Source organism: Amborella trichopoda, chromosome 2 (assembly GCF_054954075.1).
Source record: "Amborella trichopoda isolate Santa Cruz 75 chromosome 2, AtrichopodaSantaCruz75HAP2 v2.0, whole genome shotgun sequence".
Classification (NCBI taxonomy): Eukaryota; Viridiplantae; Streptophyta; class Magnoliopsida; order Amborellales; family Amborellaceae; genus Amborella; species Amborella trichopoda.
The window spans coordinates 24,686,649-24,758,737 of NC_142337.1; the positions used below are offsets into that span (position 1 = coordinate 24,686,649).

General features: G+C 34.0%; 3 protein-coding genes across 4 annotated transcripts; 1 reads left to right on the forward strand and 2 right to left on the reverse strand.

Moving 5' to 3' along the window:
- Nucleotides 1-5,934: 5,934 nt before the first annotated feature.
- On the forward strand, nt 5,935-23,884 carry RPL24 (Translation protein SH3-like family protein). 2 transcript variants are annotated; one of them, XM_006836932.4, is made up of 4 exons: nt 5,935-6,090; nt 22,000-22,035; nt 22,212-22,442; nt 23,489-23,884. In XM_006836932.4, exons 1-4 carry the CDS (start codon nt 5,989-5,991, stop codon nt 23,681-23,683), a joined length of 564 nt encoding a protein of 187 aa, XP_006836995.2. In that variant the 5' UTR covers nt 5,935-5,988; the 3' UTR covers nt 23,684-23,884. The 2 variants fall into 2 exon arrangements, with proteins under 2 accessions (XP_006836995.2, XP_088714433.1); XM_088858307.1 differs by lacking the exon at nt 22,212-22,442.
- Nucleotides 23,885-28,781: 4,897 nt separating this feature from the next.
- On the reverse strand, nt 28,782-36,182 carry BAN (NAD(P)-binding Rossmann-fold superfamily protein). The gene is made up of 6 exons (XM_006836931.4): nt 36,061-36,182; nt 33,218-33,387; nt 32,772-32,972; nt 31,911-32,070; nt 30,482-30,698; nt 28,782-29,089 (listed from the first exon to the last, which is right to left on the reverse strand). The coding sequence occupies exons 1-6, from the start codon at nt 36,173-36,175 to the stop codon at nt 28,945-28,947; spliced, it is 1,008 nt and encodes a 335-aa protein (XP_006836994.1). The 5' UTR covers nt 36,176-36,182; the 3' UTR covers nt 28,782-28,944.
- An 8,806-nt stretch (nt 36,183-44,988) lies between these two features.
- On the reverse strand, nt 44,989-47,536 carry LOC18427887 (transmembrane protein, putative (DUF1218)). The gene is made up of 3 exons (XM_006836930.4): nt 47,303-47,536; nt 46,877-47,085; nt 44,989-45,457 (listed from the first exon to the last, which is right to left on the reverse strand). The coding sequence occupies exons 1-3, from the start codon at nt 47,399-47,401 to the stop codon at nt 45,286-45,288; spliced, it is 480 nt and encodes a 159-aa protein (XP_006836993.1). The 5' UTR covers nt 47,402-47,536; the 3' UTR covers nt 44,989-45,285.
- Between the last annotated feature and the right edge of the window lie 24,553 nt (nt 47,537-72,089).

Below are 72,089 nucleotides of genomic sequence, written 5' to 3' on the forward strand. Positions count from 1 at the left end.
CAGCTCTTTTCCTTGCGTTGGGGTACATCCCCAATCTTCATACGATAATATTTTATTTACCAGTATCTTAGAGTAAGAAATAACTTTACTAGTAGGATTAAAGAAATGAACAAGGGATATAGAGCTTGTTTCCATGAGAACGGTTTCATACCATTCTCGGGTTTTGTTTCCATTAGAGGGATTAAGATGATTTTAGAGATACAAAGGTGCCAACTTATTTGGGTCTACATGGATATGCTTATCATCAATAGTAATATCTATTAAAAAGATTGTTTCTTCAAAAACTGCCTTTTGTGAGGTAGAACTGGTTGGTTTAGTTTGGTTAGGTACAGGAGTAAATATTGGACTTGGAATTTGGGTAGACTGTTCAGGATAATTAAGAGATCTGGCTGGTGATAAATGTGGGTGCATAGATATAGGTGATCCAGGTGTTATTATAGGGACAAGATCCATTAGAGCCTTTAGATTCTTTCCTGGTCATTGAGTATTATTAATATTCATATTGAATAACTGTATTGTTAATAAGGTTTCCTCAAACTCAAACTTTGGTGGTAGATCGGGACTCCCCCTGCAAAAATTCATGGATGAGGAAATCAGGAAGAGCTTTAGTAGAGCCGTGAAGATGTTCAATAGGAAAATCAAAGGCAGATAAAATAACTTGCCAACGAGCAAAAATTTGTTTGGAAATAAGATTTTAAACATCTTTTTACAAGATATCTTTAGCAGACTTACAGTCTGTTCGAATAAGAAAAGAAGTATTAAGAATATCACTTTGAAATTTATTCACACAATGAACAATAGCTAAAATTTATTTTTTAATAGTCGAGTAATTTTGTTGTGCAGAGTTCCATGCTTTAGACGTGTATCTTACTAGTTATTCTTTATTGTTAATTCGTTGTTTAAGAATTCCACCTAAACCAAGTTCTGAAGCATCACATTCAATAATCTTAAATGCAGTAGGGTCGGATAGAACTAAGCAAGGTAGTTCTTTTGATTTACTTTTTAGGATTCGAATAGCATTAGTATGTTGATCCGTCCATCTTGGAGGATTCTTCTTTAGTCGATCAAATAATGGTTTGGCAATAATGACAAAGTCTTGAATAAAGTCAGTTATATAATTTAAACATCCTAAAAAGCGTTGTAATTCGACTTTTGGCAAGATTACATCATGAAATTTATTAGAAAATTCAATAGCTCAATCAATGGGAATGATCGCACCTTGGAATATATTATGTCCTAAGAATCGAATTTTTGTTTGACAAAGAGCAAATTTTTTAGCAGATACTACAAGTCCTGCAGCTTTTACAGTATTAAGGAATATAGTTAAATGTTTAAAATGCTGATGTATGTCAGTAGAAAAATAAGAACAACGTCACTGTAGACTATCATAAATTTTAGATAGAGATTAAATATATCATTCATGATTTTCTAGAATTCAGATGGGGCATTTTTTAATTCAAATGGCATAACGTTTCATTCATATTGTCCGAAGGGAACATTAAATGCCGTTTTATATCGGTCCTTTTCATTAATTTGTATCTGCCAATATCTTGATTTTAAATCAAATTTTGAAAAAATGTAGGCATTTAGAAGTCTATCTAATAAATCTTTTTTATTTGAAATTGGATATAGAATCCATTTTAAAACTTTGTTTAGTGGTTTATAATTGATGACTAGTCTGGGAACTCCTCGTTCCTTTTCGGCATTATTTTCTACGTAGAAGGCGGGACAGCTCCATCGTGATGAGCTAGGCCTTATTAATCCTTTAGCTACGAGAGAATCTATTTCGTTTTTACATATTTCTAACATTCTTGTATTCATTTGAATTGGTCGGGCTTTAGTTGGTATTTTAGATTCAACAAACGTTTTCTTCATATGGTAGTGATACTATATGTTTATGTCGATGCCAAAAAGCAGTAGGTAATTCGCTACAGATTTCTTTTTCTATTTGCTGTTTGATTTGACTTATCGTTTTTTTAATTTCAGGTAGTAACAACTGTTCTTCAATTGTTTTATATTTTATTTCAGCTTTTAGTTGATATAAGAAAGTTTCTTTGTTTTGTATGTTTTGTTTTACATTATTTATTTCTTTTATTTTTGGTATATCAATAAATTTAAATTTAACTTTTATTCCTTCTATTGTTGATTCTAATCCAGTATGGCATATAATAATATGATATAACATACTGATAAATGGGGTTCCTAAAACAGCTATGTTTAGTCCTTTTACCATAATAAATGGTAGTTCTAAGCAAATACCATTATTACATATAGCAGCATTAGATAATTTATAATTTATTTTTAATTTACTTCCATTTGCTGTATTTAATATTTGTGTTGTTTTATGAAAATATTTTGTGGGGACTAATCCTTCATTTATACAATTTAAATCAGCACCTGAGTCTATTCAGGCTAAGGTTTGGAAATTATATTCTTTCTGGACTATTATTTTAACTAATGTATACCATTTTTGGTTTAGTATTTTGTTAATTAAATTCAATTGGGGTTCCTGTTTAGAGGATTCAGGTTATCTTCAATGTTATGTAATAGGTTAGCAAATTCTATTTCTTCTTCATCTTCAGAAGGATTATCTGTTAATTCGGTTAATTCTAATGAATTAATTCTATTTTTTAACTTTGTTAGTTTAGATTTTACTTCATTAATTTCGTGTTTTAGTTCAACAATAGTTGGTTCTTTTTTAATACTGTTCTTTTGACTAACTCGTTTAAGTATGTTAGAGAAACTATATTCTTCAAGAGGTTTTATTAGAGAGAAAAAGTTGTGGGTTTTTTGTCCCACATTGAAGAGGAGAGAGTTAATGGATCTATATTTAAAAGTAAGCATTGTGATGCTTTATTCTCTCATGTTTCCTACTTATTGAAAAAATTTTAACTTCTAAAAATACTAATTCCCACAAAACAGGAGAGTAACTCATCGGTTACAGTTTTTCAAGCCATCAATTCCTAAACACTTGGGATATTTAAATGAAGAGAATTTATCTTATTTTCTTACCCTCTTTTTTTATCACCTTATTTCGGACATTCAAGGGTCAAAGCTTACCTTGTGTATCATTGCAATTATAAGTGTTTTCATAGCCCTTCAAGGACCGAATTTATTCCATAAACAAATCTTGGACCTTGACTTTCTAACTTATTCCCAAAACATATCGCGGGCTAAATGATGTACAAACTTTGGATGTTAAAAGTCCGAATTTATTTTTTAAGCTAAACTTCAGATATTTCAATTTTTTTGAAACAATTCAAGGGGGCTGCACTTCAAGAATAGGGTTGATTTCGATTCTTCAAGCTTTGAAGTTTCTTTTGATTACAAATTCAAAATGTGAACATCTGATTTAAGGTTATGACAAAGACTTACCGATACTTTGATCTTAAAGTTAAAATTTGAACCTTCAAGATTCAAAATAAAGGCAGATTAGGGTATATTTATGATAATTGTTTTAAATATAAGAGATTTCTTAAATAACAAAATTAGTGAATGAATTGCTGGCTGGGATCCACTCCTTCCTCTGTCCAACCCATGATGAGACGGTGATACCATCAAGACTCATAAATTATGTTGACGCTTGATGACACTGATGAAATTATATGCTCTTACGTCCTTGACTCCTATAATTTTTTTATTTTTTTGCTATCAAGCGTTGAAATCATTAAACTTTTTTCATTATTTTCTGATACCTTTGAAATCCCTTCACTCATTTCTATTGAGGTTATAGTTTTTAAATCAAATAGAGAAAATTATGAATTTCCAGCTTCTTTTTCTCAGGGATTTTTCACCGGTAAATATTGTCATCTTCACCCTCATTTTCCCAACTACATCCTTCATTATAAATTTCTCCTAATCTAACTATTTTTAATTATTTTAAATTGTATAGGGTACTATAAAAACCTGATCGTCTTATATTTCCTCGATCTATATATTCTAACGAAACTTATTTTGTATTTATTAAAAGATCTTTAGTTTCCTCTGCAAGATCTGTGTTTTCTATTGCCCTACTTCTAATTGTATTTTTTCTATCTTTTCTATCTTATTTTCTAGGGTTTTAACTTTATTTTTTATTTCATAATATAAGTCTATTAAAAAATTTAAAGCAGCAAATATAGAAACTAAACTTTCATATCCTATTCTTATATGACATGTATGTCTATTATTTTCATCATCTATAATACATTCTATTTCATTATATACTCTTTCCATTTTTTATTTTAACAAGGCTTAAATACCAAATTGAAAAAAGAGGAATTTGAAAACATAATAATATTTTGAAATTACAATAATGTTACCTGTGCGAAGTGCACACTATGTGTCATCTACTGGATTTCACCTAAAAACCAACCTTCTCAATCCTGGCTAGCAGCCATGAAAGCCTCAAACGATCTCATTAAAACGCCTTTCTGTTTACATAAACACCATTTTATTTTTGGTATAAGGAGCTATAATTATTTTTATTTGTTAGATATCAAATATGGTGGAAATAAGACTATCATTGATTTGACTCAAAGTTTCAAAAGAATATCTTGAAGTTTGTGACACATCTCAAGTTATCCAATTTGGCATCTAATGACTAAAAATACATATCACTTACTTGTAACATAGATAAGGGATTATATACAATGACACCATTTATCTTTATTACAAGAAGGTCATAATTACACCTAGCTATTAGATCTTAAATTGGATGGCTTGAGATATGTTATGAAGTTCGAGAAACATTTTTTGAACTTTGAGTCTAGTCAATGTGATGGACAAGCGTAATTATGACCTCCTTGTAAATGGGGTTTATATATGGGAAAATTAACAAAAAAGTTCCTAAACCACACTTTCTATGCAACTTACCCCCAACCTAACTTTTTTTCCCACTTTTTTCCCCAAACAAATTTTGTATGCAAATACCCCTCTAAGGGAAAAAATATATCTTTTTAGATGGAAATGCCTTTCCTGCACACAAAAATCACTTTGCTCCAGATTTGACATTGATTTTTGGACCCCAGTAGCATAGTGCTAGAGCGCACCTTCACATTGCCAGAGCGCATAAGTGCCGGACTGCCCTAATACAACTATCGAACCGAAATTGAGTACAACCATGCCGCGCTTTACATAGTGCCAAGAGCCCTAGAATCCAGTAACATCTATTGCCGGACCGCCCTTTGAAATTACCGAAGAACACTTTATACAGTATCAAAGCCCTACTGCCGAATCACACTTTACATAGTGCCGGAGCGCCAGTGTCGAAGCCCTATTGCCAGACCGCATTTTACATAGTGCCAGAACCCTACTACCGGACCGCATTTAGACAGTGTTGAAGCCCCTATTTTGGTGGCATAGAGAAGGGAGAGGTGTGGTTAAGGTAAAAGTAAGGGAGGATAGTTTAGGTATTTTTTTATTTTTTATTTGGTTGGGGGTATTTGTATTGAAAGTGTATTTTGGAGAAAAAAAATGAGAGAAAAAGTTGGGTTGGGGATAAGTTGCATAGAAAGTGTAATATGGTCTTTTTTTTTATTTTTTTTTATTTTTCTTTTATATATTGAACCATTGTTTCATACGAGTTGGACCACATTTCTATCATATGTGGTCCGGAGGTATAAAGCATCCATCTTAAAGATGGATGCAAATAGGTGGTCCATCAGATGGACCCCATCTAAAAACAATTGTATCCAAATGTTTAATTAATATAATTATTATTATTTTTTTCAATTTTTTTTTCATATTCATGTTCTCCAAGTTAAAAATAATATATTATTTAAAAATTAGGATCAAATTATATTAAAAAAATATATTTATTGCCAAGACCGCATTTCTACATGTGCGGGATTGGCCGCATGCTAACCGCGTCCATGTATATTTTTCCTTAAAAGATTAATATTTGCGTAGTATATATATGATCTCTATAAAAATCGATAAAGAAAGAGCGAACACAGGAAAATTCGAACACGTTACCCGTGTTATCCAACAGTCGCGATACCAGACGAAATGGCAGCCATGGCTGTTCTGCAGTGCGCCATGACCTCTCTTTCTCTCTCTTCTTCCGCATTTCTCGGCCAACGCCTCTCGCCCCCTCTCTCTTCCCATCTGGTAAATTCTCCCTCGTTCTCTCTCTCTCTCTCTAACTCTCACATATTTACTCCTTTAACATAGAATTCAATCTGCTTACCACTTATCTGGGTTTCTCAAAGTATTGAATTCAATTTGAATTCGTGGTTTTAGAATTTGATGCGGCTCTAGTGTTTTTGGTTACTGATGTTGTTTGTGGCACGTAATGGATGATTTGGTTGTATTTTGTATATGGATTAAAGTACTTCCTAGCTTCCTTCTTGATTGAACATTTCTGTGTTTGTTTTCTTCTGAGTTGATTGTAGGTTTATGCCCTAGGTTTCCTTAGCTTCTATAACATAAGGTTTTGCAAATAGTGAAATGGGGGACCTGCGTTCTCTTAAATGGGGCTATATAGAAATCGTAGAAATATTGCTCATCTTTGAAGGGCACTTTCTCCCTCTGAGCACTGTTATCCATACAGATATTATACAGTAGTAAATTTTAGGCAGAGGAACATTGTGGTGTAAATACATGTGCTTTGAGGATGGGGTTGGGGTCGTGGTGGTAGCACCACTTGTGCTGCAGTTAAGGTCTGCACTTCCATTCGCACCTAACACATTAAAAAACCACTAATGATTTAAAAAACGGGTAGGGGCTCGTCATCCCCATTAAATTACCCTAAAAAAAAATGCATGTTCTTTCCATAAATTACATCTAAAAGGTATATCGCTTTCTATCAGTGTTCAGGGACTGGACTGAGTTAGCTCGGACTCGACCGAGTACTGCGAGTTTATGTGCCAAACTCACGCAACTTAATGGGAATGGGGTTGACGTCTTGGTAGTAGCACCATTTGAGCCTTAGCTACCGGTCTAGGTTTTCATTCCCACTGACCCATTCGAAAACCGCTAATTATTTCTAAAAACGGGTAGGGGTCTGTATTCCCCACTTATCTACCCAAAAAAAAAATTCACCTGACTTAATAACCCTTAAAAGATAACAATTTTTGGTTTAAAATGCTAGTATATGATTTAGACATATGTTTCTATATACTTTTAGGTTTTATGAGGATTTGTGAACTTTCTTATTATATGCTTTGATTTGTTTTATTTTTTATTTTTGTTTTTGTTTTTTCTAAAATATTTCAAGGTATAAATCAATTTCTCCGATAATCCATCTTTTATATAATCTTTTCAGTAACTTTTAATGATTTCCATTATTTTAATTGTTTTTATAATTTTTTTTTAATAAATCTTCTTGGATTTTTAGGCCTATATTGATATTGTGTAGGACTCAACCGGGTCCACTCAGATTAGGCTGAGTAACTCAGCTCGGGGCACAACCGAGTCCAAGGCCCGAGCCGAGTTTTAGAACATTGCTTTCCATTGAAGAACTTCCAATTTTAAGATTTCCTTGTTATTCTATCCATGTTTGTGTAACCAATGAAACCATAACTTACAAAGGAACACCACTTATTAAGTTATTTAGTTACAAAGAAAAGGAAGAAAATAGGGCCAAAATGGCATGCATGCAAATTCTCAGCACCATCATCATCATGATCATCATCACCATCATCATCGCCATCGTCATCGTCAAAGCTTTTTCCCAACTAATTGGGGTCGGCTACATGAATCTTAGTCTATCATTCTGCTTTATTAAAGGTCATACCTTCAGTGAGGTCATAAGATCCCATATCTTTTCTCACTACTTCCAACCATGTCATTTTGGGCTTACCCCTTGCCTTTTTTGAGCCTTCTACTTTAATTAACTCGCACCTCCTAATAGGTTTTGTCCTGAGTCTATGCCACACATGGCCGACCCACCTAAGTCTACTCTCTCCCATCTTATTGCTTATTGGTGCCACACCTAAATTTTCTCAAATGTATTCATTTCAAATTCTATCCCTTCTTGTCTGCCACTCATCCATCTCAACATCCTCATCTCTGTTGTACTCATTCTATGAGGGTATTGTTTTTTAACTGCCCAACATTCAACCCCATAGAGCAAAGCTGGTCTCATAGTTGTCTTATAGAACTTGCCTTTCAACTTCATAAAATTTTACATAAATTTTATGAAAAATTTTATGTGTGACATCTTCTCCAATCTCTCCATTTTCCTAGATTATAGACCCAAGATATCAAAAGTGCGCTCTTTTGGGTATTTCTTGACAGTTAATCTTAACTACTTCCTTGTCTCTACTCCTATTATTAATAAACTTGCATTCCATATATTCTGTCTTAGTCCGGATAATTTTAAAACCTTTAGATTCTAGAGCATCCCTCCAAAGTTCTAACTTTGTATTGTTGCCGTTTCGAGTCTCATCAATCAAAACTATGTCATCTGCGAACTACATGCACCACGGTACCTCATCTTGTAAGTGCCTAGTTAAGTCTTCCATAACTAAGACAAAGAGGTATGAGCTCAATGCCGACCCCTAATGTAGACCTATTGTCATTGAGAACTCACTTGTCTCTCCACAGTTGTTTGTACGCTAGTTAGCGCTCCATCGTACATATCTCTCACCGAGCCGATCTATTGTCTAGAGACTCATTTCTTTTTCAAAACCCACCAAATCAAATATCGAGGTACTCTATCATAAGCTTTCTTTAGATTAATAAAGATCATGTGGAGGTCTTTTCCCTTTGCCTTAAACTTTTCAATTAGTTGCCTAAGTAGGAAAATAGCCTTGATTGTTGACCTCTCTAGCATAAAACTGAATTAGTTTTCTGATACACTCATTTCATGCCTTAATCACTGGTCAATCACTTTTTCCCAAAGCTTCATAGTGTGACTCATAAGTTTGAGCCCTCGATAGTTCGTACAATTCTGTATGTCTCCTTTATTCTTGTAAATAGGTACCACAATACTTTTCCCAAAGCTTAGTCACTGCTCAATCACTCTTTCCCAAAGCTTCATAGTGTGGCTCATAAGTTTGACCCTCGATAGTTCGTACAATTCTGTATGTTTCCTTTATCCTTGTAAATAGGTACTACAATACTATTCCTCCATTCTTTTAATATTTTCTTTGTTCTGAACATCTTGTTGAACAACTTGGTCAGCCAGTCAGTGCCAATCTTCCCCATGCACTTCCAAACCTCCATCGGGATACTGTCTAGTCCTAAAGCCTTTCTTATCTTCATCCTTTTCAAAGCTTCTTTCACTTCTGATATCCTAGTCCTACAAATGTATCTATGACCTCCGCTCCAATTTATGCCAACGGTTCCTTCTACCGCTATGTTCCCATTGTGTTCGTCATTTAATAATTTTTGAAAATAAACTCTTCCCCTTTTGTTGACCTCGTCATCCTTCACCAAGACACTTTGATCGTTACTCTTAATGTATTAATATGATCTAGATCCATACACTTTTTCTCTCTCATATTTGCTAATTTGAAGACATATTTTCACCTTTTTTTCGTTTTTATTATACTATATAGGTTATCATTTGTCTTAAGTTTGGCCTTACGATTTGTTTAGCGTTTTTCTTAACTTTTTTATATTCTTCTAAGTTTTGATCATTTTTATTACACTTCCAAGTTATAACATGATAGTTTTTCGTTAATATCCTTCTGAACCACATAACTCCACCACCAAGTTTCCTTATCAGAATTTCTTTTCCCTCTAGATTTTCCTAAAACTTCTTTTGCCACTTTCTTAATACAGTCAGCCATCTCATTCCACATAATATTGATCTCATATTCAGAGTTTCGTTTTCCTTCTCTAACTAATTTATCCCTAAAGAAGTCTTTTTTCTCATTTTGAAAATTCCACAACCTAGTTCTTGGATAACCATTGCTTTCACCCATTCTCTTCGATGCCTTTATGCAGATATCCATAACCACTTGCCTATGTTGGGTACTCAAACTCTTTCCTGGGATAACCTTGCAGTCTTTACATGATGGTCGATCTACCTTCTTCACTATGAAGAACTGTGTCTAGCTTTTATGTGATCGACTTTTATAAGTTATTAAGTGCTTATTTCGCTTTTTAAAGTAAGTGTTTGCTATTGCTAGGTCATAAGCCATAGCGAAATCTAGAATAGCCCCACCCATCTCATTACTTTTCCTAAACCCATTTCTCCTATGTACCCCTTCATATCCTCTACTATCCTTCCCTACATGACCATTTAAGTCCCCTCCTAAAAAGGTCCTCTCTCCATTTGGTATGTCTTGAACTATTCCATCCATGTCCTCCCAAAATTGTCTCTTAATTCTATTCTCTAATCCTACTTGTGGTGCATAAGCACTAATTACGCTAATTATCTCTACCCCTAATACAAGCTAAAAACATTCATTCCATGCATGGAAATCTTCATTACTAAATATCATACATGGAATATCACAATGTGATCTTCTAACACCTTGCTATCTCATGTACATTTTTTTTAAGCCTTCTAAGGGAGATTCATCAAGCAGCTCTTAGCCCGAGGTTCAATCTGATGGAACACTAGACACATGGTTTCAATTAAACAAATTCTGTTAACACAACCCAAGATTTCTAGATATTGGTAAATACTTAATGATGGTGGTCGCATACTTGATTGAGTCGACTGTCGCATACTTGATTGAGTCGACTTGGACTCGCCTGACGTGCTTGGGCGTGGCAGGGTTCCAAGCCTATAACACCGTAAAACTTGGAGGTGAACCTTGTTGAGGGCCCTAAAATATGAGGGAGAAAGAAATCTGTCGCCCTTTTTTGTTCATTTATTAGCCTAAAACTCACCCATTTGAGTGCAAATTTTACACAGATACACTTTCTCAAGATTTATCCATTAAATAGATTAGATTTGAGCAAAAACTATAAAATTTTGACAGATTCGAGATTGAAGATTTCGACCTAGGTTTTTCATGATTTCAAAATATTGTGATTTCTTCTCAATGGTTAGTCAATCTTTGATGAAATTTGTTCCTTAAGCCATATTTGGGTTCTTCATTAATCATAGGCTTGTTTCTTAACAAAAACTACAAACAATCTCCTATGTGTGATCTCAAATTCGTAGTTACTATTCATCCAAAAATTTTGAGAGCTCTGGTGCCTTAGATTGGAGCTCAAAGCCCAAATCTGGTTTAGATGTTTCAGTTGGGTTTATCTGAGGATGCTTTGACAAGAATTGGAGCATTGATTCACACAGTGCGCCAATATTTGGGAAGGCCTCAAAATTTTGGGTAACTTTCTAAAATTGATCTTTTTTTATTACATAAAATTTATGATATTTACATTTTTTATATATTTTTCCTTTTCTTCATTTTTCTATTTTTTGAGGCAAATAACGTCGATATTTTTTGTATTCCATGCTGTATATACTTTTTTTTTTTTAGGGTGTGGTTTCCATAAGGTTGCAAACTTAAACAATCCAATTAAGGCGCACCTTCAAATTTTATCATAGCCTATAATTTTAATGTAAAATATTCTTAGGATTATCGCGAAATATATTTTCATATTTAATTATAAAATTTTAAACTCCAAAAATAGTTAAAATCAAGTTGTACTATAAACATATGACAATCTAGAAAATGGACTGTCTAGATAATGTGTTGTAAGATGCACTATTTATGTGACTCAAAATCCTTTTTTTTTTTTCATAGTCATACATATTGATGTTAAGATGATCAATTAGAGGGTTTTTAACATTAAAACAACCTTTTCCTATGGATTTTTGAGGTGCATCCATAGTTCTACATTTTAAGGTTGCAACCTTATACAAACTTTTTCCTTTTTTTTTTATGATTGTTTTCTATTTTTTGCAGCAGTTTTTTGGGTTTTTTTTTGAATTTTTGGGTTCATCATTGAGCTGCTTGATAGGGACTCAGTCAACTCACAATCGCACTAGTTACGCTGATCACTTGGTAGTGACTTTCGCAGCTGAGCCACTTTTGCTTACACTGCTTAATGGGATCAATGTAACTGTGATATTGGTAGACAACCGTTCTTATGGTTATTTATAAATACATATCGATAGAAAAAGTAAAAATATATTTGCAATCAGAGTAATAATCAAACCATATATTTGCAATCAGAGTAATAATCAAACCATTTATGATATAGAATTAAAGTGAACTATAAAATATAGTACTAGATCATATGTAGACATATGGGTGTGTGAACTTTGCAATTCAGGGTTGAGGCAGAATCCTTGTTCTCTGCTACTTAAATGTATACTGATGGAAATTTATTGATGGTTTAAAAATAAAAGAGAAAGAAGAGTTAAAGTGAAGCTTGGGATTTGAAAACCTTCATTCTTTGGTAATAGTATCCGAAACTTTATCTACTACTATGAGAGAAAATATGATGAATGTATATGAGAAATAACAAAGACAAAAATGCATTGATGCTTCACTATGCTCCCCAAGAAGTTCTTAAATGAATGTCATGGATTCCTAGGCTGTTTGTAATAGAATATGTCTGTTTCCTTTCAATAACTTTGGGCTTGGTATGGAAGATCCCATGTTTCTACCAAGGAGTGGGGTTATCTATGAATAAGTGCAAAATGTTTTCTTTTTTTGTTTGTTTTAGATGGCTGGGGAAGTGTTTGCAAGATTCCTTTCAAGTATTAACTTAGAGAAGAAGATAGGTCTCTTTGCAATACTAGAGAGATGAAAAGAATTGTCTAGTTAATGATTCCAACAATGTACAACTTATATATACAATAAAATAAAGAATAACCAAACTACCCCAAAAGAGGAGAATAGCTTAAATTACCCTCGAGCTCTATATTGACAGTATCCCATACTCTTAGCACCCACTCAAACTCTGGATAGGTGACCATCAATAGTTTGGATTGCGGGATGGTGTGCAACTTGGTGAAATATGTGAGCTGAAACTGATATGAAATATGGTGCAACCTGAGAGTGCAGAATCAAAATGGTGCCAAATAAAGTAGTAATGGAGCTTAATATGCCTAGCGAATCCTGATGGACCAGATTGTTAGCAATTTGAATATAATGGGGTGGGAGTAGTGAGACGAATGCCCAAATCTGTAAGTAGAAAAAGAAGTAAAATAATTTCTGTATTAGTGTCAGCTGTGGCTTGGTACTTGACCTCTGCACTAGAGGTCACGGGGTGTCTCTCCTTGTATCTGTAAGATATGGGAGTTTGCCAAAAAGATGCAGAAGCCAGTAGTAGCATGATGATTATTCATAGGATTGATCCAGTCAACATCAGTGTAAGTGTGAAGCTGATGCTGAAATGAGGATGTGAAGGGCAAAGAATGTGGTAAGATATCGCAAATATACCGAACGATGAGAAGAATGAAGTAGTGAACTATATGTGGGGAGTCATCAAACTGGCTCAAAATATGCACTGTATATGAAATGTTTGGGTGAGTGATCGTTGGATATACAAGAGTGCCATGAGCTGATAATATAGAGTGGGGTTAGAAAGAGGCTCGCAATCAGTGGAGCGAAGCTTGATATTGAGCTCAAGAGGTTTGACAGTTGTCTTTCTGTCAATGAGGCAACCACGCTGAACAATGTTAGAAGCATACTTGTGTTAGGATAGACAATAGGCACGAGGAGGAGAGATAACCCCAAGACCAAGAAAATAATGAAGATAGTTGAGATCGTTTATGTCAAACTGTTGTTGAAACTTGTCTTGAGTAACTTGATTGTAACCAAATCATCGCCTATGATAATCATTTCATCAACATACAATAGTAAAATAATCTGACTATGGCTTGCACTTGAGATGAGCATTATTGAGTCATGTCGACTCTGAGGGAACTTGGAAGCCAGCAATTTTGGAACTGAATTTCTCAAACCAAGCTCGCGGAGCTGGAGACTACAACATGTTGGGGTAGACATGAGAAGCTAGGGAGGCGGTGCATATAAACCTCCTTCTTGAGATCACCATGCAGAAAGGCATTCGTCACATCCATCCAAAACATCGGCCACTTACAAGAGGCGACAATGGCAATAGTGTGACTGGTGGTCATCTTAACCATAGGAGCAAATGTCTCCCTAGTCAATCCCATATTCCTAGGTGAAGCCATGAGCAACCAGTTGTGCCTTATAGTGGTCAAGAGAACCATTGGAGTGTGACTTAATTTTGTAGATTCACTTGTAGCTAATGGCAGATTTGCAAGGTGGAAGCGGGACCAAAGCCCACGTAGAATCCCTTCGACCATGATGTTCTACCATTGAGGAAAACAAGAAGCTTCCTTGTAGGACTAAGGCTCAGATGAGACATGGAAAACTGCAAGAGAAGAAGAAACCTTGGAAGTAGTATTAATATCTGATGTTGTGAGATTATAGCTAAGAGGAGGACAATGCTCACGTTCAAGATAATGATGTATACTTGCCTCCGTCGGATGGGGTTGCATCAACACATGTAGGGGAATTAGATGGGGTCGTAGCAATGGTGTGCGGAGCTAAAATAACTCAATTTTGATATGTTGGGTTTTTGAGTTTGGCATATTTCCAAGTCGGTTCTTTATTGCTTGAAGATGATGAAGATGTTCGCTAAAAAAAGTTATTAGGATCGCTAAAGTCAAATGGCTTGAGCTTGGCGATCAAATATTGCTTATTTCCACAAGATTGCTAATTGCGAAGAAGGGAGAACTCGATCACCCATTTGAAGGTTGGGGACCAATTTGTAGACCAACCCCATCTCATAAGCGATTCAATATTTCTCTAATCTCTTCTCTTCCCCATCTAGCCTTAAGCTGGTAATGGATGACCTCTCCTTCTCTTCTATCTCCTCTGATACTGCCTCCTCTTTGGAGATGCCTTTCTCTGAGGAAGAAGTTCCCCACGCCATAAATGATCTCAGTGGAGATAGGGCTCTTGGCCTTGATGGGTTTCCCGTAGCCCTCATCAAAGTCTTCAAGGACACCCTTGGACTCGACATCATCGCCTTTTTCTCGGAATTCAATTCTCGAGCCACTATCCACAAGGCAATGAATGCAACCTTCATTGCTTTGATCCCCAAGAAAGAGGGAGCCGAGGAGCTCAAGGACTTCAGGTCCATTAGCCTCATTAATACCTCATACAAAATTCTCTCTAAGGTTTTGGCCTCTCGACTTAAGCTCATTCTTAGCCTAGTGATATCCCCGTCTCAAGGGGCTTTTGTGAAGGATCATCAGATCCTTGATGGGGCCTTAGTAGCCCATGAATGCATTCATTCCCGGTTTATTTCTCAGTCTTCTGGCCTGTACATCAAATTAGATCGGGAAAAAGCCTATGACCATGTAGACAAGGGAATTTTAGATGAAACCTTGTCTAGAATGGGATTTGGGCATTGTTGGTGGAGATGGATTCAAGGGTGTATTTCCAATTCTCAGTTTTTGGTTCTCATAAATGGTTCACCCCATGGTTATTTCCAAGCCTCGTGAGGTCTCCGACAAGGGTATCTCTCCCTTTCTTTTTGCTATTGTGGCCGAGGTCTTTAGTGCCTCAATCTCTCAGGTATATAATGCAGGTCACCTTTCGGGCTTCCAACTGATCTCCTCGGTCCTTTGATTACCCACCTCCGATATGACAATGACACAATCCTATTTTGCAAGGCCTCTCACCAAGATGCTAATTTTTAATGCTTTTTCTTCAATGCTTTGAGATGGCTACGGGATTTAGGGGGAACCTAGCAAAAGGCTAAGATGATTGGAATTTGCCTCCACCAGGCTGCAGTCCAGAGTTGTGCTGATATGTGGGGATGCGCTGTAGAGGCATTACCCTCTTCTGTTCTAGGACTCCCATTTTGCAATGACCTTTCTCGAATTCAGCTTTGGAGCCCAATCATTGACAAAATAGAGAGGCGACTGACTTCGTGGAATGGGAGGATTCTCTCCTCGGCTGGTAGAGTGACCCTTATTAAGGCCACAATCTCAAGTATCACCCTTTTCTTCATATCCCTCTTCTTTATGACAGCGGCAGTGCTAGCCAGATTGGAAAATCTCATGAGAATATTTCTCTGGTCCGGTGAAGGAGCCCACAAATTTCACCTTATTAAATGGGCTTAGATTTGTGAACCTAAAGCCTTAGGGAGTCTTGGCATCTGGAACCTTAGGACCACTAATCTAGCCTTGATGGGGAAGTGGTGGTGGCGCTTCGCTACCCAGTCCAACCATCTTTGGAGAGAAGTGGTCATTGCCATGATGACCGTGAGTGGCTCCCTTCTTGCAAGACGGGAGGTAACATTTCAGGCTTCTGGAGGTCATTGTTGCATTGTCGCCTGCATTTCCTCAACCCCATTTTCTACATACCCATAAGGGGTTCTAGGGTCAGCTTTTGGCATGAAATCTGGGTAGGATCATCGGCCCTCAAGGACCAGTATCCTTCCCTTTTCCTTCTAACTCGCAACCCCCGTTCTTCTGTGGCTGAGAGTGTTGCTGGCCCAAACTCCACGAGATCTTGGAACCCAAATTGCAGGAGACCATTAGCTGATCACGAGTTCGACCAATTTCTAGAACTCTCTGCCTTGCTTCACTCGCAGTTCCTCTTGCCTACAGGGGAAGACAAGATTGGTTGGTCCCCTTCCCCCTCTGGTTCATTCACTGTTGCCTCCTACCTGAGCCTCTCCTCGCCTACCTCTCCCCCTATGGCCAATTCACCCATTGTCGCCAAGGCCTGGTACTCTTTTCTTCCCCCCAAAATCTAGTTTTTTACCTGGATAGCTCTTCATGAAAGGGACCTCACATCAGTTACAATGCAGCGGGGTACCATTGCCAAATCGATGCATTGTTTACTGTATAGCAGAAGAAACCAATCACCATCTATTCATTCACTGCGAAAGTGGCCTCGGCCCCGTTGGAATGACCTCCTCCTCCTCTTTAGTTGACTGTAGGTAACTCCCCAGGCAGTCCCTCACCTCTCCTCTACCTGTCTTCACACCCCTTGGAACAACTCTGGGAACCTTCTTTGGAGAGCTTCCATCTCTGCCACTCTTTGGATCATTTGGATTGAAAGAATAATAGGATATTTAGAGGGAGAGAGAGCCTCCACCTCTACACTCATCAAGAAGAGAAGGTCCCATGTCACCTTTTGGGCTCTCAACAATAAGAGCTTCTCTCACTTTTCATTCATGCATCTTCACCAACAGTGGCAGGCATTACTCTACCTCAGGACCCCGAGGATCTCCCGTGCTTCCCATTCTCTCTCCGTTCTTTACTTCTTTTATTATTGGTACTTCTCTCCTTATCCATTAAATTATTTGCCATCTCTTCATTTAAAACCTTTGTACTTCCTTTGTACTTCCCTCTTTCCCTTTGTAATTCCCTCTTTAAGCCTTACTTGTCTCTTTCTTTAAGGCTTTACGTACCTCTCTTCCTTTCTCTTTAAAGCTTGTGGTCCCCTTTTCACCTCATTAAAATCCCCTTTATCTTACTACCTTCTTTACGTATTTATCTTTCTAAGATCCCATCTTTAGACTCTCTCTCTCTAACCTCTCTACACACTCTCTGAGCTTCTTTTTTTACTTGTCCATTCATCTTCTCAATTATTGAGTCCATCTCTTTAAATGTCATGTACTTGTCTCAATTATATACCTCCTTAGTCATTAAAGCTTCATGTACTTATTGGAAGGGTCCGTGATATATGTATCGATATTGGAACAGGTTCAGAGAAAGATATGTATATCATATGCTGAAAAGCATATTTCATGGGCCCTCATATTAGAGTCCATGGGTTGTGATATGTACCGAAGCTTAGTTTCCTATAAGGGTGATTACAGGAAATTGTTTGAAAAACCATTCAAAGGAGATGAAATTTCAAAAGAAAATTTGTATCAAATTCGGAAGATCTTGCATCTTGTAACCTGGGATATTATCTTTTCTGAGATACATACTCTATATTTGGTGTATATGTATAATATGGTAAAAGAAAGGGGACTACAAAGGATGTATCTTCATTTGATATCCTTTGATACCAGAAGTTTGCAAATTTGTTTTGCAAACTGCAAGAAGTTTGCCAAAAAGCTTTGATACCCTTTGATAACCACAGACAAAGCTTTTCTAGTGGAACCATTATTGTCTCACTAAGCTCTAATACCCTCTCCCCCAAAAAGGGGGAGAATAGCTATTCTAGTCTAAAACAGATCTAGTCTCAGAGAGGGTATCTCTCCCTTTCCATGCAAAACTATACATTGGGAACTGTATAGTTTTGCTTTTTCATAGCGGTATTACTTTCTGTCCCTGGTTTTAGTCCACTATTTTTTGAGTAACTATGTGGTAATCTGGGGCTATGTTTCACTATAAATATGTAATCCCTTTGTGTGAAATAAATCAGAAGTGAAGTTGAGATTGCTTCGTCCAAAGAATTGGGTAACCAAGCCCGGTAGAGTCATCGCGCTCTAATAGTCCTTTGGTGGACTCGTCTAACCCCGTTCCAAGATGGAACTCGGGATAGCGAACCTCTCTTTTCCTATGAGCATAATACCAGTTAGGGACACCGTGAGGTGTTGTTAACTGTTCCGGTAGCTGATCTGACCGAGGGGGCCAGCAAGTCACAGCCCTTAAAAAGATATCTTGGCGGACTCATGGCGGTTGAGCACAGTACTCACCCCCTTTCGTCTAGCTTCTCATCTACTTGCTTTCTACCTCCCTGTTGCTTGTTGTTTCAGGTAACTCTATTTACCTGAAATTTAGGGAAAACGCTCCTGTGCATTAGCTGTGATTTTGGTAAATTGGAGGCGGGGGGGGGGGGGGGGGGGGGCGAAGAAATATTTGAGACATAAATTTAGGGTAAGCACTCCTGTGCATTGGCTGTGGTAATTTTAGAGAACAAAACTGGTCACAAACCCGAAATCAGAAGAACTCAAAAACCCTAGATCTAAACCCCAAAGTAAAGCAAGAATAAGAGTATATTGTCAAAGGGGAACGATCTGTATTTGCATACGATGCAGATCTAAAGATCAAGGAGAAATCGGGAGGTACTCAAAATCTAATTTTGGTAATCAAACTACGAAGAAGGAAAGTGCAAACTTACTCTCAATCGCAAGAGAAGAACGAGACTTAAAAAATAAGAAGGGTGATGTTGAGATCCAATTGGTCTCTCCAAGCTTATTGACTCAAAAACAGAGAAAAACTAGAAACCCTTGGGTTGGTCTCTTACAATGTTAAACTTAGAGAAGAAGATAGATCTCTCTTCAATGCTCGAGAGCTGAAAACTATGATCTCAACAGATTGTCACCATGAAATGATAATAATATACCAATAGGCTTTGTATGCTCATTTAAGACCGCAGCAGATCCTGTGGCTGCTTGACTGTCGGAATACACTGCAGTGAAAGTTTGAGATTCCAGATGCCAATGTCATGAAGAAGAACCTTAAGCTAGATGAGTTTGCATATGAGTGCCGTGGCTATATGATTGGCTTCTTCCTTAGATCATGCTAGGGCAATGTGTTCTATACTACTCCATGTGCCCCCAAGTATAGCATATTTACTAGTTGAAGAGCGCTTTTAGGGTTTAGGTTCAACGAAATATAAGGGGCAGCCAACCCAATTGGCATCTCATTTAGAGTGGTAATGAAATTATTGTGCTTGTGGCTGATTTCTTTCATGGGAAGCTCATTCCATTTCCCAGGTTTGAATCCCATTTGTTAGGAGTGATTTGAAACTTGAGAGGTCTCTTTGATCAGGATTTATTACCATGCGAAAGCTCGAGTCCGTTGATGGTTAAGAAGACAAACCGTGAAAGAGAAAGTGGACGAGATGGGTATGAAGAGATTTGAGAGAAGCAGAGTTGGAGTTACAACTCCATTAGGCCTGGATCTAATAGTAAGACATTTGGTTTGTTTGAGGGATACTCAGTGTTCGAACCTTTGAAGTTTATCCCATAAAAAACTGTGAGGACCTACCCCTTTCATATGATTGGGGGCTGTACCTTTCTTATGTTAGATAACATGGTACACATATAATAACATCCTAGACTCTGTACAATCAAAAAGAAGTCAGAGAAAAGGAACCACTACAATGAGAAATTTTAAGACACAAATACCCCCTATAATTATCTAGAATATATGAAATAAATCTACCAAATAAAAATTAATATTGAAGTGGCCGTAAATGCTAATGCTTTTACATGCTTTTGCAATATCCTAGAATAAGACCCATGACACTGTGTCATTTGTGAATGCTGCTTCATATCCTCCATGTAGGACACATCCACTTTATGAATATCTATAGATTTGTTTCTCTTAGAATTCACTGATGACAAGGTTTCCCTCCCTATCATCCAGGCTTGCGTATATTACTAGAAATATTTGCGAGGACTCCAATTAATACCTCTGATTCTTCATAAGGAATATTTCTATGTGATCATTAATCTAGCCTATCCTGTGTAGTAAATAACAATCCTCTGCTTACAAGACATTACATACAACCTCAAAAATGGCTTCATTCTCTCTTTCCAACACTACTTTTAAATAAAAAATGCTCCCACCTAAAAATCTATAGCCATGATTTGCAATTCTTCAAGGGGCCCCTGGTATTGTGTCATTCACTCATGACAAGTGAATGGGAGAAACATAGATTAAGCAATGGACACAAGTAGAATTTGATGTGGCTAAGGTATAGAGAAGGTCAAGAGATGGGTGAGGTGGATGCGTTTGGGGTTCCTTTTTAATGGAAACAGAAGAAAATAAACACGACATTCCTGAGAGACATAATAAAAACTAGGGCTTCTAAATGATATTTTTTGCGTTCAGCATGGTCCCCATATAGGGGATCTCATTATCTTTGGGTGGTTTTTGAATGGTTTTGTTTGAGTTGATTCCAAGCTTCTTTTCAACTGGATGTACTGGCCCAGGCCTACTTCCTGTAGGGGCGATACAAGGTGGCCTTCACCCAGGCCCAGCCTTTAGCTCTCTCAGGTCGGGCTGGGCAGGAAAAAAATTTTAAAAAAATAAAATGAAAATTAAATAAAAATGGGGACTGGGCTGAATGGGGTCGGACCTGTCATGGCTTTGGTCCCAGCCCTGCTTTCGGCCCCTGGTGGCCTAGCTCCTGGGGGCCCTCGGGCCACATATTGTGGCCTAGGCCCCAGTTTTTATGGGCCAGGCCAGGCCACTCGGCGCATTGCGACCTTTACTCTTGAAGAAATTTGTGCTCAATTACCATGAACAAAGGGTTCTGATTTTCTACTTGCAGTTGTTAGTTAGTTATATGTAATCCTAGAGTGGTTAAGAGGAAACATTTCTGTTGAGGAACACCATATTATGAGCCCAAAACAACATAGATACCCTTAGGAAATGATGATAAAAATGACCCATATTAATGCATACTTCATAGTTTTCTCTAGGAGTAGTCACATTTTGTGAGCAAGTAATGTGACGTACTGCATGAGCAAGTGCAAGTATTGATTCCTTACCATGTATTTTTGTTGAGGTTATATGAAGATCCTGTGATTTATTGGGAAGATCTCGGTTAAACAAGCTTACTCGTAAGAAAAAAAAAATATTATCGTTAAAGAAGCCTGCATTCTGATGAACTATCTTAACAGTCCACTCTATAAATGGTGTAAAATGCTGGTTCCGTGGCTCTAAGACTGAGTACATTTTTTTTCTCAGTATGGCTACCAATATTCAATGTCTTCTTTTGGTTATACTTGCCTGAGGATTTAGGGTATAAGTTTTTTTTTGGTTTATTGTAACAAATATTGTTATTTCTTAACTGTGTCTGATTTCTTTTATGGTCTGCAAGACACTGAGACATGGTTCTTGCGGGATTGTCTCATGACCCTTATTATTATTGTTTTGGATAAAGAGTAAAATGTATGATAATTGTCTGCAATCTTGCTGTTAAGCAGACCAGGTTAGACTTTTTAAACTATTCATTATATAAAATTTCCAATATGTGGCTTGATAATCTTCAACAGTTGCTTGTAATGCTCCAGAATGTGTGTTATAGTAGGAACATTAAAATAAATAGATGTATTGTGATGAGAGGCACGTGATTTCTTGGGATGTTAAATATTAAACTCAACTTTTATCTTTTTAAGATGACTGACATACTTCACATGCAGGTGAATTTTGCTGATAAGCCATGCTTGATAATGAAGGTTGGTACATTGCATCCTTCACTTAATCAATAAGGCATCATTGGTGGCTATTCTAAAGAAAATAAAAGAAAATTAAGACTTTCGCCTTTGTTTTAAAAGGAGAATGTTTTGGTATGAATGCTTGATGCAATTAAAAGGTCTAACTTTGGGTAACTGTCCATTTTCCAATTATTTAGCTTAAGAGATGGGAGCGGAAGGAATGCAAACCAAATAGTCTTCCTGTATTGCATAAGTTGCATGTGAAGGTGGGGGACACAGTCAAATTGATTTCTGGGAAAGAGAAAGGAAAAATTGGAGAAATAACTAGATTATTCAGGCATAACAGCACTGTAATTGTGAAGGATATCAATCTTAAAACAAAGCACATGAAGAGCAGAGAACAGGGAGAACCTGGGCAGATTGTCAAGGTTGGTTTCACCAGTCCTGTTTGTTAGGGCAAAGTTTCAGCTCATATATGGGTTTCATTCTCAATATTAGCTATTTAGTTGTGCTCTACATAAAATATGAAGATTTCTTATTTTTAAATGGAGTATTTTGTATACACCATTTGTTCCTTTCTTTTTTTCCCCTTTCTCTAATCACAAGTTTGTGTCCTTATATAATCTATTTCCTAGTTGGCTTGAATGGTCCAACTTGTCTGGTCGCTATTTTGTGCAAGATCGTCTGTGAATGAACTCTTCAAATGCACAAAACTGGGATTTCTATTTTCAAGACCACATCTGATGGCCTATAACGTCAATTTTCAAGCTACATCTGATGGCCTATAACGTCAATTTGCCTGTCTTAATTATGTTTCCTTTTCTATTTTCCTAGTTATGAACCTTTCCTTGGTTTTTGACTTGATTGAGCTGTATGGAACATTTCTTTTTGTTTTAGAAGTGCATTTTGCGGAATGAGTATATCGTCTTAGCTCACTTTGTCGCGTTATTGGATATAAATGCTAAGATCATTGAATCAGAGGAAAATCAGCTCAAATAGTGTTTGTTTGAGTTCAAGGCAGTTCAATGAGATATAAGACGTTTAATTTACTAAAATTAAGAGAAAATGAAGAAAATCAGGCCTAGAAGTTTGGTTTTCTTTGCCTAGCTTTCCTCAGCCTGTTTGGATCTCTGTTCCATTGCATATGTATTCAGGTAGTCCAGCATTTCCAGTTCACCCATGTTACGCTGAGTAGGGTGCCCCTGGGACCTTATGAGTCAAGTGAACTATCTTTTTCAGTTATTAGTGATATTTTCTTTGTTTCAGCTACAGGATTCATGTAATATAGCGGAATCAAGCGTATGCTATTGCATCGTAACTTTTGATGTTTCAGTTGCAGATTCATGTAAATATTACTATATGAATAATGCATATGAAAACTTAACCATGAGGAAAAAAAAAGGAAAAAAGAAAAAAGAAAAAAGAAAAAGAAAGTCAAGTGTATAATACTATATCCTCTTGATTCTTTCTGCAGGTTGAAGCACCTATTCATAGTTCAAATGTGATGTTGTATTCAAAAGAGCAGAAAGTGGCAAGCAGAGTGGGGCATAAAATCCTCGAAGATGGTACCAGGGTTCGTTATCTCTTGAAAACTGGCGAAGTCATAGATAGTGCCGAGAATTGGAAGAAGGTGATAAAAGACAGAAATAATGATAAAAAATCTGATTAATGTCACTTATTTGTGTTTTTGTCTTGTTGACATAGTGTCATCAATTTTTGTAACTTCTTGCCTATGTAACAAAATATGTTTTGGGCTGATTTCTTTAATTCAGTGGTGCAAATGAAATTTCTCACTGTTCTTCTTGTGTACTACTGTTGTGTAATCCTACTACTGTTCCTTTGTTGTAAGAAGCATGTTTTGCCAGTGAAATCTAAGTCCTTACATATGGTAATACTAATAGATAATACATTAACATTGTTTGTTGTGATTTAGTGCCTTATGGTTTAAAAAGTTTGATCTCAAATATATTTCTTGTGTTGGTAATTTAACGCCTTGTCAACTTTTGAGCAGGCTAATATTCATATTCCCAAACAATTAAAATAACAAATTGTTGGTGACATGTTTTCTCAATTCGACTTTTTACGTTTCACATGGGCTGCTTCATAAAACTGTTGCCGAATCAGCTCATAAGTACCATAACAAATGTCTAAATGTTACATTGGTTCCTAGAATGATGCATCAGTACAATAAACAATATGCTTGCAATTTTTCGAGCAATGCATGGATTGGTTAAACATTTTATCACTATTTGCTTGGTTTCTAAAGAAATTGTTCTAAAATCTCATGAAAGGACCTTTAGTTTAATGAAATTTCATTAGTCTTTTTGTCACTGAATCAACAGCTGTATTACCTTCTGATAGTCTCTCGGTTATAACATACCGCATCTCATGTTTTTCTATCCTCGGGGAGTATCCTAATGTTCTATACTACATGTCATACTAATTTTCTGGACCTATTAGGAACAATTGCAATTTTTTCTTATGTTTAGGTTTCAAGCTTCTCTAGAGTTCATACATGGCCTATAAAAGAAAAAAGAAAAAGTCATTTTGAGTTAACGGGAGCTCACAGCTCCCGAATTGGAAATAGTGTGCATTTAAGTTAATGCTTGTCCTATTTTAAAATTCGATGCAGTTTCTACAAGGTCTAAGGCCTAAGGGAAAAAAGTAAAGCCTCATTAAAAAAAACTAACCAGAAATGTAGTTTTTGACATGCGAACCCATGTGATGGCTGAAATCTATTTCTACATCTGATTATGAAATTTGATGCTTAAAAAATGGTTAGATCTTATGGATCCATGGATACTAGAATTTGGACGGTGAAGATAATGAGTTAAACAATATGCTATTTTTGGGGCTTGAAATCTTTATTTTTTCTCACATCCATGATGGTCAAGGTTGTGATGATTAATTTGACGGGTTTTCTGACAAGGAGCTAGAAAAATTTTATTGAGATTTGAGGTGTGGTTTTACTTTTTTCTGTTAAGTCCTAAGCCCTTATTTCAATACACCAGATGCTTCTTAGATGTTTAACCTTGACGCCAGTGCTGCTGCCCATGATTATCTGTTCATGTGTGCGTACGTATGCGCATTTATTTGTTCTTTGTTAATAAGGGGGCTTGTTTTGAGTTCTATTTGGAATGATTTTGAGATAATATCGGTTTTAAGTCGATAGTTATGGTGCTCCATTCTTGCCAAAAGGATTCGATATAATGGTTCTTCATTACTGTCCACTAGGGGAGATATCCCACGTTTGAGTCAGCCCCAAAAAGCACGATAAGCCAACCTACGTTTTATTCTTATTTATCTCTTACATTTTTGGAAATACTGATGCCATCATTTTGCAGTCAAAGGGAAAAATTTATACAAGGTGTCCACTTTATTATGCAAGTAAGGCTCACTTCGAAAATTCACGTGGAAAAGGTTATTCCAATATCAGAAAACCCTACAATTGACCAATATTTATGGATATGAAAAAAAAAAAAAAAGGATTTCAAATCTTAAAAGTCGTAAATATGTTATCTAGACAATCAATTTTTAAAATTTTAATTTTAAGTGTTTATAGATCTGCCTAACTACATAATTATTGAAGCTTATTTTATAATTAGGTGTGAAAATAGATTTTAAAGTCATCGGAAAGGGTTCTAATGACAAAATTGCATCCTTTAGTAAGATTTATAGGTGTTTAAGGTTGATATCTTGTACTACCAGCACCCGTACATAAAACCTAAAAGAGCCTTTTAAACCATGCCGATTCTAATTGGTAGCTTAAACGAACAAATATTGTTTAACTATATATATTGTCTTTTATTTATAATGTATAAAGGGCCCCGTACAGCGCTATTGGGCCCTAAATAACAAGTGAACTTCTTGGCCCGGTGGCCCACGCTAATGGACCCATAAAATGACCTAAATCACAGAGGGCCTACTTCATCGTATGCCTTTTGAGGACCAGGTTTGAGGAAAAGTATAATGACGATGGGCTTGAAAAGCTGCCTATACATTACTTTTATGCCCAAGCCTTCTTGATAATATTCACATCCTCAATCTAAGCATTGCTATTTATTTTGAAAGGAATTTTGTCTCTTTGTTTAATGCATGTGGTTTGCACAAGGTTGCAATTTTAAACAAGTAGGGGTACCTCCAAACTGTCCCAAGATGCAATTTTGATATCGAATATTTTTAGGATGGCCCGATAATCTATTTTCATATCTAATTATAAAATTTTAAATTCTAAAAATGGTTCAAATCAAGCATATATATATATATATATATATATAAACACATGAAAGTCTTGAAAATCGACGGTCTGGATAATGTATTGCAAGATGTACAGTTTTTTGGACTTAAATTTTTTGTCATATCTATACATCTTGGTATAATGATCAATTAGATTGTTTTCGAACATCACTCATTCGATATATTTTTAATGTTCACCTTCTTAAGATGATCAATTAGATGGTTTTCCAATATCAAAAGTACCTCTTTCGATGTATTCTTGAGGTTCACTTTAATTCTACAATTTAAAGTGTCTACCTTATATAATTCTTTTTTCTTTGCTCATATATATATAAAAAAATAAACCACTAACCAGCCCCCAACACAATCAATAACAACACAATCAATAAAGAATCACGATCAACACCCTGTTTAGCTGGGGAACCTTTTCATGCTCCATGTTTTTAACTTTAGAATATTTTAAGGCCGCTTTAGACAAGTTTTGATAGCCGGATTGTATAGGTTTTACCTTATTTAAAGCTTGTATAGGTTATTTGTTTCCTTTTTAGAATTTTTAGTGTTACAAAATATACCCCAACAGTAACATATTAAAACGATGGGGCTAGAGTCTGGAAAGTAATTATCATCAACAGGAACCCAAAGTAGCTTTTTGTAACTTTAAAATTCTAGGTTCATTATGTTAAAGAAAAAGTTTATATAATAAGGATCCTACCTTATAATGTAGAACTACGAATGCCCCAAAAAAATCTATCAGAAAAGGTGGTTTTAAAGTTGAAAAACCCTTTGATTGATCATCTCGACATCGAGATGTATGACTATAAAAAATAAAAAGATTTTAAGTTTCAGAAATAGTGCATTTTACAACATATTATCTACACCGTCTATTTTCAAGATTTTCATATGTTTATAGATCTCCTTGATTTTAACCATTTTTGAAATTTAAAATTTTATAATTAGATATAAAAATGGATTTTGAGATAATCCTAAAAATATTTTACATCAAAATTATATACCATGATAAAATTTGAAGGTGCACCTTAGCTATACATCTACAGATGCATCTGTATGCAAACTGTACCTTTATGTTAATGATAAGCAGATTGCATGATTCTTTGGTCACTAGTCAATCATAAGTACCCATTCCAAATAAATTCATACGGTGGATAAGACTATAATTACTTGACAAAAGAAGGATGAGTTAGGCTCTTAATAATGTCTATTAGTATTTATAAACTCATTATTCAAAAAAGAGTATTTATAAATTCGGAGGGTTACTATATATAAGGGCACCCTAGATTGCCACACTTTTGAGATCACTTCCTATGAGATGAGACTTGTCTCTAGAGCACTTATGAAATTGAAATATAAGTGTAATACTCGAAGTGTGCTCATAATAATTAATATTTTAGAAATATATATTACTTATATTATTTGTGTGTTGTACTACCATTAGGTTGAATAAGGTCTTGTTTCAATGTTATATGTTACCATGGAATTTGATGGACTTTGTAATGCATTCATTAACCAAAATCTCAAATCAACCAGTACCTTCATGGTATGCAAATAATATATTGTTGCATAAGTTTTGTCATATTATTTTGAAATGGTAGAGAAAATTGCTAGTATTTAAGTTTTGTTAAATAATATGTTGTATTTCAAAATAATATGAGTTTATGCTATAGTTTTTCAAAATCATTTCATTATAGCGAGAGAAGGTATGGGTTTATAGTCCCACATTGAAGAATAAATAAAAAAAAGTGGCGATTTTGTACTGCAGTTGTGGAAGTTTTTGACTATAGGACTATTGGTTTTCTAGTGTTTAGAGATTGTTAAGTAGCAATCATCAATTAATAGTTAGTGAACAATCACAATACTGCATTTGAAAAGCCAGCTCCCTACTTTAAAGATAGGGGTCCAATTTCCCCATTTATACATACTTGTTATTACCCATTTTAGCTCTCTTGTTACTTTTCTCTCTATAAACTAAAGGCAACTCTAGTGTATTTAAGACTGCTATTAAATAGCCAAGTTTGTATGGAGATCTTCTATTTCAGCTATCCTGAGGTCTACTTTGTCCTAAACAATCTTTCGTACTGGTTTTACCTTGCAGGAGCAGATATTGTCTTTAGACAACACTTACATGTGGCTGAAATCAGGACGGTTTGTCTTTTTTCTATTAGTATTATTTACTATCCACTTATATAGCCCCTATTTCAGCCACACCCATAATTTTCACAACTACTGCCTCGCGACATAACAAATATCATGTTCCGGCCTCACATTGTATTCAATGTTGCCATCCAAAACAATTGAACAATTGTGACATGATGTGTTCTAGCAATTGCTTATCAAACATAATTTCTATTTCTATAGTAATCATAGTTCCTCAACTTTGCCATGCATTTATTTTGAAGTATGTTTGTGGCTCCCAAAAGATGTTTGTGGCTCCCAAAAGAATCCAGACCTCATGCATACTGAACTAGATTTATATCATTAGTATTGTGTTTCCCAAAAGGATGTAGACCTCATGCTTACTGAACTAGATTTATATTTGTAGTAGGTTGATCAACTTACATATGTGTTCACTCGCACTAATGATCAAATACACTTCCAATACAAGATCACCATGAGTCACTAGAAAATAACATAATTTGATCCTGCCCTAGAACCATGTTTGTGGCCTTAATAAAAATTTCACTTGGCCAACAGACCAACAGATCTGAAATACTCGATTGATTCATCATATATCTCTTCGATACCATACTTGAAGTTGAAACCTGCTCCAACTAGCTTCTTTGAGGAGATTACCAGCCTTGCTTTTGTCGGAAAGTCACCAAAACTGCAACAAAAGATACTTTGTTAGGGTTGTTAACATATGTGAACTTGAGAAGACAAACTCTTTAAAAACTCCGTAAATTTTCTGAAATTCGATAGCAATTCAGCAAGAGAAGTCTTGTGAACCTCTTTATGTGTTTAAAAATCATTGTTTATAGTTTTTTGCCAAGTTTATGCAACTCAACTGAGAAGGGGTGCAATTCAAACAAGTCATACTGAAGGGGCAAGTGATTCATAACTTATGTAGGTGATTGAAAGTCCCATGTATCATTTGTTTTTGGTCTGCAGTCTAGTGCAGTTAATAAAACCTTGATTTTGACTCATATAAACTCGCCTACTCTACCCCACTCAGCCATTGGATGAGTTTATAAATGGAAAAACTCAGTTGTGCCTCAGATTTTGGTTACATATAATTTTATGTATAACATTGTCATATAAAGGGCAAATACAATGTGGTCGTAACTTTTTTTTTTAATTTTCTAAAAAGCCCTACTCAGCAATCAACAAGTGTTGGCATGGACCAAGTTGGCTGCCAATCGAATTTTTGGCATGGACCAAGTTGGCCACTGATCAAATTTTTGAATATTAGTTGAGAGATTAGTTGTAGCTATGTATGAGAGAGAGAGAGAGAAAGAGAGACAGAGAGTTTTTATGCAAGGAAAGTGAGAAAACAACAGGTGGTAGAGCGTCTAAATCAAAAGAGGGGGTGGGACAACTTTTATGAAGTCACCTAGGGGATTAATTGCCTCCAAAGTGGTGGCGACTTGTTTGGGATATGTTTTAACACGTATTAATTGTGGACATGACAATACATAACGTTGCTTGCAATATTTACTAGCTTGCCTTTAGTAAGAGCCTAAAAAGGAGCACTAGATCTAGATGGTTCAAGTAGTCGTCCCTGTGCTAGGATTAGGAATTTTGTAAAGGTCCCTAATGCCCCCATGGCTATAAAGTGCTTATTTTCAAAGGATCTAGTACATTTTGATTTTGGGAGTGTTTCTGAAGAGTTCGTTTTTGTTAAGGCTTGAATGTTAGTGTATCAAGAAGTGTAGTTTTTAAAGTTGGACTGATTTGAGCTTGGCTTTCACAAGGATTTCTATTGGGGATTCAATCTTAGATAAAATTATGTTCTAGTTTGAATCCCTAATGGTGTATAGTGAGAGATATTTCTCTTATATATTATGTATAAATCTTTCTAATTTATATATGCACAAAGACTATCACAACTAAGAAATTAGGGCTCCAAAGTCTAGAAAATTTTCATGGTCTATGTCAATCTGTTTGTCAAACATGGAGTTTCATTTCTATGGAATTGGTTGAAATATAAGTATAATGAACTTTTAAATTCAAAGAATAAAGATTCTAATCTTCATTGAAGGTTATTTTCTTAGCTTACTCTGTAGGAACTTTGAACTGTGGATATTTCTTTGAGAGGAAGGTTGCGAGCTCAACAACAGATGTGTTAATGGGACAACAAATATAACGTTCCGGAGCAACTGATTCTTTCTCTGCCAAGAATATTTGTGCACTGCACACGTCATCCACATGTACAAGGGAGATTGAACCAGAGAGCATCTGCATCCCCTTCTGCCCCATCATCAGAAATTCATTCCCTGAAAAATAGTGAATTGGATTTAACACTAAGATATTTGTGCTTTTGAATCAATGTTTTATTGAATGTTACGCGTATGAATAATTTCATGAACAAATATTTGAGTGTTCATGAATTTCTTGAATGTTACTTCATTTATTTGGTCCAGGCCCAAAGCATTGGAATGAAGTTTTGGTTTTCTTTTGGGTTTTCTTTGAAATTGAATTTTTTTCCCATCAAATTTTGATTGAAAATATGTGCGTATCCTTTTGAAACCATACTTGTTTTTCTTCACCAAAATAATGAATTGAGTTCTCTGTATATTTATTACCCTAAATCAAAAAACGCATTTGCATATCTTCGCTAAAGTTTTTTTTTGTTGCAAAAACGTGTTATTGAATGTTTATAGAGGATTGCTTGCAGCTCGATGTAATATGTTTTTTTGCAAGAAACAATGGCTAGCCTAGCACAAAAGCTGTTATGCTAACACACATCCATTTTCTTGCAAGAAGCAACGGCTAGCCTAGTGCGAAAGCCGTTGCGCTAGCATTTTGGTTATTATGAGCACCTCAAAGTAGATTAAAGATATTATGACTGTTTTCTTACTACATGGATAATTTCATGAACATAATGACCCCATAAATGAGGATCACCCTAAGTAGATGAGAAACAACAATGCATAATATTGCTTTTCGGATTTATTGAATACGATATGTCAATGTTCAAAAAATTGCCAATCTGAATTCGCAATCACCGATTCGGATCAGCAATCTTTGGTGACCGAGTTAGTTCTTCATATTGCTTCCACTAAATATCTTAATAAGATCAATAGTGGTTAGCTCACCCCAATTTTATGCCTAAGGTATATATATATTTTATTTTAAGTTTTTATAAAAAGGGGGATGGGATATGAACCTTGATCTAGCTAGTTCAACAGTTAAACTATTTGTTATAAATATACTATATAACTTCTTTTTATTTTTGCAATTTTGCTGGATGTGCAATCCAGCTGATTCAAATCGGAATATGTGGTGGGCCATCCACCAAACCAATCTGGTTTTTAAAATAATGTTCCATATAGTTGCATAGATCAAGAAATTGGAGTCTATGTTTGTGAATGTGTGAATTCAAGAACTACTGATATCCATCATATTCTGATGCAAAAAATTCAATGAAAACTTAATAGGAAAAACTTGATGTAAATAAATGAGATGGTACTCCAAATCATGCATACCTGTAAGTGGAGCCATTGCTAATTGAACGCTACTGGGAACCTCTGGTGTGAGAGAGCGGCCCGCCATGAGGACGGGGATGATGGCATAAAGGTTTACGTTATTCTCTTTTGCGAATTCCCATGCTGCCTTCTCTGCAAGTGCTTTGGATGCTGGGTACCCCTGTTCACATCACAAATTCCACCGATTAATGCCTCAAAAATTCTGATTATATGTATTCCACAAAAACAATCTCCCTGCAATTCCCAAATGAAAGTACGATCGACTTTTTTTTCTTTTTCTTATGATAAAAGGTTGCACAAATGTTTCAGTGATGATGCATGGGCATCCCAAACAATTCTTTTAATCCTTTGTAGTAATAAAATTAGTGCCAACACCAATGCTCTGCTTGACATCTTTTCATTCATCCTTAAACAATGACAAAAATCTACCTACTAATGAAAGTGATTCACAAAATGTAGTAAACTTGTGTTGCAATTTTTCAAAGTTATCCAATGTGAATATTATGCTCGTCCCTTAGATAAAGGAATAAATAAAAAATGAACAGTTTCTGTAATATTCGGTATCATATTGTTGCATGCCCTGTTGTGAACATCAGAATCTAGGTTGTTGAGGTTGGACTGATGGAGACATATAATAAGTCCAACTGGCTCCTTGGTTCACATATCCAATATTTCAAACTCCAACAAAAACTCTCATAGGGGCATAGTATGCTCTCTTGTGAGTATAACATACACCACTAATTTAAAACTTGGCTGAGTTACTCGGCCTATGGGGGACACCGAGTGCCATGTTCTGATTTTGTATATTATACACTCCTAAATAGTTACATTTTTGAAAAGTCAGGGGACAATAATTGTTACCCAAGTAGGCGGCTTCTCGGAGAAAAGAAAATCAGTTTCAGTCCAACATGTCTCGTCCATGACTTGCCCCATTTCTTGGTTCTTATTAATCGATACCGCTGCTCCCGAGGAAGTCAGGATCACACGCTTCACTGTCTTGGTCTTGGCACATGACTTCAAGACATTGAGGGTCCCCTCGATCGCAGGCTCTATCATGTCCTTCTGAAAAATAATTGACATTCATTTAGTTATCCTTTTCCTTTTAGAGTTTTGTTTCATGAGGAACATGGGATAGTTATAGCAGGAGTTCCATGCAGAATAATACCTCCTAGACTATAGCTTTAATTCCTAGTTAAATAGAAATTGATTCAGTTCACACATTTTTATTTGGAAAAGTACGACATACACATATAAGATGTCTAGCATAGTCTATCCATGTTTTATGATATGCTTCTTGTTCTTATTACCTCGGGATTTGGTGACTGGAAGTTGATTGGAGTTGCGGTATGGAATACAACATCGCAGCCGTCAATGGCAGCATCGTAACTACTGTCTGCCAACAGATCTGCTCGGAACAGTTTGAGGCGGTCCTTGGCTCCCAACAAGGCCAGAAGATGGGATACCTTTTCCACATTATCTGCCAAAAGGAGTACCATTTTCTTTTCCCATTCAGTCTTGATGAAGTTTGTGTATGAAAATTTCCTACTGCTATACTCATTTCTTTCACGCAGCTCTTATTCTCGTATTTTTTTTACGAAATAATTTATATCGGGTTGCAACAATATTTGTAGAAGTAATGTTGAAGCAATGTATATTGTCTATTTTATTTGGATGATGTAGACTTCACAAAATTTACCTGTTGATATTATGTTAAACAATGTGATAAATCTACACCATCCAATTAAAATAAATAGTAAAAAACATTGTTAACCTTACTTTTATAAATAACGTTGCTACCTTATGCAAACCACATCGTTTGTTAATAAGTCTTTTCTAATAAAAAGAACTTCTAAGATAACTTTTTCATCTCCACATGGAGTCAGAGAAAACTCTTAAAGGAAGCATCAACATACGCAACTTCTTAAAAGAAATATAGTAAAGGCTAACTTCTTAAAAAATCCTTTATATAATTGTTATTTTACTTGTGTGGCCTGTTTGGCCCTTGGAAATTGGGTAGCTGTGTTTGACAACTTGTTGAAATACAAAGTCATGTTTATTTAAATATTATTTTTTTATTAGACATAAAACAATATATAATATATATTGTATTGAAAATATCTATTATATACATCAAATATATTATACAACAACATATATTATATTTTATATTATGTAATATGTTATATTAAATAGTATATACTATATATAATAGTATAAAACAAATATATGGTAATAATTTAAAAATAAATATATGATATTTATAACATACTATAATATATAATATAATGCACTTTATATGATCATTAATATATATAATCATTAATATATATATATATATATATATATATATATATATATATATGGAAATGATCTAATGCAATGGTTGTATAGTAGTATAATACAACCGCACATCTAAAAAACCATATTTTGGCATTTGTATGATCCTAAATATGGCACACACATTCTTTTCATCCCCATAATCAATCATACGGAAAAACAAATTTCAGTTTGCACCCCAGATCTAACAATGAATCTCGACCATCCATTTGACGAATTTCAAGATCTAAGCCTTAACAAATTCAAAATCACTTTTTCCTATTTGAGCATTATTAATCTAATGATGATAACGCTATATAAATATTTTGGGAATAAAAAAATCCTTCTGAGGCCTATATCTAACCTATCTCAATAAAATGGACGTCTTATATTAATTGAGATAAAATGAAAACTTTCTAGAGAATTTTTTCAAATTTTTTTTTTTTGTGATTGTTCTTCCGATTGAAAAGAGTATACATTTAAAAATCCATGTCAAACAAATGTCTCTAACATGGTTATTGAAAATGGTTGCATCATACTACCCATATATATATATATATATATCCATGAAAAAGCTTAGCCCACTAGCTCATATGAACATATAAGCCCAACGGCCCAGATTGAATCTGGGTCGATCTGATGATTACGAATGTTCGGTAGTGTTTGAATTTTATTTTATTTTTAAAAATTCAAATCATTTAAAATTTTAAGCCTGTGTTCATCAAAAATAGGTGAATCGTTAAAAAAATATCAAAAAAATATTTTACATGAAATAAATTGACCAAAATACCCCCAAGAAGTTTCAGGGGGTATTTTGGTTATTTTTTTGTAGAGAATTTTTTTTATATTTTTATAAGTATGCCTTGATGAGAAGAACACATACCTAAGTAATTTGATTCAAAGATAAAATAATAAAATTCAAGCAATATCGGACATCCGTGATCTTCAGATCGACCCAGATTCAATCTGGGCCGTTAGGCTCATATGTTCATATGTTCATATATATAATACAAATATAAATTAATAATATAAATATAATCAGCTTTTTTAAGTTCCATCATCTTAGAGGGAACTTTTTTTTTTTCTTAAGGACGAGGGAATAAAGAAGTTCTAGGTGGAATACTAAATACGAAACTTGTATAGTAATGGAGAAGTTCCTTCTTCCTCCCCTAACTTCATGTTATCCAACACGGTATAGAACTTCCGCTTATAATCATTAATTTGCTTTTTTAGTCCATTTTCCAATATCTTTTTTTCACATTTCGCTTTTCTCATTCGATGTCCCCTGAAATGTTAAATTTAAAAGGGGCAATAGTGCAAACTGGAACCACACCAACAACAGAAAAGCTGATCTGCAAAACTATCATCGCCAAGTACTTTATCTGGGCTGACGATGGGTTGGTTGATGCCTAGGTCTACCCAACTCGGGTCTAAGTTTGGGTCCCGCTTTTTGGACTTGTTGTGTGGGGTTTGGGTCCAGGTGTATCGGGTTTGGGTATTGAGAGTTGGGCCAACTTAGGTCGGGTCTAGCCAGTTTGGGTTGAGACTCACGACCAATTAGAGCCCTGCCCGGCCCCACCCCACCCCACCCCACCCCACCCATTATTTCTATGCATATAGTTATATTTCAAGTATTTCTATGCATATAGTTATATTTCAAGAAAGATCTTATAAAAGTTTATCATATGTTGGTTGAGTCCGGGTCCGCTCGACCTAAAACTCGATTGGAGCCAAAACCGTTAGAGCATGTTTTAAAGTCAAGAGGAATAAAAGTTTGAGTGTTATGAGAGTGCGAGAACGAAATCGAAGCGATAAGCGTTAGAGAGAGAGAGACCTGGATTCCTGACGGTGGCGTTAACGGCGTAGCCTTTCTCAAGGAGGCGCTTCACGAGCCAGGACGCCATGTATCCAGCAGCTCCCGTTACGCAGGCCGTCATCTTTTCCGTCATCTCGGATGCCTCTCTCTCTCTAACAGGTTGATTATATATTACCAACGCTAAGGAATACTATGTCCTTATAATATCCGAGAAATTTATTAAAAACATCTTCCTATTCATAATAAATTGGGGAATTAGTTTTTTGAGGAAGGTGAGCATGCCCTCATCCACTCACTCTCATGTGGTAGATAGATTATTCAACTTCCTTTGTCAACAACCAGTCAATTTTTCTTTTCCATTGAGTTTGGTCAGATCCCCCATTACCTTTTCCCTGCCTTTGATTTGAATGACCAAAGGCTACAATCGGTTATTTAATTGTCAGTCATGTTATACTTTACCCAATACAAGATCCTTTTAGGTTTTTTTTCCTCTGCCTACCAAAAGAAGAACATTTTTGAGAAGTTTTCTCACTTTTTTCAAGGATCATTAGGTTTGTGATTTACCTGCCTACCAATGAACAGATGAAAAGCCCTAAGGTTTGAAGTTTAGGTATGGCCCCTATCAGGGGCAAACCTCAAATTTCTGTTCAAATTTTGGATACTTGATGGAATTTATGCTCTCGGTGAAGAAAGAAAAAACATCATGGTTTTGAAGTTTTGATTACCTACTTTAGTTGCATAGTTCTTGGTAAAATCTTCAAATCATGACACTTTCAATTGAAATCGCTAACTCACTGTTATAGTTGTTCCCCCGTGTGTTGGTTTGGTTCGCCCAAACGCGTGCTCAAGGGAAAATAAATGAAAAGAGGAGATTGAAAATGAGATAAATCAAAGAAGTGACCGACCTAAACTTACTCTTAGTTTGTCCCTTTTTTTTTAAGGGCACGTTTGGTTCCTGCATAAAAATTTTTTGGATAATATTTTCACATGAATATTGTGTTTCATAAGTTGCTTAGTGGGTAATGCATATGCAAATAAATCACACGGTAAAACAAAATCTCACCTTGTGCGGTGGGGAAACATTCCTCGTCTAAATTACAAAAAAACCCTCAAAGCTACATTTTCTATACAACTTACCTTACCTCAACTTAATTTTTTCTCTCCCTTTTTTTCCCAAAATGTACTTTCTATGCAAAAACCCCCCAACCAAAAAAAAAAAATACTTAAACCACCCTCTCTTATTTTTACCTTACCCATGCCTCTCTCTCCTCTATGGCACCAAAATCGGAGCTCTAGCACCATGTAAATGCCGTCCGGCAGTAGCGCTTTGGCACTGTGTAAAGTTCGGTCTGACAATAAAGCTCCGGCAATGTGTAAAGTGCGGTCCGACAGCAGCGCTCCGGCACAGTATAAAGTGCGCTTCGGCAATTGAAAAAGGCGGTCCGATAGTTGCAAAGGGCGGTCTGGCAGTTGCACATTCGGTACTTGTGCATTCTGTTAATGTGATGGTGCGCTCTGGCAATGTGCTACTGGGTCCAAAAGTCAACGTCAAATCTGTCCAAAATAATTTTTGTGTACGACAAGGGTATTTCCGTCTAAAAAAAATAAGCTTTTTTTCCTTGGAGGTATTTGCATAGAAAGTTTGTTTTGGGGAAAAAAGTAAGAGAAAAATTTAGGTTCGGGGTAAGTTGCATAGAAAGTTTGTTTTGGGGAAAAAAGTAAGAGAAAAATTTAGGTTAGGGGTAAGTTGAATAGAAAGTGTGCTCTTGAGTGTTTTTTTTTTTTTTTAATTTCTCTTTTATTTTCACATGCCTACCTATTATTCACTATTTATAATATATTATATAAATTTTTTATTTATATATTAAATAATATATTTAACATATAATCTATATTTTAATATATTTAATATATAATATAAATAAAATTTTGTATAAATAACATATTATTTTATATTATACTATATTATATACTAGTAAATAATGTATATTAGTATAATATAATGTTATAACACAATACATAATATTAGTATTACTAGTATAATATTATATAAGATATATTAATATTTTGTAATATAATATTATATAATAAGGATTGTCTACAAAGGGATATTTTGTATGAAAGTCACAATCATTCTTGTCTCTTAAATTTCAAAATGGGTGGTTGTAAGAGTGTCATTGATTAGCCACAAAATTCCAATAAAATATTCTTGAACTTTGTGACTCTAATGAGTTGAAATAGTTGTGACCTCTTTGTACATAAGGTAAATGGCCTAATAATATATATGTTTATTATATTATATTATATTATAATATAATAGATATTTATATTATGAATAATGATCCTATGAGACCCTCTCACACCCATGTGTGTAGGATTCCAAAAGATCACCATTAAATTTGACACAGATTTTTAGAAATGTTATCACATGGGTGTGGAACTTAACTTTTCTATAGATCTGTGCCAAATTTAATGATGATCCTTTGGAGTCCTACACACATGGGTGTGGGAGGGTCTCATAAAATCATTACTCTTATATTATATAATACATTTTTAGTATGTAATATATTTTATTTATGCAAAAGACATTTACAATACAATATATATTATATAATATTTTATATTTAATATAAAATAATACTTAACTAATATTTAATATATAATAATTTAAAGTATTTAAATAAGGGTGCAGTTTGTATAGAGCCGCGGCTCTAAACAATCAAATTAGAGCCCACCTTCAAATAGTGTCAAGAAATATGATTTCAATATTGAAAATCTTTGTAATAGCCTTAAAATATATCTTCATCTTTAATTATAAAATTTAAAGCTCCAAAAATAGTGTAGATTGAGCAAGTCTATGAAAATTTGAAAATTTGACAGTCCCAAAAATGCATTGCAACATGCACTATTTCCAAAACGTAAAATCCATTTTTTATCATGTTCATACATCTTGATGTCGAGATGATCAATTTGAGGATATTTGAGCATAAAAAGAACCTCTTCTAGTGAAATTTTTGATGTGGGCTCTAATTTGATTGTTTAGAGCATAGGATTTATATAAAATTTTCTTTTAAATAAATATAATTATATATTTTTAGTTATAATATTTAAATATTGCATGTATAGATTTAATATGTTTAAATACAAAACAAGCTACCAAACATATGTAATTCATTAAACAGTACTTTTTAATATTGTTAACAAATATGGTGAAAAGAGAGTTTGTAAAAATTTTCTTACACATTGTTTACATATGTATAAATATTTTCTGTGGCGAAATATTTACGCACCAATCAAAGGTGACTAAAATTTGGGTTCGGGGACAAGTTTGGAGTGATGAAGAGCAACTTGTTTCATTTACATTTAAGTCTGGTTAAGCAAACCTAGAACATCCTTGACCAATGGGTCAAGAATAAATCAGCCAAAAACCTGAGCCCACCTAGCCGTTAAGAGATATACTAAATAAGAGTCTAGGTCCATACAATCCTCTTGCCATGGGTTTGCTTAGTGCTGCACCACCTGTTTTCTCTTTCTGTGTTCCACTCCTACCATAAAGGTTCACTCTCCCTCAGCCCAAAGCACTTTTATATGCACTAATGCGAAAGTTTGTGGAATTTGATAAGCTTTTCTTGGTTGTTTGTTGATTTTTATCTGTCCATCCTCTTATCTGATGGTTGATGATGCTTAGAAAGAGATTTTCTTGCTTCTAAAATTCTCATTCCAAGATGGACTGCTTTGAATTCAAAATCAAATGATACCGATTTTGACTGGGGTTTCTCAATTTCTTGATCCTTCGCTTTGTGCTTAGATCACTTTCAAACAGGGCTGTTTTCATCGAAATCTTTTTGTCGGATGAAAGGTAACAGTTTTAGGGTCATTGTGATCAAATTTCAAAACTGTTTTGAGTTGAGTTGATTGGGTTGAGTTCTACTGTGTTTGACATTAGACTGTAGTTCTTGTTGAGTGGACACTTCGCTCCAGCGGCCTTGATTCTGTGTTTGTTGACTAACACTTGCTACAGGATCCCTCTCTTGATTGTAACCTCCCAAGGATTCAAGCTTCTCTAAATACCTTAGAGGTTTACAAGAGATAAACATGAGCGTTTTTATAACCGTAGATGAAAAAACAAAAATGTTCGTTTAGCTCGACATTACCATTTGAGCGTTATTGATATGTGGCTTAAAAGGAACGGGAATGTTATACACTATAACAGGTAGTCAATAACGGGAATGTTATACACTATAACAGGAAGTCAATCTCAGGTAGTCAAGGAAATTAAGGGAAATGTGACCATTATAAAAAGTGAATAATGTTATTAAATATATTAACAAAAGAGAAAGAGATAGACCGATCATGAAGTAAATGATAGTCATGAGAACTTTGTGGCATACTCCAACACCTTCTACTTAGCCAGAAAGGTGTATACATTTGTTGAGCATAGGTTTTTTCATGCCCTTAGGGGCTGTTTTGAAATAAATAAAACTGCTTTATTTACCTTTTTGGAAATGACTAAAAATATCCTATTTTATTTGGCCTTTTTGCTCCACATTTTCTAAAAACTCTTCCATTGATTTCTCTTATTTAAACATTGAAGCAAATATGGCTATATACATTGAGGTAGGGTTTGGAGAGCTGGTGTGTTGCACCTCTCATTCTCTCTCAACATCTTTGTTCCCTCAATCTCTCTCACTCTCTCACCAAACATTCAGAAGTGCCTTGAGTTCAATGGTGTATCTATAGCATTGCAAGAGACATCCTAATCATCTAATGTGAAGTAATCTTATTTCATCACCTCTCTATTGTTTTTTATCTTTACATTGCTACTAATCCCTTCATGGTCCAGATTTTTCAGCAATGTTTAGCATGCTTACGATACTTTAAAAGTGTAGAGTTATTTGTTCTCTACAAACCCTAGTTGGACTATATTGGTGAGTTCGTTCTATACTTTTATTTGCTCATCTTGATATGATTCATGACTAAGATAGAGCATAAAATGCAAGATATCATATCGAGGATTTGAATAAATCATTTGAGGAGCTCTTATTATAAACATATGTTTATACTTCTTATGTGATTGGATTATATGCATGCAAAGTGTTTTATAATATTTTCAAGTAATTAAAGGGAGATTTTGATCCAAATCTGATTTTGTATTAATCAATATTAGTAGTCATCTTAAATCAATCCTAACATTTGGTATAAGAGCTTCCGTTGCATGGCTACTACAAGAAGCATACTTTAGGAATTGGTAAAAATTGAGAAGCTTGATGGATCTAATTTTTCTTTATGAGAAAATAAATTATTTCTCTTGCTTCATAATATGAAATTGTTATGTGTGATTAATGAAGAGAAACTAGTGAACCCGATAATGATTCAACTCTTAGAGAGAGGCAAAAATATTTGAAGTGAAAAAATGAAGATTTTTCATGTAGAGGTACTATCCTAAATTATTTAAGTGATAGGTTGCACAAAGTATTTGAAAAGTATGCTAATGGTGAGGTCTTATGGGTTGCCATTGAAACTAGTCACATAGATGATAATTATGTTGCTAAAGGTGAGCTTTATGAAAGATATAATATGTGTAAGATGAAAAATGATCAATCAGTGTTAGAGTATTTTGATGATATGAATATTATATCTAATCAACTTGCCGCTTATGGTGAGCCCATAAGTGAGCCCAAAAAATTATAAAAATTATTGAAAACCTTCCAAATTCTTGGAAAGATTTGAAAAAGACTTGCACCATAACGGTACAATCCTTGCTTTGGATGACCTTAAGGACATTTGAAGATAGAAGAGAACGATAAATTTAAAGAAAATGATGAAGAACTAAAAACCAAGCTCATTTGGGAATGGCCAAGAAAAATGATAACAAAGTTCCTAATTAGAATATTAATAAGCCTTTTATCCTAAAAATGATTACAAGTTTAAAATAAGTTATAATTGTAAAAAATTTGGTCATATTGCTAAATTTTGTCGGGAACCCAAGAAAAGGAATATTGAACAAAATAGTGGGTTCAAGGATTTCTCTTTTGTGGTTGAAGAATCGTTGATGGTGAACTCTCCTGATAAATGGTGGGTAGACTCCAGAGCTACTAGGCACATCACTAACACCAAGAACAATATAGTGCAGTTCAAAGAAAAGAATGATGGTGCTGAGAAACTTTTTATGCGCAACTCAACTAGCATTAACATTCTTGGATAATGGACAATTAAGCTTCCACTCCTATCCGGTGGCAATTTGACTCTTAATGATATTTTGTATGCTCTTGACATGAGAAAGAATGTAATTTCTGTCTCTAACTTTGATAGAGATGGGGGTGAAATTTATGTAAGGGGTGGAAAGATCATGTAAAGGCCACAATGGTTGGCAACATGTGCTTGAATTTGCTAATAGAATGAAAAAGTTATTTTCTTATGATGAATGTTTTAATATTTGATATAGAAGGCTTGGTCATATTGGTTATGAAAAACTAAATAGATTAATAAAATAAAATGTTATCCCTTATCTAGAAAAGGAAAATTTCAAGTGTGAAACTTGCTTAAAAGGAAAAATGAATAAAAACCCATTTTCTAAAAGTAAAAGAGCTCAAAATTTACATGAAATTGTTCATACCGATATATGTAGAAAATTAAAACCCAAAAGTATAGGTGGAAGTAAGTATTTCATTACTTTTATAGATGATTATTCTAGATATTCTGATACTTAATTTCTCATAAAGATGAAGCACTAGATAAATTTAAAAGGGCATGAATTAGAGGTTGAAAACCAATTAAATACAAAAATCAAGATTCTTAAAAGTGATAGAGGAGGAGAATATAGATCCAATGAATTTAGTTAGTTTTATATAACAATGGAATAGTTAGGCAAACCTCTTTTTTTTTACACTCTTCAACAAAATGAAATCGCCGAGAGAAAAAATAGAGATATGGTCAATTGTATAATTCAAAAAGCCAATGTAGATTATCAATTTTGAGGAGAAGCTATCATAGGGGGAACACATGTGTTAAATAAAATACTTTTCAAATCAACTAATGTAACACCCTAATGAATTATTGATCGGTAGAAAATCTAATCTAAACCATATCATGCTCTATTACATATGTTTATATTCCCCACATTTAACCTTGTGTTTTGAGCCCCGACATTCACGCCTATTTGGCATCCACCAATTAGGGTCAGGACAGCAAATTCAAATATCACAAAACATTTGAAAATACAATACCCGTTCATATCCAAAATTTAAAACACATGAAGGGAGGACAGTTTACTTTCGGTGGTTTACTACTGCTAATTTAAAATTCAAAATAAAGGAAGCACTTTCGTTGGTTTCCACCTTTACAATTTTCTGAGATAATCTTCTGCTCCCTGGGGAGCATATTATGCCTTTGGGGTTCATTGGCCCCGCTATACCTCCATAGGCAGATGGCCCCTCCTCTCTATGTTGAGGTGTAAATTTTACACTAACATGCAATAAGCTTCTTTCCAAACGTCGGTAAATATAATTATAGGAAGTATTTTACTTTTGCTAGATTTTCTTATGGACCTAGGATTATTTCACACCTCATCGGATGGGCAGTGGTATGTCACTAATTGAGCGCAAATTTGGAAATAAATTTTTTTTGAAAGTTTTGATAGATTTTAATATGTTAGATTTCACATTTAATGGCTAAAAAAAATTGTAACCTTCATATACAAAAAAATAAATGTTCCTATAGTACATTTTTCTCATAAATTAATATCCCAAAACTCTTTTTTAACCTATAATCAAGAAATTTCTAGTTCCAAATCTGCCATGTATATAAACATTTTAAAATAGATGGTCTGAATAGTGTGTTACATGGAACTCTACTTACGTTTTAAATCTATTTTAATTTTTTTTAATCATAATAGTTGAGGTCGAATTGATAGATTTGAGGATTACTTGGCACTCGAACTAAGGGTGGCAATGGGCTGGGCCTGGGCAGGGCTAACCTTGGCCTTGGTCCGGCCTAGTCCCTTAGGACAAGCCTAGGCCCCTTCTGAATCCAACAGCGTCGGGGCTAGGCCATACCGGGCCAAAAATAAATGAAAATAAAATACAAAAAAAAGAGGGCAGAGTTGAGGTGGCACTGGCCCTAACCCGGCCTTGGGCCACAGTTTTTGGTCCCTCCCTGCATTTTTTAGAGCTGGGCCTACCGGCCCCTTTACTGCCCTAACTGGAATCGCATTTGTTGCCGAGATTTTGAAGTCCAACGCTACCTATGGTAAAGCCTAGCCTTTATGATGAGTTTTTCCTTTTTCTTGTGAATAGATAATACTTTAATGGCTGATCCCTGCTTTTTAGAGCTGGGCCTACCGGCCCATTTACTGCCATAACTGGAATCGCATTTCTTGCCGAGATTTTGAAGTCCAACGCCACTTAGGGTAAAGCCTAGCCTTTACGATGAGTTTTTCCTTTTTCTTGTGAATACATAATAATTTAATGGCTGATCCCTGCTGTTTTTAGAGCTGGGCCTACCGACGCATTTACTGCCCTAACTGGAATCGCATTTCTTGCCGAGATTTTGAAGTCAAGGCTACTTATGGTAAAGCCTAGCCTTTACCGTGAGTTTTTCTTTGAATATATAATAATTTAATGGCTGAGATAATGAAGCTAGGGCCCCTTGTCGCCTAAAATCAGGACACGATTATGAGATTACCCAATCAAAATTTCGTGTTCTTCTTTCCCATTTCAACCTCAATAATTACAGGGAATTTACTTTTCAAACCATGAACAGTGATATAATTTGTAATGAAAGCCCCAAACAACTTTACCTCAATAATTACGGGGGATTTACATTTTATACCATAAAATAAAAGCCCCAAACCTTACAAAGTCCCTTGAAAGGGAGCTCCAATGTGAAACTGATATCCAAGAATTTCAGTTTAGGAGAAGAATTTCCAGCCAATAAACTCTACGGGTATAAATCAAAGTCATAGTATTATTCCACTAGCTATATAATATGAAGTCATGTATTTCTCAACGTATTCGTCTCAAAAACTATGAAAATTGAAGCAAAGAAGTAAAGGAAAAGCGCTAATAAGAGGTTTTTTTTTTTTTTTTGTGCTAGTTCAGTGGTTGGAATCAAACTCCAGATTCAGCAGCTAATCAATAAACCCCAAGCACAATTCCTAGAAGAAGAGGAGCTAGTGATGCTCGGCATGATGTCCTCTTTCAGCCATATGGATGACATCTCTTCTATGAGGTTTTTCATTTTCGGTCAATGTGCAGTTGCAGAGACGTAATATGCTGCGCAGATGACTCCATGGACGAAGCACAGGATCCCGCCGATTGCCAAGAAATTGTGATGAGAGAATCCACAAGAACCTTTCGAATGTGAGTTTGCAAGAGCCCCGATAATCAGGAGGGAAAAGGCCACTGCTAGTATGATCCTTCAAAAATCAAAACACATTGATCAGGAAGAGTATTCATTCTAGTCACAAGAACTATCCTCGATTAAGATATAGTTGTGGGTTTAATAAGGGGAGAGATCCCCATTATAGCATAGATATCACTCATGTCAAACAACAAGCTTTTAATTATTTATTGAGGCATCTTTAACTTAAGTACAGTACTAAATGGAGATATAATGAAATCACATGCTCTAGGTGAGATCCATTCCATCTATTGAGACTCTAAGGGAACATAGTTTTGTATAAAACACACATTTAATCTATCAATCTATCATGCACCATTTTCTTAAGAATGATCAAGTGTTCTATTCTTCTAGCACTTTGGTTTCCTACAGTTCACAAACACCTTCACAGACCGTTGGGATGTGGACTATATGTGGGAACATTGTGTACAGGCCCTCCAAGAATGAAAAGGATTAACCACATTTTACTGCACAAGGCACATTTCTAAATTTTACTAAAAGATGTCCTTGTGGTATCGGACACCATATGATGGCTTGAAAATTCATGTTCAATCCTAATAATGAAATTATCCTATTGTAGCGTTCTAAAATAATATGATGTAATTTTTTTTTATCTTCTATTAATGAAAAATGGGTAGTGGGCCTTCTCCCACATTGATTTAGCCAAAAAAAAATCATAATAATAATTTAAAATTCTAAAAATATTGCAGATCGATAGGGGTGAGGTTTGTATAAGGTGTCACCCTCAAATATTCACAGGAAGGTGCACCCCAAAATCTCATTATGAGATGTATTTTAGGTGTTGAAACCCTTATGATTACCCTAAAATGTATTTTTCACTCCTATAATGAAATTGAAAGCTCCAAAATATTACAGATATACTATTATTAATACTTGAAATTCAACTTATCTTCGTATTCATACATATAGATGTGGAGATAATCAATTGGATGGTTTTCTAATGATAATACAATCTTTTCTGACGAGTTTTGAGGTGCAACTTACTTGTACAGTGCAAGGTTGACACCTTCTATAAAATTTGTCCAAATCATAAACACTTGAAAATCTCAAAAATAGATGACCTACAGACGCAGCCAACCCGCATATTGTAGATGCAGGCTTGGCAATAAATATATTGTTTAAATATAATTTGATCCTAATTTGTAGAGAATATAGAATCATGGAGATCATGAATATGAAAAAATAAATAAATTTTGAAAAATAGAAATAATATTTATATTAAAAAAATATTTAGACTGTTAGTTATAGTTATTTTTAGATGGACCACCTTTATACCTCTGGACCGTATATTGTAGAAATGCAGTCCAGCCCACATGAAACAATTGTTATAAAAAAAAATCATTGAAATTAAATTTTAAAAAAAGGACTCTTAAATTAGAAAAGCTAGGAGAAATAGGGAAAATGTTTATGTTACCAAGAGAGAGCAAGGCACCCTGCGGCTACTTGTCTGTTAGCTGTGGAGGTTTCCAAGTCTTCACGTGAGGAGATACAAATGCATCCACCAATAAAGTTTGCAATGAGTTGGGCAAGCAGTAAAATGGAGGCAGCAGCTACACCAAGCCTAAAGGCTTGGTGGCTTGGCTGCCTACACTCAAATAAGCCTAAAAATCTTATGTGTTTCACCTGTAAAACAAAATAGACATGATGATTTCCTTTTAACAGTATAACATTTGCGGAAAGCTTTCGACTTTCGAGCATTAGTTTTCTTTCTTGGGGAGGAAAGATATGAAATGTATGCTGAATGGATCAATAAGAAGAAGCAAGAACTAAAGGAAACAGTGATAATGTAATGGTTTTTAAATATCAATGGTGTTTTAGGAGTTGGGGGTTGCTGAGATACCTTGTTTTGAGCCATTTCTGCCTGAACTCCAAGTATTCCGGCTGTGACGTCCATGGCTGCAATCAACAAGATGACCACTGCACCTGTGAATTTCGCCATGGAGAGAGAGAGAGAGAGAGGCAGTGAATGGATTTTAATGGAGAAAGTGTTTGACACAAGGGAGGGAAAGAATGAGAATAAAGTGGGAAGGCCTTGTTTGCTAAGGAAATAGCTGGAAAAGAAGGGAGTACTTTCACTTTTTTAGGAGAACAGTGATACTCACTATAAGATGTAGCCTTCCCTCCCACCTGACTTTTTCTTGTTCTTTTTCTTTTTCTTTTTTCTTCTTTTTTTTTTGTTAAAGAAAAGATTGGAATGGCCCTTTACCATTTAAGTTCACTTGATACTAGAATGACTACAGGCTTCTCATGACTAGATTCCTCCAGTTAATTTTCTAGTCTTGTCAACATTCTGTTTGGGTTGGGCTTCGTATAAGGTTTCAACTTTAAATAATTTAAGATAGTCGCATTTTCGATAGCAAGTTCGGTGCTGAAAATCTCTATGTTGGATTAAAAATAGATTTTCATCTTTAATTAGAAAATTTGAAGCTCAAAAAAATGGCATTGATCGTGGAGGTCTATCAACTTGTAAAAATCTTCAAAATGGATGGTCCAAATAATGTGTTTTTAAAACTCGAAATCTTTTTTTTTTTGATATCCATACATCTCTGAGATGATGGAGGAATGCAAGAATTTCTAGTATTTGACAAATCCAATTGGAATTGTCCGAGTTTCTAGGAGTTTAACTTGTGGCAGTTGTTATATATATATATATATATATATATATATATATATATATATATATATATATATATGGTGCGGTTTGTATAGAGCCTAGGCTCTAAGCAATCAAAATAGAGCCTACATTCAAATAGTGTAGATCGATAGATCTATGAAAGCTTGAAAATCTTGAAAATTGACGGTAAAAAAATGCATTACAAACTAAACTATTTCCAAAACTTGAAATCCATTTTTTTCTTATGTGCAGGCATCATGATGTCGAGATGATCAATTTGTGAATATTTGGGCATCAAAAGAACCTCTCCTAGGGAAATTTTAAGGTACGCTCTAATTTGATTGTGTAGAACCTCAGCTCTATATAAACTTTTCCTATATATATATATATATATATATATATATATATAATTTTTCCATTATTAGGTTGCGGTTGAGTGTTATCTGGACAGTCCTCTTTGACTACTTCTTACGTCTTCTAGACCTCAGCGGCTCTCCTGGCCTAAACGGTCAACTGACTGGGTGTCTGAGCGTCTCTAACCTTAATGCTCGGACCAACTTTCTTTAATGGATTAATTTATTAAGTTTCTTAAGATAGAAGATCTAGTGTTAACTTTTAGAACTCTAAGGATAAAAAACAAAGAAGAAATTGTTATTAATGATATTGAAAACCAAATACAAAATTGGAACATACCTAAGGTTCCAATATCAGATGTCTATAAAAAAGACACATTCGATCTAAAAATCGGATATGCTATTAAAACAGTAGAAGAAACTTTATCTGTTACAAATAATCAAGAAGACTTTCAATTACTATCTCAAAAGATATTACAAGTCCATAAAACAAAAAACTATAAATATTTACATATAGGATTAATTCAAATAGCTGTAAAACCCTTGACTCGTTTAGGACTAAATAATTCTATCCTAGTCTGCTTACGCGATACTAGGCATAATAGATTTTCTGATTAACTGCTAGGTATGGTTGAATCTAGTTTATGTAGTGGACCAATATATTTCAACGGTTTTCCAAATTATTCTGTATCTCTTACAGATCCAAATATTTTAAATGTTTTATCTTTAAATCTCAAAACTCAAGGATTTAATATGATGACGGGTTCTCAAAATATAGCCATTGTTTATCGAATTTATTACAAAGTAATGACTACATTATGTCCAAATGTACTCCAAATAGATACGAGAGGACAAACAATATTTTTTCAAACCAATATGGAAAAATTAAATACAATTATACCAAAAACAATATCATGGTCAAATATTGTTCTACCCCAAACATGGTCTATCCATAATGAAAACCAACCATCACAAATATCTACTCAAAATATTCCAGACAAAATTATTGAATATACAGATGGAAATATTGAAATACAGTTCACCACAAATAATAAAATTATGGATAATGCATCCATCTCAGGTACTTCAAGTACTCATTCTTTCCGAGAATCAGAACCTCCAAGAAAATCTATTACTACTTATCATAGAATTCCTCCTATCATAAATATTCCATCAACACCAGTAAAACCACAAATTGATGGACTCCTACGAACGTCTGATAATATCATTATTCCCCAATACAAAGAAGCTCAAGAAGAACCTGCTGAAGCAGAGTTCATTTAAGTATTACAACTTGAAGAAACATCTGATAAAGAATACAACATAAAAGATTTTTTATCTCCAGAAAATAAAAACATCAGAGAATGGTATGTAGCAGAATTTGAACCCAGATTAGAGGAATTATTTCACATAAGATTTAATAAATGGAGAAAAAAGGGAAATAAAGGAACATGCTTTTTCGATTGGCTAAAAGACATTTTAACCCAAAAAGGTATTCTATTCCTAATTTTGAAATAAATACACTAGAAACTCAATATACAGTATTTAATACTACTGAAGGAAATACAATTAAAGCCATACATCCTCCTGAACAAAGCTTGAAAATACAAGGAATTGCTACTATGGTATCAGCTACTAAAACCTCTGCTACTCCAGAACAAAATATAGGATCCTCATCCTCATCCTCAAACCAAATGGTTGTGTATGAAACAGTAGCTACACCATATAAACTCAATAATGCAAATATAGCTCGTATAGAATTACTTCCACATATAATTGAACAAAATAATTATACAAATCTCTGCCTCCATACACTTGGACAACAAACTAATAGAATAGAAAACTTATTACATCCTCCCATTTATAAGGAGAAAAAACAATTATTTTTTAAACCTCTTCCTGACCTGAATAAAGAAAAATTTCATATAGGCGATGATAATAAAACACTTATGGATCAATTAATCTCCAAATTATCCAAATTAGAAATAAAAGATCCCAAACAAACAATTGTTCTACCAGACAATGATAAAGGAAAAGCAAAAATCCTTGAACATGATAATATGACTCTACAAGAAGAAATATTTTTCCAAACCAATGAAACCATGGAACCACCAATTGCCAACACAATAAAAAATATGCAAACAGCGTTTTCTGAAATTCAAATTACTCCAGCTACTATAAATCGAATCAATTACAGCAAAAATTGGCAACCAATAAATGCCCGACCATATTATAAAAGACCAACCCCAGTTGATATCCAATTAGAAGAAGACCTAACAAGTCATACTTCTACATATATGGGTCGAACGATTATAGATTGGAATAATGATGGAATTTCTGATCACCGAATATTAGATACAATGAAACACATGACTATGTATGCTTCGGCATGTAAAATGGCTGGTAGCTATGACCAAGAAATAGCAAAAGCTATAGTCTCAAGATTCACCGGAGGGTTAAGAGGATGGTGGGATTTCTATCTCAATGAACAAAAGAAACAACAAATATTAACTAATACTCGACAATGGACAACAAAAAATGAACACAACCAGGATATGGTATATTCTGAAAGTGATGCTGTCAATTCCTTAATCTATACAATTGCCCTTCATTTTATAAGGAATACTTCAATACTTGCAGCACGAACTGCTGATCTATCTACGATGTCCTACACTATCACACTACAAATAGTATAAAGACGTCTTTTTCTCTCGATTACTCATACGCGAAGATAGTCATCTTGACCACTGGAAAGAAAAATTCGTAGCAAGATTACCTTCTCTATTTGCTGAAAAGGTTAAAGAATGTCTAAAAAATAAAAATAGTGGTGTAATCAATTACTCTCAATACACTTTAGGAGAATTATCTTCAGAAATCTGTGCTGAAGGCTTAGCCCTATGTATAGATCTGAAACTCAAAAAGCAACTTGATAAACAAAACTTGTAAAAAAAAGTTAGTAAATTTCTACCAACAATTTGGCTATCATATGGATCAAACTCATATAGATAAAACTAAACCACATAAAATACATAAAATATATAAAAAGAAAAAACATCATAATAAACTCGAAAAAACACAAAAGTCTTTTCCAACCAGACAGAAAAAATATAGAAAATTTACGAAACGTTTTGCTTCCAAATCATCCCAACAAAATAAAAAGAAATTACCTGTTTGTTATAAATATGGCAAAGTCGGCCATTATAAAAGCTAATGCAAAGTCAAACAAAAAATAGACTCCCTTACATTGGATGAGTCTATCAGAAATAAAATTTATAATATTATTCAAATATATGATCCGTCTGATAGTTCCGATACAGACACTACTTCCTCAAATTATTCAAATATATGATTCGTCTGATAGTTCCAATACAGACACTACTTCCTCAAGTAGTGATACTTCTTTCATAGGAACAATATATAATGATGATTTTTATTGGTCAGATATTAGTTCTAGTACAGAAAACGAAATATGTCAATGTCCTATTACAACTTCTGATATTCATACATTAATAAAAGAAGACAATCTTATTTTAGATTTAATAGAAAAAATATCTGATCCCGACGAAAAAACAGAAATAATTACTCAGTTTATCAATTTAACTAAAACAAAAACAAAACATATGCCATTAGTTAAACCTCCTGATAATTATAATTTTTCTGATATCATGAAATGTATCAGTCAGCATGAAGCCACCCAAAAAGAACCTACTATTGCTGAACTCAAAGCCGAAGTCAATATAGTTAAGGTAGAATTATCCCAATTAAAAAATAGAATTCAAATCCTTGAACTCCATGACAATACCTCCGAAATAGATACTGATACAGATGTCACAGAATTTAACCATTTACTCAAATCATATCATCCCAATGATTATCTAACTAAATGCGAATCATCCACCAGACAATCAGTAAATGTTTTAAACCGAGTAATCACACAAAAATGGTTTGTGCTAATAACCATTGTCATAAATGACGAATATGAATTCCAATCTCTAGCCTTGGTAGATTCAGGTATTGATCTGAATTGCCTCAATGAAGGATTAGTCCCTACAAAATACTTTGATAAAACTACCCAAATCCTTAATACTGCAGATGGAAGTAGACTATTCATAAAATACAAGTTATCTAATGTAAAAATTTGTACTGAAGGACATTGTTTTCCTACTCCGTTTATTATGGTCAAAGGACTCAGCCAAGTTGTAATCCTTGGCGTACCTTTCCTCACACTATTATATCCAGTTACTATTTCCCATACAGGTATTGAAACAAATACTCATGATACCCCTATAGAATTTGAATTTCTTGATAAACCCAAAATTAAAGAAATCATTACTGTCAAACAAAATATCAAACAAAAAGAAAATTTTATAGGATCATTACAACTTGAAATCAAACATAAAATTATCAGTGAAAAACTCAAAACTAATGATATGATACAAAAGATACAACAACTCAAAAGTTTTATTGTAAGCAAAATATGTAATGATTTACCAAACGCCTTTTGGCATAGAAAACAACATATTGTTGGACTACCATAAGAATCAAATTTCAATAAAACAACAATACCGACAAAAGCTAGACCTATCCAAATGAACACAAAATTATTACATACGTGTCATCATGAAATAAAAGATTTACTCCATAAGAAACTTATACGCCCTAGTTCATCTCCCTGGAGCTGCTCTGCTTTCTATGTCAATAAAAATGCTGAGCAAGAACGAGGAGTTCCACGATTAGTCATTAATTATAAACCCCTCAATAAAGTCTTACAATGGATTAGATATCCCATTCCAAATAAAAAAAAGATTTACTCGATAGACTCTTACATACTGTAATCTTCTCCAAATTCGATTTAAAATCTGGTTTTTGGCAAATACAGATAAAAGAAGAAGATAAATATAAAAAGCATTTAATGTCCCTTTTGGACAATATGAATGGAATGTTATGCCTTTTGGTCTTAAAAATGCTCTATCTGAATTCCAAAAAATAATGAATGATATCTTTAATCCCTTTTATAAATTCATGATAGTTTATATTGATGACGTCCTCGTATTTTCAGAATCTCTTGAACAACATTTTAAACATCTTCATACTTTCATCCATACAGTTAAAAATACTGGATTAGTAGTTTTTTCAAAAAAGCTAAATCTTTTTCAAACAAAAATTAGATTTTTAGGACATAATATTAATCAAGGGACCATTATCCCAATTAATCCCAATTAATAGATCTATTCTCTTTGCTGATAAATTTCCTGACAAAATTTTAGACAAAACTGAATTACAAATATTTTTAGTATGTCTAAATTATATAAGTGATTTTTACCAAAATCTAGCTCTTGATGCTAAACCTTTATATGACCGATTAAAGAAGAATCCTCCACCTTGGACTGATGTTCATACTTTGGCTGTACAGCGACTTAAACTTAAGGCCAAAGAACTTCCATGTTTAACTTTATCTGATCCAACAGCTTCTAAAATCATTGAATGCGATGCTTCTGAATTAGGACTAGGTGGTATATTAAAACAATCTATTAATTCTAAAGAACAATTAATACGATTTACTTCCAAAGCCTGGAATCCAACCCAAAAAAATTATTCTACTGTCAAAATAGAATTACTTGCCATTATTTACTGTGTTTGTAAATTCCAGACTGATATTTTAAATCAACACTTTCTTATCCGCACCGATTGTAAAGCCGCTAAAGACATTCTGCAAAAAGATGTTCAAAACCTTGTCCCCAAACAATTATTCGCCCGATGGCAGGCTATTTTATCTGCTTTTGATTTCTCTATTGAGCATCTTCACGGTTCTACTAATTCTTTACCTGACTTTTTAACCCGTGAATTTTTGCAGGGGGACCGCACATACCCATCTCACCCTAAAGACGATACAATTTCATCCTATGGCTTTCCATCCTACGGTTTGCAACTCTTTATTACCAATAAGAATAACAATATGAATAATCCTCAATCTTCCAAAGGAAAAACTCCTATGGACTTAGTACCAAGCAACAGGTTTGGGCCTCTTATGCCCATCCACTCCTCTTTGAATCTGACACCTATGTCACCCCTCAGATCCTCAAATGTACCTAAATACTTGATTCAAACTCCTCCTCAAAGTCCAATACAAACTCCAAGTCCGGCGTTTTCCCCGGCAACATACCCAAATAAGCAAACTTCTACCTCTGCCAAATCAGTCTATATAGACACAGCCTTTATATCAGATATACCTATTTCTGATACCCATGCACAACTTGACCCAAATAAAACAGCTCCTTTTTATCTTGTAAACTATTTAAATCCATCATACGGAGTCAAAACCTGTGAATGGTATGAAACTATTCTTATGGAAACTGGTTCAGTTTCAATTGTCCATTTTTATCAAGGTACAACTAAAGTATATGCTTACTCCAAATTTCAAATTAAAAAATTACTTTCTTATGATGATTGGGGATGCAATCCTCTCTAAGGGAAAAAAATTATTGAATCCAGAATTCCAATATAAATATTATAAATATGCTAAGTACATTGACGCATGGCCTAAAGTATTCTCCTACCAAAATCAATATAATACTCATTCCTGGTATTTGCAATTCAAACTCTCTATTCTTGAAAGATTCCCAAGTTGGTTCCACCATTGGTTCTTATTATGGGGATCACAGACCCAAATTTTACCCGATGCTTTCCAAGCCTTACAGACAAAATTTACACAATATAATACTCTTACTGACCTAGATGATTTCCATCTCTACTTCATGGCTATCTACCAAATACCCTGGATCCTAAAATGGGATTACTCTATTTCTGAAAATAATACTAATAATTATGAGTATATTCTCAAACTTGGCAAAACCCTTAAAATCAAATGGTGGGATATTTTCAGTACTAATCCTGCCTCCTTACCCCTTAAACGAATACCTCCTCAAACCAATGTCTTCAACCCACCAGCATATAATACAGTCAGTTTACCCACATTTTCGGCCTATCTGAAAACAATGAAACAAGCAAATCCTAATGCTACCTTAGAAGAACTAGAGCAAAATCTTCTTCATATATTTGCTCCCGATACTACTGCACCAACAACATCAGAAGAAACTGTCCAATCAGGCAATCCCTTATTTGACGACTTCAGCCAAAGACCCGATGCTTAACCCGGCCTGACAGTCTGGCCCGATATGATTCAATATGATCTCCAGACAGATATCTCCACAGTTCGATAATATGACCTCACCATCATAAAAGCAGATGCCTCTACAGTTCGATGATATGACCTCACCATCATAAAAGAAGATGCCTCTACAGTTCGACACGACCTCACCAACATAAAGCAGATTCTTCGACAAAAAGATTCCCTTCTTTATAAGTGACAAGACACCCCCAATAGTAAAGATGTCATTTGTTCCTATGCAGATTGATGTGACTAATTTCGAGTCAAATCACAGACTTACGTGTCTTCTTCTCCTTCTTCGTTGCTCGCACGTACCACTCCCACGAACGCACCAAAGATTCTCCATCGCATCCATCGTTGTCACCGACATCCTACTATCTCCTGCACCTGCCACGTATCCCTCTCCAGTGGACACCTTATCCTTTCATCATAGCTGAAATTCTTTCGTCTTTACGCAATCCCCTCGCAGCTACAAGAATTCCTTCGTCGCTACGTTATCCTCTCTCAGCCACATGTACTCCTTCGACGTTCATCTATAAATAGCCACCTGCTCAGTTGAAGAAGGCAGACTGCATCAAGGACGCAACAAAGCAGCAGCAGAAATTCTCAAGCTCTCATATTCTCATATTTTCTCTTCTTTTCCTCTTCTTCTCTCCTTTTGTAGACAGTAGGGTAGACAGTAGGTTAATCATCTACATTCAATCATTAGTAGATCATCAAAGTCGGTAACTTCCATATGCCCTCTTTATTTTAGAATGTGTGATTGTAATCTATCTTCTTTACCCTCCTACTATCCTTCTGAGTGGAAAAAGTTTGCCAGTCTCTGTATATGTAATCAGTAAGTTATGCAATTTAAATTTGTTTTTACATTCAAAATCCGTGAGTATACTCATACTTCGTGGATCATATTTGATATATCCTGGTTTGCTGTTTTAATTATCATATTTATGTTTCTGTATTATGTTACTATTCTGCAACAATTAATTACTTATAACTCTGTAATCTTTTCATATTTAAGATAAATAGTGGTAACTATAAGATCTACCCTAAGTAGTTACCACTATTTATCTTAAATATGAAAAGATTACAGAGTTATAAGCAATTAATTGTTGCAGAATAGTAACATAATACAGAAACATAAATATGATAATTAAAACAGCAAACCAGGATATATCAAATATGATCCACGAAGTATGAGTATACTCACGGATTTTGAATGTAAAAACAAATTTAAATTGCATAACTTACTGATTACATATACAGAGACTGGCAAACTTTTTCCACTCAGAAGGATAGTAGGAGGGTAAAGAAGATAGATTACAATCACACATTCTAAAATAAAGAGGGCATATGGAAGTTACCGACTTTGATGATCTACTAATGATTGAATGTAGATGATTAACCTACTGTCTACCCTACTGTCTACAGAAGGAGAGAAGAAGAGGAAAAGAAGAGAAAATATGAGAATATGAGAGCTTGAGAATTTCTGCTGTTGCTTTGTTGCGTCCTTGATGCAGTCTGCCTTCTTCAACTGAGCAGGTGGCTATTTATAGATGAACGTCGAAGGAGTACATGTGGCTGAGAGAGGATAACGTAGCGACGAAGGAATTCTTGTGGCTGCGAGGGGATTGCGTAAAGACGAAAGAATTTCAGCTATGATGAAAGGATAAGGTGTCCACTGGAGAGGGATACGTGGCAGGTGCAGGAGATAGTAGGATGTCGGTGACAACGATGGATGCGATGGAGAATCTTTGGTGCGTTCGTGGGAGTGGTACGTGCGAGCAACGAAGAAGGAGAAGAAGACACGTAAGTCTGTGATTTGACTCGAAATTAGTCACATCAATCTGCATAGGAACAAATGACATCTTTACTATTGGGGGTGTCTTGTCACTTATAAAGAAGGGAATCTTTTTGTCGAAGAATCTGCTTTATGTTGGTGAGGTCGTGTCGAACTGTAGAGGCATCTTCTTTTATGATGGTGAGGTCATATCATCGAACTGTAGAGGCATCTGCTTTTATGATGGTGAGGTCATATTATCGAACTGTGGAGATATCTGTCTGGAGATCATATTGAATCATATCGGGCCAGACTGTCAGGCCGGGTTAAGCATCGGGTCTTTGGCTGAAGTCGTCAAATAAGGGATTGCCTGATTGGACAGTTTCTTCTGATGTTGTTGGTGCAGTAGTATCGGGAGCAAATATATGAAGAAGATTTTGCTCTAGTTCTTCTAAGGTAGCATTAGGATTTGCTTGTTTCATTGTTTTCAGATAGGCCGAAAATGTGGGTAAACTGACTGTATTATATGCTGGTGGGTTGAAGACATTGGTTTGAGGAGGTATTCGTTTAAGGGGTAAGGAGGCAGGATTAGTACTGAAAATATCCCACCATTTGATTTTAAGGGTTTTGCCAAGTTTGAGAATATACTCATAATTATTAGTATTATTTTCAGAAATAGAGTAATCCCATTTTAGGATCCAGGGTATTTGGTAGATAGCCATGAAGTAGAGATGGAAATCATCTAGGTCAGTAAGAGTATTATATTGTGTAAATTTTGTCTGTAAGGCTTGGAAAGCATCGGGTAAAATTTGGGTCTGTGATCCCCATAATAAGAACCAATGGTGGAACCAACTTGGGAATCTTTCAAGAATAGAGAGTTTGAATTGCAAATACCAGGAATGAGTATTATATTGATTTTGGTAGGAGAATACTTTAGGCCATGCGTCAATGTACTTAGCATATTTATAATATTTATATTGGAATTCTGGATTCAATAATTTTTTTCCCTTAGAGAGGATTGCATCCCCAATCATCATAAGAAAGTAATTTTTTAATTTGAAATTTGGAGTAAGCATATACTTTAGTTGTACCTTTATAAAAATGGACAATTGAAACTGAACCAGTTTCCATAAGAATAGTTTCATACCATTCACAGGTTTTGACTCCGTATGATGGATTTAAATAGTTTACAAGATAAAAGGGAGCTGTTTTATTTGGGTCAAGTTGTGCATGGGTATCAGAAATAGGTATATCTGATATAAAGGCTGTGTCTATATAGACTGATTTGGCAGAGGTAGAAGTTTGCTTATTTGGGTATGTTGCCGGGGAAAACGCCGGACTTGGAGTTTGTATTGGACTTTGAGGAGGAGTTTGAATCAAGTATTTAGGTACATTTGAGGATCTGAGGGGTGACATAGGTGTCAGATTCAAAGAGGAGTGGATGGGCATAAGAAGCCCAAACCTGTTGCTTGGTACTAAGTCCATAGGAGTTTTTCCTTTGGAAGATTGAGGATTATTCATATTGTTATTCTTATTGGTAATAAAGAGTTGCAAACCGTAGGATGGAAAGCCGTAGGATGAAATTGTATCGTCTTTAGGGTGAGATGGGTATGTGCTGTCCCCCCTACAAAAATTCACGGGTTAAAAAGTCAGGTAAAGAATTAGTAGAACCGTGAAGGTGCTCAATAGAGAAATCAAAAGCAGATAAAATAGCCTGCCATCGGGCGAATATTTTTTTGGAGACAAGGTTTTGAACAGCTTTTTGCAGAATGTCTTTAGCGGCTTTACAATCGGTGCAGATAAGAAAGTGTTGATTCAAAATATCAGTCTGGAATTTACAAACACAGTAAATAATGGCAAGTAATTCTTTTTTGACAGTAGAATAATTTTTTTGAGTTGGATTCCAGGCTTTGGAAGTAAATCGTATTAATTGTTCTTTAGAATTAATAGATTGTTTTAATATACCACCTAGTCCTAATTCAGAAACATCGCATTCAATGATTTTAGAAGCTGTTGGATCAAATAAAGTTAAACATGGAAGTTCTTTGGCCTTAAGTTTAAGTTGCTGTACAGCCAAAGTATGAACATCAGTCCAAGGTGGAGTATTCTTCTTTAATCGGTCATATAAAGGTTTAGCATCAAGAGCTAGATTTTGGTAAAAATCACTTATATAATTTAGACATCCTAAAAATATTTGTAATTCAGTTTTGTCTAAAATTTTGTCAGGAAATTTATCAGCAAAGAGAATAGATCTATTAATTGGGATTAATTGGGATAATGGTCCCTTGATTTATATTATGTCCTAAAAATCTAATTTTTGTTTGAAAAAGATTTAGCTTTTTAGCAGAAACTACTAATTCAGTATTTTTAACTGTATGGATGAAAGTATGAAGATGTTTAAAATGTTGTTCAAGAGATTCTGAAAATACGAGGACGTCATCAATATAAATTATCATGAATTTATAAAAGGGATTAAAGATATCATTCATTATTTTTTGGAATTCAGATGGAGCATTTTTAAGACCAAAAGGCATAACATTCCATTCATATTGTCCAAAAGGGACATTAAATGCTTTTTATATTTATCTTCTTCTTTTATCTATATTTGCCAAAAACCAGATTTTAAATCGAATTTGGAGAAGATTACAGCATGTAAGAGTCTATCGAGTAAATCTTTTTTTTATTTGGAATGGGATATCTAATTCATTGTAAGACTTTATTGAGGGGTTTATAATTAATGACTAATCGTGGAACTCCTCGTTCTTGCTCAGCATTTTTATTGACATAGAAAGCAGAGCAGCTCCAGGGAGATGAACTAGGACGTATAAGTTTCTTATGGAGTAAATCTTTTATTTCATGATGACACGTATGTAATAATTCTGTGTTCATTTGGATAGGTCTAGCTTTTGTTGGTATTTTTGTTTCACTGAAATTTGATTCATATGGTAGTCCAACAATATGTTGTTTTCTATGCCAAAAGGCGTTTGGTAAATCATTACATATTTCGCTTACAATAAAACTTTTGAGTTGTTGTATCTTTTGTATCATATCATTAGTTTGGAGTTTTTCACTGATAATTATATGTTTGATTTCAAGTTGTAATGATCCTATAAAATTTTCTTTTTGTTTAATATTTTGTTTGACAGTATTGATTTCTTAATTTTGGGTTTATCAAGAAATTCAAATTTTATAGGGGTACCATGAGTATTTGTTTCAATACCTGTATGGGAATAGTAACTGGATATAATAGTGTGAGGAAAGGTACGCCAAGGATTACAGCTTGGCTGAGTCCTTTGACCATAATAAACGGAGTAGAAAAACAATATCCTTCAGTACAAATTTTGACATTAGATAACTTCTATTTTATGAATAGTCTACTGCCATCTGCAGTATTAAGGATTTGGGTAGTTTTATCAAAGTATTTTGTAGGGACTAATCCTTCATTGAGGCAATTCAAATCAGCACCTGAATCTACCAAGGCTAGAGATTGGAATTCATATTCATCATTTATGACAATGGTTATTAGCACAAACCATTTTTGTGTGATTACTCGGTTTAAAACATTATTGATTGTCTGGTGATGATTTGCATTTAGTTAGATAATCATTGGGATGATATGATTTGAGTAAACGGTTAAATTCTATGACATCTGTATCAGTATCTATTTCGGAGGTATTGTCATAGAGTTCAAGGATTTGAATTCTATTTTTTAATTGGGATAATTCTACCTTAACTATATTGACTTCGGCTTTGAGTTCAGCAATAGTAAGTTCTTTTTGGGTGGCTTCATGCTGACTGATACGTTTCATGATATCAGAAAAATTATAATTATCAGGAGGTTTAACTAATGGCATATGTTTTGTTTTTGTTTTAGTTAAATTGATAAACTGAGTAATTATTTCTCTTTTTTTTTGTCAGGATCAGATATTTTTTCTATTAAATCTAAAATAAGATTGTCTTCTTTTGTTAATGTATGAATATCAGAAGTTGTAATAGGACATTGATATATTTCGTTTTCTGTACTAGAACTAATATCTGACCAATAAAAATCATCATTATATATTGTTCTTATGAAAGAAGTATCACTACTTGAGGAAGTAGTGTCTTTATCGGAACTATCAGACGAATCATATATTTGAATAATTTGAGGAAGTAGTGTCTGTATCGGAACTATCAGACGAATCATATATTTGAATAATTTGAGGAAGTAGTGTCTGTATCGGAACTAGCAGACGAATCATATATTTGAATAATCTGAGGAAGTAGTGTCTGTATAGGAACTATCCGACGAATCATATATTTGAATAATATTATAAATTTTATTTCTGATAGACTCATCTAATGTAAGGGAGTCTAGTTTTTGTTTGACTTTGCATTGGCTTTTATAATGGCCGACTTTGCCACATTTATAACAAACAGGTAATTTCTTTTTATTTTGTTGGGATGATTTGGAAGCAAAACGTTTCGTAAATTTTCTATATTTTTTCTGTCTGGTTGGAAAAGACTTTTGTGTTTTTTCGAGTTTATTACGATGTTTTTTCTTTTTATATATTTTATGTATTTTATGTGGTTTAGTTTTATCTATATGAGTTTGATCCATATGATAGCCAAATTGTTGGTAGAAATTTCCTAACTCTTTTTTACAAGTTTTGTTTATCAAGTTGCTTTTTGAGTTTCAGATCTGTACATAGGGCTAAGCCTTCAGCACCGATTTCTGAAGATAATTCTCCTAAAGTGTATTGAGAGTAATTGATTACACCACTATTTTTATTTTTTAGACGTTCTTTAACCTTTTCAGCAAATAGATAAGGTAATCCTATTACGAATTTTTCTTTCCAATGGTCAAGATGACTATCTTCGCGTATGAGTAATCGAGAGAAAAAGACGTCTTTATACCATTTGTAGTGTGATAGTGTAGGACATCGTAGATTAGATAAACGATCAGCAGTTCGTGCTGTAAGTATTGAAGTATTCCCTATAAAATGAAGGGCAATTGTATAGATTACGGAATTGACAGCATCACTTTCAGAATATACCATATCCTGGTTGTGTTCATTTTTTGCTGTCCATTGTCGAGTATTAGTTAATATTTGTTGTTTTGTTTGTTCATTGAGATAGGAATCCCACCATCCTCTTAACCATCCGGTGAATCTTGAGACTATAGCTTTTGCTATTTCTTGGTCATGGCTACCAGCCATTTTACATGTCGAAGCATACATAGTCATGTGTTTCATTGTATCTAATATTCGGTGATCAGAAATTCCATCAATATTCCAATCTATAATCGTTCGACCCGTATATGTAGAAGTATGACTTGTTAGGTCTTCTTCTAATTGGATATCAATTGGGGTTGGTCTTTTATAATATGGTCGGGCATTTATTGGTTGCCAATTTTTGTTGTAATTGATTCGATTTATAGTATCTGGAGTAATTTGAATTTCAGAAAACGCTGTTTGCATATTTTTTATTGTGTTGGCAATTGGTGGTTCCATGGTTTCATTGGTTTGGAAAAATATTTCTTCTTGTAGAGTCATATTATCATGTTAAGGGATTTTTGCCTTTCCTTTATCATTGTCTGGTAGAACAATTGTTTGTTTGGGATCTTTTATTTCTAATTTGGATAATTTGGAGATTAATTGATCCATAAGTGTTTTATTATCATCGCCTATATGAAATTTTTCTTTATTCAGGTCAGGAAGAGGTTTAAAAAATAATTGTTTTTTCTCCTTATAAATGGGAGGATGTAATAAGTTTTCTATTCTATTAGTTTGTTGTCCAAGTGTATGGAGGCAGAGATTTGTATAATTATTTTGTTCAATTATATGTGGAAGTAAATCTATACGAGCTATATTTGCATTATTGAGTTTATATGGTGTAGCTACTGTTTCATACACAACCATTTGGTTTGAGGATGAGGATGAGGATCCTATATTTTGTTCTGGAGTAGCAGAGGTTTTAGTAGCTGATACCATAGTAGCAATTCCTTGTATTTTCAAGCTTTATTCAGGAGGATGTATGGCTTTAATTGTATTTCCTTCAGTAGTATTAAATACTGTATATTGAGTTTCTAGTGTATTTATTTCAAAATTAGGAATAGGAATACCTTTTTGGGTTAAAATGTCTTTTAGCCAATCGAAAAAGCATGTTCCTTTATTTTCCTTTTTTCTCCATTTATTAAATCTTATGTGAAATAATTCCACTAATCTGGGTTCAAATTCTGCTACATACCATTCTCTGATGTTTTTATTTTATGGAGATGTAAAATCTTTTATGATGTATTCTTTATCTGATGTTTCTTCAAGTTGTAATACTTGAATGAACTCTGCTTCAGCAGGTTCTTCTTGAGCTTCTTTGCATTAGGGAATAATGATATTATCAGACGTTCGTAGGAGTCCATCAATTTGTGGTTTTGATGGTGTTGATGGAATATTTATGATAGGAGGAATTCTATTATTTGTGGTGAACTGTATTTCAATATTTCCGTCTGTATATTCAATAATTTTGTCTGGAATATTTTGAGTAGATATTTGTGATGGTTGGTTTTCATTATGGATAGACCATGTTTTGGGTAGAACAATATCTGACCATGATATTGTTTTTGGTATAATTGTATTTGATTTTTCCATATTGGTTTGAAAAAATATTGTTTGTCCTCTCGTATCTATTTGGAGTACATTTGGACATAATGTAGTCATTACTTTGTAATAAATTCGCTGAACAATGGCTATGTTTTAAGAACCCGTCATCATATTAAATCCTTGAGTTTTGATATTTAAAGATAAAACATTTAAAATATTTGAATCTGTAAGAGATACAGAATAATTTGGAAAACAGTTGAAATATATTGGTCCACTACATAAACTAGATTCAACCATACCTAGCAGTGAATCAGACATTCTATTATGCCTAGTATCGCTTAAGCAGACTAGGATAGAATTATTTAGTCCTAAACGAGTCAAGGGTTTTACAGCTATTTGAATTAATCCTATATGTAAATATTTATAGTTTTTTGTTTTATGGACTTGTAATATCTTTTGAGATAGTAATTGAAAGTCTTCTTGATTATTTGTAACAGATAAAGTTTCTTCTACTGTTTTAATAGCATATCCGATTTTTAGATCGAATGTGGTTTCAATATTGGAAATCTTTGTGATAGCTTTAAAATATATTTTCATATTTATTTATAAAGTTTAAAGCTTCAAAAATAGTGTAGATCGACAGATCTATGAAAACTTGAAAATTGACAATCAAAAAATGTATTACAAAATACACTATTTTTAAAACTTGAAATCCATTGTTTCCTCATGTCAATGCATCTTGATGTCGAGATGGTCAATTTGAAGATATTTGAGAGTCAAAACAATCTCTTCTAATGAAATTTTTGAAGTAGGCTCAAATTTGATTGTTTATATATATATATATATATATATATATATATATATATATATATATATATATACATGGAAAAAGCTGGGATTAGCCCACTAGCTCATATATTTTACATGAAATAAATTGACCAAAATACCGATGAAAAATTTCGGGAGGTATTTTGGTCTTTTTTTTTACGATTAATTTTTTTATAGTTTTATTAGGTGAGAAGAACACAGACCTAAAATTCAAGTGATTTATATTTATAGAAAAATAAATAAAAATGTTTGCTCAATATAAAATATAAAAAATAATCGAATTCTTCTCCCGCATCATATGAAGCACCGAATTGCTGCTTTTTCATACCAAACCGAAACGAACTCCTAAAAAAAAACCACAACATTGATACAAAGAACTACAAAGGCAAAAAAACAACAAATCTATTTTGACACATATAAAGTATAAACTACAAACACAAGCACAACAAGTCATACCACCTTACCTACTTTTATAGGTCTAAAAAGTCAAAATTAAAAAAGATATTAATATTTTTAAATTTGAAAGAACAATTTAAGTACTTTTTTCTATTATCATGCTCCTAACTTCAGTGGCATTAAAAATTTAAATTTAAAATTGAAAGTATTAAAACAATCATTTTATTTATTATTGAGTGTAGTAATAAATTTATATATTTTTAAATTTTAATTTTTACTATTTTATGAAATTAAAAAATATTTTTTTATTTAAAAAATAAAAAATCAAAGTCTTTTCCCAAATCAGCTGAAGCACCAAAGTGCTTCATTTTTTAGACCAAACTGATGAAGACTCCGAAGCAAATATGACAACATTGGTTTGGATTGTCCATTGGAGCGATAATCAAATATGGGTCCTAAGGGCTAAAATTCATTTTATTTTCTTGAAAAGAAAGTGACACAAAGATGGACATTGGTCTTTACCTGCTACAACCAAAGTGTGGAAATGACCTATTCCCCATAAGGTGCAAGTGTTTTTATAGTTAGCTATCCAAAATAAGATTCTGATGGTGAATAATTTGATTAAGAGGGGTAAAGTTTTACCTAACATAGGTTTGATGTGCATAGCGGATGAGCAATTTGGGGAGCATCTTCTCATCCACTGCCATGTTGCCTCAAGAATTTAGTACTGGTTATTTGGGATACTTGGAGTTCATGCTTCACTCTCCAATCTGTGATGTGTTTAGTATTACAGTTAGTCTTTAATCATTTACCTTCCTGTGGTATTTTAATGCGGCAAATAGCAATTTGGGCTACCTATGGGAAGAAATAAATATACGATTGAATGAGAGAGTTTATCTTTTGATAAACTGTTGAGTAAAGTCAAACTATCTATTTGGTCCTGGCTCTCAATAACTAAAGAGGGTTGGGGGATTTCACAACCATATTACTAAAAAGGGTTAGGGGATTTCACAACCAGATATTCTGTTGAAATTGCCAAATTTGTCTTTGATGGGTAGAGTAAAGATGAGACCAAGGAGTATTTCGGTGGCACCAGAGAGTGGGGGATTTAAGTTAAATTTTGATGGGAGCTCTCTGGGCAATCCAAGTTTGGCAGGCATTAGAAGTGTGGTGCGAGACTGTTTTAGAGACGTCATCTTTTCATATGCTGGTCTTATTGGTATAGCAATGACTAACCAATAGGAATTAATGGCTTTGTTGTAAGGTTAAAATTTTTTATCTCTAGAAACATCGGGAGTAGCTGCATTATTGAATGAGACTCTATGAATGCAATTAATTGGTGCAAGAGGGAGCAGCGTATTTCATGAGAACTGAGGTCTAGCTGGCTGCATATTATAGATCTGGTGGTTCAACTTTTATTTTCTTTCCATCATGTCTATCACGAGGCGAATTCCTTGGTTGATTTTCTTGCTAAGAGAGGGGCCTCCTTGTCTGCTCTAGCTATTTCCTCTGATGTAATTTTTTTTAAGTAGATTTTATAAATAAAGTAAAAAATATTTGTCAAAAAAAAAGATGGTCCAAAAATTTTTCAGATAAAGAAGAAAAACCATGTTTTTTTTTAATTGCAGGCGACCAGGAACACACCCAAACAACGCGCAAAATTGTATTTGGATACTAACAAAAATTGTATTTGCGTACTAATAAAATGAATATCGGTTCGATGCCATGGCTACAACAAAAAACAAGGGCTCCGTTATTCAATTAAACCACAAAAACGCGGGGCCCCCTTAACAGATAAGATTATATGCTCAAGCAGGAGCAAAATGTACATTGGTTTTTGACAGGTAGTACCTAGGAGTATTTTTAGGACTTTAAATTTTGGACCAAACGACAAAAAAAAAAAGAATTTAGAAATTCCTGAAAATCACCCCCATAGGATTGAACACAATCAGTCACCGGCAAATCTAAGTATTCAAGAATTTAAAATATATATTTTTTCCTTTTGTTTTTTGTTTTTTTAAAAAAAGTTGCTTGCCATAAATCCCAAATATTTAGGTCAAGAAAGCCTTCATAAGTTCTATTCAAGGGAGCAACTATCAAATATTCTACTGGGGGTTAAAGTTTGCTTATTCTTAGTTTTGTTGCAGGGACAAATCAAAAGCAGCAGGAGATCTTGGGATTGTTAGAGCATTAGTCCTTCAACTTCAAACTTCTTTTGTAAAAGAACAACTATTATTGATTGTTGGAAAAAAGTTCATATTCGGGTGAGGCTCCAAACAATCAAACTAAGACAAACCTCAAAAATTCTCTAAAAGATGTTTTGATGCTGAAAAACCTTCAACCCGAATGTCTCGTCCTCAAGATGTATGGACATCAAGAAAAATAGATTTCAAATTTTGGAAATAATTTTTTTTGTGATATATTATGTAGATGGTCAATTTTCAGGATTTTCAAATTCTTCATAGATCTACTCGATCTACACTATTTTTTAATATTTAAATTTTAAATTAGAAAAAAAATAAATTTTCAAGCCATCACAAGGCTTTTTTATACTGAAACAACATGTTTTGATCTTGCGCCTTGCCTTAATTGGTTAGGGCCACGGCCTTATAAAAACCACATTCAAGCATGTATCACTTCTCTCTCTTCTCAAGTAAAGCCCGTGACAAATATTTAAAAACTCCGACCACTCCAAATCTGTGGACAAAAACTTGAGTAAGTTGGGCCTGCGTATTTGGGAGATGGAGCCAAATTGGAAATTTGAGCAGGTATTTGCCACCAGGAAACCTTCGGGCTTGTCGCCCTATGTTTTTGTATAAAACATAAAATTTCTGCTTCTTTGGGATTCCTTGGGATTTCAAAAATGGGTGGACCCCTTGGGATTTTGTGGTGACGGGCTTTACTCGGGTCAAACTTCCTTTGGAAGCTAGGACGACTTGAGAGTTCTGGTGTCAGATTAAGACTCATGATCTTACCTTGCTTAATTGAAGTTGTCGTTCATAGGGTATCTCCATGCACTGTTTTAAGACCTAGATTGGTGGGGCGGATGGTTCATCTATACATTTGTGTCGGCAATTTAGTCGGCAAGTTGTCGTTAATAGGGTATCTCCATGTGTCGGCAATTTAGATCGGATTTGGATTGGTCTAAATTAGTAATCCATAAAATATTAAAAATAAATAAAATAAAATAAGAATTAAAATAGGGGTTTTTATGGGGTGTGAATTTGAAGGTGACCTAAAAAAACATTCGATAAGAGATCCAGAACGAGTCGGTGATCTAACAAATATTAAAAATAACTAAAATAAAAAAAGAATTAAAATAGGGGTTCAAGGGATGTGAATTTGAAGATAACCAAAGAAAACATTATATATATATATATATATATATATCGGAAAATACTACGCAACGCCTATAGGCTAAAATGAACAATGATTTAGCCTACTCCCATCACCGTCCAAAGCTCATCGCGCGATCACGATTATCCAATAGTATTTCATGTTTCATTATTTTTCTAAATATCGGAATGAACTGAAATTTAGAATGTGTATTCATCAAAAATAGGGGAATATTTAAAAAATATATAAAAAAAAATTTTACATGAAAACTATTGACCAAAATACCCCCAAAAAGTATTGAGGGTATTTTGGTCAATTTGTTTCTATAGATAATTGTTTTTATATTTTTATTAGATGTGCCTCAGTAAGATGTACATACCCACCAAATTTCAAGTCATTCCGATTTGTAAGAAAAATGAAAAATAAAACACTGTCGGACAATTGTGACCGCGCAATGAAATATGGACGGTGATAAGGGTAGGCGAAACTACTATTCATTTTCGCCTATAGGTGTTGGGAAGACTTTTTCATATATATATATATATATATATATATATATATATATATATATATATATATATATATATATATATATATATAGGGTGCAGTTGGCATATGCCTCCGTAGCTATAGAGGTAAGGTGCACCTTCAAATTTTGTAATAGCATATAATTTTGATGTAAAATGTTCTTAGGGTTATCTTAAAATCTATTTTTATATATAATTATAAAATTTTAAATTTAAAAAATAGTTAAAATCAAGTAGCTCTATAAACATATGAAAATCTTGAAAATGGACGGCGTAGATAATATGTTGTACATTGCACTATTTCTGAGACTTAAAATCTTTTTATTTTTCATGGTCATATATCTCGATGTCGAGATGATCAATCATTAAAACTACCTTTTTCAATGGATTTTTGAGGTGCATCCATAGTTCTACATTATAAGGTTGCATCTTTATATATATATATATATATATATATATATATATATATATATATATATATATATATATATAGCAATGATTTCATACCATCGTTGTATAATGATATGATGCAACAACCTTAAAAAACCATCTTATGACCATTTTTTTGATCTAAATTTTGAAATATACACTCATTTCATTCTATTGAACAATCACAAAAAATGAAGAAAATTGAAAATACAACCTAGAAAGTATTTTTTTAGCTCAATTAACATAGGCCGTTCATTTTGGTGAGATGCTTAGATCTAGGCCGTAAAAGGATTTTTTCATATCCAAATTTTTTGGATGGATTTATTATCATTAGATGAACAATATTAAAAAAAAAAAAAAATGATTTCGAGTTTATAAAAGCTAAGATCTTGAAATTCACAAAATGAATGGTCTAGATTCGTTTTTGGATGGGGACTCATTTTGACTATATCTAGGGAGATTGATTATTGAGATGAAGAGAGTGTGTGTGTGCAAAATTTGAGGTCATACAAATACCATAAACATGGTTTTCTAGAAGTGTCGTTGTATTATACTATGATACAACCATTGCATTGGATCATTGCTTATATATATATATATATATATATATATATATATATATATATATATATATATATATATATATATATATATATATGGGTTTGTCTAGAGTTTACAATCCCTCAAAATATAAAGATTTTCCAGCTAGAGGGGTTGTGATGGCTGTATTTATTAAAACGATGATCATTTTTTTATGAAAAAATTATTTAAATCGGTAACTTTGCCATTAAGCAAGGGCAAATTTGAAAAGTTAGTGTCCTGAAACTTTATTTGTAGAGTGCCCTTGTCTTTTAGTTAAAATTTCAATTTTACCACTTATGGAGATGACAAAAATACCTTTTATCTTGTATTAATAAATCCACCATTCACAACTCTCTCTATCTTGAACCTTTGTAATTTGAAGGGTCGTGAAGTTTAGCATATCCACATATATATATATATATATATATATATATATACATCCACTAGCTCATAATAAATCTACTAGCTCATATGAACATATGAGCCCAATGGCCTATATTGAATCTGCGCCGATTTGAGGGTCAGGACCTCATTTTGTATTTGAATTTTAATTATTTTTCTACATATCCAAATCATATTAAATTTTAGACGTGTGTACTTCTCATCAAGACGCACCTAATAAAAATATAGAAAAAAATTATTCATGAAAAATGATCAAAATGCCCCCAAAACTTTTTAAGGGTATTTTGGTCAATTTATTTCATGTAAAGTATTTTTTTTGATATTTTTTGAAGATTCAAATATTTTTTATGAACATAATCCTAAAATTTCAAGTGATTTGGATTTGTAGAAAAAACATTAAAATTCAAACACTACCGGACATCCGTGATTGTCAGATCGGCCCAGATTCAATTTGGGCCGTTGGGCTCATATATTTATATGAGCTAGTGGGCTAATCCCAGCCTTTTCCATATATATATATATATACCACAAAAGTACCCTTTTTCTTGTAATAATATTTATTAAATTGTCCCACAAAAATAACTTTTTTTAAAAAATAGAGTATATAATTAATAAATCCACCCTTCACAACTATCTCTATCGTAAACCTTTGTAATTTGAAGGGTTGCGAAGTTTAGAATATTATATATATATATATATATATATATACCTTCATCACCGTCCAAATTTCGTGGTGCGGTCACGATTGTCAGGTAGTATTTTATTTTTCATTTTTTTTCTACAAGTCAAAATAACCTGAAATTTAGAAAGTATGTACATCTTACTGAGGTACATCTAATAAAAATATTAAAAAAATTATCTGTAAAAACAACCTAATCCAAAATACCCTTGAACTATTTTGAGGATATTTTGGTCAATGTTTTCATATAAAATATTTGTTTTATATTTTTTAAAGATTCTCTTATTTTTGATGAATACACATTCCAAATTTTAGGTTATTCTGATTTGTAGAAAAAAAATAAAAAATAAAACATTATCAGACAATCGTGATCGCATGATGAACTTTAGACGGTGATGGGGGTAGGTGAAATTACTGTTCATTTTCACCTATAGACGTTGAGTAGTGTTTTCATATATATATATATATATATATACATATATATATCGAGTGGATTCTGTCAGCCTACGGGCTGACTGCTACAGTGTCAGCCAATGACCCAGATTCAATCTGAGTTGATCTAACGGTTACAATCTCATTTCTTATCTGAATTTTAATATTTTTTCTAAAAATCTAAATCACTTGAAATTTTAGGAATTCATTCTTATCATCAAGGCACACCTAATAAATTGATTAAAATACCCCTGAAATATTTCAGGGGTATTTTGGTTAATTTATATTTTACGAATTATTTGTTTTATTTTTTTATTAGATTCTTCTATTTTTGAAGAATAGACGATTCAAATTTTAAATAAATTTAGATTTGTAGAAAAAAATAAAAATTCAAACACGAAATAAGGTCGTGACTGTCAGATCGACCCAGATTCAACCTGGGCTGTTGGCTGACACTGCCGGTGGGCTGACATGATCTTTTCCCTATATATATATACGATTTGTTGAAAAAAAATTAATATTGAAA

What these genes read in the sequence shown, in the direction of transcription:
- RPL24 (XM_006836932.4), top strand. Translation starts at nt 5,989, where the DNA reads ATGGCAGCCATGGCTGTTCTGCAGTGCGCCATGACCTCTCTTTCTCTC. An exon ending in CCCCTCTCTCTTCCCATCTG is followed by an intron (nt 6,091 to 21,999) that starts GTAAATTCTCCC and finishes CTTCACATGCAG; the next exon opens with GTGAATTTTGCTGATAAGCC. An exon ending in AACCTGGGCAGATTGTCAAG is followed by an intron (nt 22,443 to 23,488) that starts GTTGGTTTCACC and finishes TTCTTTCTGCAG; the next exon opens with GTTGAAGCACCTATTCATAG.
- BAN (XM_006836931.4), bottom strand. Translation starts at nt 36,175, where the DNA reads ATGACGGAAAAGATGACGGCCTGCGTAACGGGAGCTGCTGGATACATG. An exon ending in TCCAGTCACCAAATCCCGAG is followed by an intron (nt 32,973 to 33,217) that starts GTAATAAGAACA and finishes ATTATTTTTCAG; the next exon opens with AAGGACATGATAGAGCCTGC. An exon ending in CCGAGAAGCCGCCTACTTGG is followed by an intron (nt 32,071 to 32,771) that starts GTAACAATTATT and finishes TGATGTGAACAG; the next exon opens with GGGTACCCAGCATCCAAAGC.
- LOC18427887 (XM_006836930.4), bottom strand. Translation starts at nt 47,401, where the DNA reads ATGGCGAAATTCACAGGTGCAGTGGTCATCTTGTTGATTGCAGCCATG. An exon ending in CAGAAATGGCTCAAAACAAG is followed by an intron (nt 47,086 to 47,302) that starts GTATCTCAGCAA and finishes TTTGTTTTACAG; the next exon opens with GTGAAACACATAAGATTTTT. An exon ending in GGGTGCCTTGCTCTCTCTTG is followed by an intron (nt 45,458 to 46,876) that starts GTAACATAAACA and finishes TGATTTTTGAAG; the next exon opens with GATCATACTAGCAGTGGCCT.